This window comes from Juglans regia, chromosome 16 (assembly GCF_001411555.2).
Source record: "Juglans regia cultivar Chandler chromosome 16, Walnut 2.0, whole genome shotgun sequence".
Classification (NCBI taxonomy): Eukaryota; Viridiplantae; Streptophyta; class Magnoliopsida; order Fagales; family Juglandaceae; genus Juglans; species Juglans regia.
In genome coordinates this window covers 13,662,019-13,734,107 of record NC_049916.1, presented here as the reverse complement: position 1 = coordinate 13,734,107, position 72,089 = coordinate 13,662,019, and the positions used below count along the sequence as shown (strand labels likewise).

General features: G+C 35.3%; 1 protein-coding gene across 1 annotated transcript; it reads right to left on the bottom strand.

The window, feature by feature from the left end:
* Window positions 1–15,012: 15,012 nt before the first annotated feature.
* Window positions 15,013–53,034, bottom strand: LOC108998137 (peroxisomal ATPase pex6-like). Its single transcript, XM_018974597.2, has 24 exons — window positions 52,732–53,034; window positions 51,264–51,870; window positions 51,030–51,154; window positions 50,848–50,942; window positions 50,531–50,770; window positions 49,889–49,979; window positions 45,722–45,773; window positions 42,661–42,812; window positions 41,295–41,365; window positions 40,967–41,161; window positions 40,837–40,875; window positions 39,845–39,952; window positions 37,598–37,687; window positions 37,339–37,414; window positions 36,510–36,606; window positions 36,360–36,429; window positions 36,094–36,270; window positions 35,874–35,996; window positions 24,836–24,919; window positions 19,539–19,723; window positions 19,082–19,220; window positions 18,945–19,004; window positions 16,920–16,991; window positions 15,013–15,401 (listed from the first exon to the last, which is right to left on the bottom strand). The coding sequence occupies exons 2-24, from the start codon at window positions 51,845–51,847 to the stop codon at window positions 15,288–15,290; spliced, it is 3,039 nt and encodes a 1,012-aa protein (XP_018830142.2). The 5' UTR covers window positions 51,848–51,870; window positions 52,732–53,034; the 3' UTR covers window positions 15,013–15,287.
* Window positions 53,035–72,089: the final 19,055 nt, after the last annotated feature.

The window sequence follows — 72,089 nt, the reverse complement described above, 5'->3', positions numbered from 1 at the left end:
TCATGTCTACACCAGTCATGACAGAAAATACTTTATTCTTAAACAGAATCTCATGAGTAATGCAGAACAAATAACTGAGGTAGTTCAAATTTTTTTTTCATAACAAAACATGCATATTTTCCAAACAGAACCTCAGTAAATTTTATTTAATGCAAAGTCTAATATAGGAACCCCGCTTACCTGAACTTCTTAACTTTTCAGAATTTTCCTCAAAATGTCGAACAATTAACAATCGTCACCTATCAAATAATCAAGTAATTCCCATAAATTTTCAATCAATCTCTTATTTCGATGTTTAATCCCAAACTTCTCAAATAACCTACTTAATTCCTCAAAACCTAAAATTTCATAACCTTAAAATATATCATCTTTTTCTTAAATCGCCAATGTCCATTTGATAACTTCGACTAAAAACATTTAAAAAATCTAACTTATTTATTAATGAAAACAACTTATGAAGTTTAATACTGGATAATATAATTATCCCAAAATATTTTAAAATAAACCATAACTATTTTTAAATAGACTAAATCATATCTAAAATGTAAAAATAACATTACACCAATATTGTTTACTTTTAAATAAAACTTTACTTAATAACATGTTAAAATAATTTTCTGTAATCATAATTAAATAACAGTGCACTAATACATAATAAAAGTATTAAAGCCCATTAATATAACATGTAGTAAATGGGGTATTACGGTAATTTCAATTAATTCTTTGAAAACTAACCAAACAACCTACATAAATCAACATAACATGCAATGCAAGGCTTACTCATGGAGGAAATCAAGTAGCAGCGTGCGACGTAGGCGAGGGACTAGGCAGACGTCGGTGATCTCGGCGGAGCTTCAGACGAGAGAGAGAGAGAGAGAGAGAGAGAGAGCAACGAATGAGAAAAATGAAAGACAGAGTAAGCCGAGAGAGTGAGACACGGAGGTGCTGTCGGTGGCTTACAGAGCGGGACACGGCGGATAGGAATGGTGTGGGTTGACCGTCGGAGTTCTCTGTGCCGGTGGTAACGACTTGGAATCACTGGCACCGTGTGTGGTGGCTTCGAACGACAAGTGCACCGGGTTGGGTTGCTCTGTTTTCGATGGCTAAAACAGGGGACAATGAGACTATGTGGGGTACGGTGATGCAAGGCAGAATTGTGGGCGAGCTATGGTGTTGCACGACAAGTGGAAATCACGATGGTTTTATTCACGAAGGTTTTATTCTGGGCAGTTTGGTTTCGTGCAATGGTGCATGGGTTCACTGTAATGACCTTGGTGGCTTCATGCATGGAGGCTGAGGGAAAAACAGGTTAAAGATGGTGACTGTGGTGTACGACGGAAGAGCCACGATCTATGGAGATGTAGTGCGCGGGTTGCGTCGGTTTCGTTTGAGCTGGGCACGAAGGTTGCTGGTGGCAGTAGTATGGACGACGGAGGGCTGGCTTATGTGGGGGTGACTCTTGATATGGGAGTGTAGGAAACCGAGGGGATGGAGCTGGCTTGCGATTCAAGGTGGTGCAGCGGCTTGTGTTTGGATAGTAATTTTACTAGCATGGAATAACATGTGTCTATAAATATAATTTGAAAACCCTAGAGATAAGAGAGACGTGTGTGCGGATGGAAGGTTGTGTTGTTGTGTTTGTGCATGGAGTGGATGGAAGAATTATGGGTGAAAAAGAAATATAGACTTTAAGGATCAAACGTGCGGAAAGATGAAGGAAAAAAAAATAACGTGCGAAGAAACTAAAATAAAATAAAATGAACTAAAAATAAACAAATAAAAATAAAATAAAATCTGAGCATGATTTGGTCCGGGTGTTATAGATGATATTGTAATACTTAAGTTCTTTCCTTTCTCTTTGAATGATAGAGCAAAGAGCTGGTTGTACTCACTAAGACGACAATCCTTAGGATCATGAAGTGAGATGACACATCTATCCTTTAACAAATATTTTTCCTAACATAAGACCAATGCTTTGAAGAGACAGATCTCCTCCACCTTTATGCAAAAGGACAGTGAGACTTTGTAGGAGAGGTTTAAAGAATTGTTGAGTATGTGTCCTCACTATGGGTATGAGAATTGACGCTTAGTTAGTTATTTCTATGAGGGTCTTCACCTAAAGATCGTAAATTCATAGAGATGATGTGTAATGGGGAATTTTTGCAGAAAAATCTTGATAAGGCCATAGAATATCTCAATGAGCTTGCTGAAAAAGATCACACTTGGACTGGACCTAGTGCTACTGAGAGCACAAATAGGTCACAACCTGCAAGAAATCTAAATGGTGGTGGAATTTACCATCTTAGGGAAGAAAATAACCTAAAAGCTAAGGTGAAGATGCTTACTAGGGAGTTAAAGGTGTTAAAAACTAAAGATTTAAAGCCAACACACATGGCTACTTGTGTTGAGTCCTTTGGACCGTGTTTTGTGTGTGGTGGGGTAGATCACGTAGCTCAAGCGTGCTCCACATTTGTTGAAATGAGAGGAATTTATGAGGAACAATATAATGCCTTAGGTATGTACTTGAAGCCTTTTGCACCTTTCTCTAATACCTACAACTCAGGGTGGCGTAATCACCCCAATTTTAATTGGAAATATGAAAACTAGCAGCCTACATGCACAACCACCTAGAGCTTATCCTATATCGTATCATGCATAATCTTCTTCTAGGAACCCCTTGGAAGATATTTTACATGCTTTTGTTGAGGCACAAAGTAAAACTAATCAAAAGTTTGAATCTTTGATTATGCAGGTTATTGAAGAAAACAAGGAGATAAAGAGTCAAGTGTTCAAATTGATGAGCTCATTGAGTGTGAATAAGCAAGGTCAGTTCCCTTCTCAAGCTTAGTTCGCACCCCATGGTCAACACATGGCGCAAGAGAATTTGAAGGAGGTCAATGCTATTGTGACACGAATTGGTAAGTCCTTACACTCCCCAACAACTGCAAGCCAGATGATGTTGAAGAGGAACAAAGCAATGATAGTGCCGAGTTGCCCAAGAAAGTCGAGGTAATTAAGAGCCTAATTAAGCTACCATTTTCTCAAGCTTTAAAATTTGGTATGCGAAGTTTTGGATTCTAGCAATGAAATCTTGGAGAACCTCAGGCAGGTAAAGATCAATTTTTCTCTTTTGCATGTTATTAAACAAGTTCCCACTTATGCAAAAATTCTCAAAGATTTGTATACAGTTAAGAGGAAGCACCATGTTAAGAGGACAACATTCCTGATAGAGCAAGTTAGTGTGCTAATTGAGCAGTGATTCCTCTTAAGTACAAGTATCCTGATTGTCCAACCATTACATGTAATATTATGAATTATGAGTTTGGGCAAGCATTGCTAGATTGAGGAGCTAGTATAAATTTGATGCCTTATTACATTTAGTTGCAGCTTGGTTTGGGTGAAATTAAACCCACTTATGTTGTGTTTCAATTAGCTGACCGTTCAATTAGGAAACCTAAAGGAATAGTTGAGGATGTTTTTATCTAAATTGACAAGTTTTAATACCCTATTGATTTCTTAATCCTTGATACTAGTTCTGTTGTTGACTCTAATTCTAAAATCTTCTTAGTTTAGGTAGACCTTTCCTTACTACTGCTAATGCTCTTATTAATTGCAGGAATGGTCTAATGAAGCTCTTTTTTAGGAATATGACTCTTGAGGTGAATATTTTCCATATTGAAAAACAGCCAATCGAGGATAACGAGTGCCACCAAACGTACATGATTGACACACTCATAGATAAGGGAGTTCGCACAACTCATGTTTCTGATTTCCTTGAATATTTTCTTGTTAATTATGAGTTTGATACTTTGAATGATTCATCTGATGTTGTTGATGTTGGTGCAATTTTTTATGAACCTCAGGATTATGGCCCACATATTTTGCAATCGAAATTTGAGGAGCTGTATAAGAAAAGTGAAAAGAAGATTCCTTCAAGCGTGGATAGTCCCAAATTGGAATTGAAGCCACTGCCCTCAAGTCTTAAGCATGCATTTCTCGACCGAGGTGACACTTTTTCTATTATTATTTTTTCTAAATTGAATGTTGGTAAGCTTAGGAAATTTCAATTGACTGAGTTGGAGAAGTTGATAAATGATGGTTATGAGAACTCTAAAATCTATAAAGCTAAAATGAAAGCGTTTCATGATAAACATATTGTTAGGAAGACATTTAAGCCTAATGACCTAGTATATTTATATGATTCTAGACATCACAAGCACTCAGGAAAACTTCGGTCGAGGTGGACCGACCCCTTTGTAGTGAAGCATGTTTTTGAAAACGGCGCAGTAGAAATAGATGACCCTACGGATGGTCGGATCTTTAACGTAAATGATCAATACCTTAAAATCCTTATTGATAGGCAAGTTTTGGAAGTGGAAGACATTCCACTTGTGGATCCGGTCTATCAATCTTGACCACACAACACATGTATGTTTTTCTTTATTTGTTTTATTTTATTTTTGGTTTCTCTTGTTTTCTTTATTTTCCTTTTTATTTTTTGTTTTTTTCTTTATTTTTTTTTTGCAGGTTAAATTCATTTTGTCATTTTAGGTTACCATCTTTGGTGCTTAGCTAGCTACCCACGTCACTCATCAGGTGTATTTTACCAATTTTAGTTACTTTCCATTCAAATTTTATTTTTAAACATTGAGGACAATATTTCTTTTAAGTTGGGGGGTGGTGGTACAAAGTCAGTATTTAAAATGCTTGTTAGAACTCTGTGACATATTTTCATGCGTCAAATTTTTTTAAGTTGCATCACACGTGCATCATTTTCACACATGTGTACTCTTTCTCATTCATAGCCATCTTCATGAATTCACCAAACCCACCAGTCATTTTTTGCTGAAGCATTCACAGAACTACTAATGCACTTATCCAAGCTTTGTGGTAAGATGGTGGTTTGACACATGTAACTAGAGAACTTTTTTGTTTAAGTATTCATGTGAGTTTTGGAGACGATTGAAGCCTATAAATGCAGTAAATTGTGATAAGTGTTCATTGATCTGTTGAATTGGACACTTCTTTTGATAATATCAATACATGGTTTGTGGTAAGATGGTAGATATATTTGGAATGTGATGAAGGTCAACTTAGGATCAATGTTTGAGCTTTTCAAACTAACTCTTTCCATCATAGACCCCTAGTAGCAAACTTTGAGCTAATAAACACATGTAGTTTTTTCTTTTCATATGCCCACATCATCCATGCCTCTCCACATTAGAGTATAGCCTATACACTGATTTTTCTACCACTTTTACTTCCAAGTGTATACTAGGTGTGAAATTTTCATTTTCTTTCTTTTCTCAAAAAAAAAAAAAAACTAAAGTGGCGTGTGTTTGTTCGTCAAATTGTTGAAAAAAAAAAGAAGATGAAGAAGAAAGAAAACCATTATTATTCGATGATCTGAAAAGTTGGAGAGTACATCAAGTGAGAAGTGTGGTCTACTAAGATATTTAATAAGATTCCCTTTGTATGTATTTGAAAGTTTTTGAATCCTTTTTGTTCCTTTTCTTGTCATATAGCCTACCCTAAGCCACATTATAACCTTTTGTTTTGACTGTTCTGATCCCGAGTAAGCCTATGGAAAGAATGGTTGAATTATCATTTGTTAGTGTTCCTATCATAAGATCAATGATTGCAAGTTGCTTATTCATAATTACTTAAATCTCCACGTGATTTTGTGTACACCAGTTGTCAATTCCATAGAGAGAACCCTTACACGAAATACTATTATACCTGTGAGTTATGGAGTTGAGCATTTTGTTTAAGAGGTTCTTGATGTTGCATGTGTCAATGTTAGTGGTAAGATGGTTATGGCTTGAAAAACACACACACACACTGTGAATTGCTATAAGTGGATTGATCTTGATGGGTTATTGGATTCCTTAGTTTGTTTTGATATGTGAATTGTTGGCCTATTTTAATAATTCTCATCTCTTTCATATCTTTAGCATTGAAATTGCTAGGGATTGGCAATAGTCAAGTTGGGGGCTGTGATGAAAATTTGAATAGAAATCATAGGAATTAATGTATATTCTTGAATTGAGTTTCTATTTATTTTGGAATACTCAAAAGCAGATTTTTATGTTTGATTTCAAAATTTATAATAGAGCAAGACAAAATCCAGTCAAATTCAAAGGACATTCAAATGGGCAAGACGTTGGAACAACCTAAGAACTTTCAACGAGTGTATGACACTTCAAATAAGGATAATTATGGGGTTTGAAAGTAATTCAAATCAAGAGAAAAAGTCAGAGTCCAGAACGTGCTAAGAGACAGCCTGGACATACTTTAGTATTTTAATCGTAACTTTCACTCACATATCAGATTGATGTGATTTTTGATACGTTGGAAAGATATCTTAAAAGGCTACAAATTTTTATCTAATAAGGATTTCTAAATTCTAACTCCTGATGCACATACGTGGTTGCAAAATGAGTCTTAAAATTTAAGCGATATTTTATGAGGAAATCATGAAGAGATTAGGGTTTCTTTCTTACCCTATATAAGCATATCATTAGTACAAAATTAGTTTTTGAAGAGGAGGAGGCACAGTTCTAGAGAAGAGAAAAATTCAATTTTTATTATTTAGTTCTTCTATGGAGAACTAAATCTTGGGTAAAGTTTAGGGCGTAAATTGATTGGTGAAAATATTTTGACTATATTTCAATTCGTAGATTAAACTTTATTGTTTAAGATTCTAGGATTCAATTATATTTTTTTTTTTTTGATATTATAAGTTTGAGACAATTATATTAAATCTTGCTATGGTTTGATTTTGTTGAGTTATAGGATTATGAATATATGATTGTGACCTAAACAGACTTTTCATGCCATTGATGTGATCTTTTACTGCATTATTGTTTGAGAACATAGTGTCATCGTTAGATCTGATATTCATTTTTATATATGAAAACTGTGGTTTGTAAAGGAAGAATAGATTCTAGAATTAAATTTTATAAAGTAAATAAATATAATGTCATATCTTCCAATTAGGAATTTGGTGCTATAATTCTTAATTATGTATATAGTTTGGATTGAAAAAGTCAGAGTATTGGATCTGGTTGATGGAAGCCCAAAACTTTACTTGCGTTCTTATCCGTGCCCTAATCTTATTTTAATTACCTGCTTTAGGTAGAACTTTCAGATTCTTGTCATATTATAATTTGATATTTTCTTTTAAGCTTACGTCTTGTTGTGTTTCTTCTGACTCCCTGTGGATCGACACCCTGAACTATACTATAACACCACGTACTAGCTTGGGTGTAATCCCAACACTTAATCATGGCTAAGAAATCCTTATATCACCAATATGTTCAAAACTGTTACATGCTTGATGATCAAAACAAGATAGATTCAAAACCTACCATGACATGTTTCTAACCACAATTTAAACCTTCCATAATCAATAGAATTTAGTAGAGAGTAATTTGAAAAACAAGCTTATGGAGTGTTTAGAAATCCATTATTTATTTACTTGTTTGCATAAAACTATCCAATGAGCTAATGATAAAGTGAGAATGATGGGTATGAATGAATGTGGGGATGGGTAATGCGGTGAAACTGAGTTTTGAATTAACTTTTGGAACCTGACTGACTGTGAATGATTCCTTTAAATTATAGATTTTAGGCAATCTTTGAGGCAATAAATTTTATAAATCAAACTAATGATTGTTTTAATTGTCATTTTTTCCTTCTTTGCTCAAGGGCCAGCAAAGCATAAGTTTGGAGGTATTTGATAACTGTGATTTTTATGTGATTTTTATTACTCTTTTATTTATGAAAAGTATCAATTTTTCTTCAATTCTATTGATTTTATTTTATTTCTATATATTTTTCTATATTTTCTTGGATTTGAATGAATATGATAAGATTTAGTGCGAAATGAGAGCATTTTAGTACAAAAGAAGAGACTACGGATCCAAACCGATGAAAGGCAATGAGATTTGAAGAAAGCCGAGGAGATTTAGGTGAGGAGGCTCACGACCAGAAGGCGCAACCAGAATTCGCGACCAGAATTGGTGACAAGAGTTAGGCGATAAGCGATATATTTTACCTTTTAGGCAAGAAGACGTGGCGCAAGGTTCCGGGCGACTAGATTGTGCGACCAGTCTAAACGACCAACTTAAGCGACCAACCTAAGCCACATCGTGGGCAACAACTAGCAAAGGCAAGCAACTCTAACGCTTGGTAGGTTGGTAAGATGAGTCTTTCATCTCGGTCAGGAACCTTACGTCTTGGCCATTGGGCGATGAGACCAATTATATTCAGCATACATGGCATCTACCCATTGGGACCCTTCCGAGTTCCGCAATCAATTTGCTAACCATCAAATCCTCCTGAACTCTGTAAATCAATCCATTTATTACTGAATCTTCCATTTCAGATAATTCCGTTATTTTTTGGGTAATTTCTTTTACGTTAACATTTATCTTTAGAAACTATTTTCCAGATCTTTAGGTAAGACTGTAGCCGCATTTATCTTGTTTTCAGATTTGAGTTTTGACATCTATTTAATCCCGTCTTATGGGATAAATAAGGAAGAGGAGAGTCTGAGTTTTAGATTTCAATAGTTCATAGTTTATCATTTAAGTTTCTTTCGAGGATGAGGATTTGGGGAGCAGAGGTGAGTGCCGCATGCTTCATCAACCAACTCCAACGAATAACACTAGTTTTATTATTTTTGTTTTCAATTTCATTATGAACTAATTTTTATTTTCTAGAGCTTTGATGTAGTCTAGCATTGAATACACAATTTATATTCTAAGTTATCGTATTTTCAATATTTCCATGATTGAGAGTTTATTCCTTGTTTTTAATGCTTGCAATTTTCTACCTAATTATTGTTCAATCTATTGAATCGCAATGAGATTGAGAGGTGATTTGTGATTAAAACTCTAGGATTAAGCACCATTAGTTGAGCGAAAGTGGAGATACTTTACCACGATTGTGTGATTTTCAAGAAAAATCTAAAGAACTTAATGAGTCTCCAATTAGTTAAATTCACATAGAGATATAGAGTTATTAATTGGATATATTTTTAGTATTGTTCAAGAGAAAATATTGAATAGTTAAAGAATTTTTATCATCGGATTGGAATAATTGGAATTCTATAACAAGGAAGAATAAATTGTGTGATATTTGTCAGGTAAAATTAAATGCTCTAGATCTATTCTTATTATCTTTAAAATCTTGATTTTAATGTTATTTTATTTAGTTTAATTTAGATAATCTATTATTCAGATTTTAGTTTTCCAAATAGTAATTAATTTAGTCAATTTCAATATTCAATAACATAATTATTCCCTGTGGGTTCAATATCCATTTTCTTTAAAAACACTATACTACTTGTTACGATTCTGTGTACTTGAAGATATTTTTCAGCCCAACAATGACCTTCCTTGGCAACCTCTATTTATGCACCCCAAGTAATAATTGCATGCATGTGAATGGATGTTATATGTAGTATGTATTGTATGTATGTTCCATCAAATGAAATGTGAGGTTTATGCTTGATGTTTTAAATGAGGTTTTACATGATGCAATGAAAGTGTTTTCAAATGACGCTATGAACAGATGTTTTAAATGAGACTATGAACTGAGTTTTAAGATGATAATATGAAAAGTGTTTTAAGGATGCCATGAACTGAGTTTTAAATGCTACCATGGAATGATGTTTAAGCTTATGCTTTTAAACGATGTTTATGAATGAATAAACTGCTGACAGAAAGAAATGAAAGGGAAAATATTGAAAGAAATGAAAGAAATGAATGAATGAACGAATGTTTTAATATATGAAAATACGTAAAGGTCTGGATGAACAAAAAGAATGATGATACCAAAAGAATAAACAGACAGGAATGCCAGGTAAGTAATATTGGCGGTGCATCCAGTGTTGTCCCCTGACTGTTACACATGGGGTATAATAGTGTATAATGGCCAAAACAAAAGTGAAAAATGTTTAATTAAATGTTGTGGAATCATTTAGCTCTTTAGAAATGAATGTTCAAGGTGTGAGAATGTTTTATGAAAGAAAAGCCCCACCTTGTAATGTTTTAAATGAATGTATGTTTTATGTATTGTATGTATATGAATGGTGAATACATGAATGAAAAACTACGTTAGTATAGTTTTACTGTATGAAGTAATAATGCTTATTGAGTATTCAACTCATTTTATTTTTATGTATATCCCTCCCCTCTCAAGAACAAAATGAGTAGAAGGCATCAGGACAGACATGGCTTAAGGGGAAGAGCACGAAAGCTTAGGCATGCCATTTTAAGTATGAGAGACCTTTTTATTTAACTTAATGTTTTCTGTTGTAGCTCTTTTTTTATCTATAAAGCATGTTTTATTTTTAAACATAGTCTTTTATATCCTAAAAAGGAAAGGAAAAAATTTTAAACAAATCAATAATTAACGTCTTATTTTTCATAAAACCATTTTCTAAGTCCCACCACAAGGACGAGCGTTACATGCACAAAACTCTCTCTTAGATTTTATTTAAGTTTTAGATTTTTATATCCTATGAAGGGAAGGAAAAAGTTTTAAAAAGTTAAGTAAACCCTGTCTCGTTTTCTAAAATTATTTTTAAAGTCCCACCACAAGGACGAGTGTTACAGACAAACACACTAAGATTTCTTGAAAATCTCAGTTAGTTAAGCAACCAACTTGCACAAAAATAAAATATGAATGATTAATGATAAACATGAGATACATGCCAGATATGTAGAAAATCCATATTTGTCTCCCATCCAGACTGCTCAACATTTTTTAGAAAATACTTCATCTTTTAAAAACATAACATTTCTTACTCATTAGAGCCATCGTTAACAGAATATAACATATATATATATATCATCACAACTCCTCATTTGCACTGTGAATGCATGTGACCGTAATACAACTCGCATTGAAACTACGTTGTTTGCATACTCATAAATAACTCAATGCATTGATATCATAATATTTTTTCATCATAACATATTATCATAATATATGCATCCATCAACATTAAGTGTCATATATGACTTCATTCCGGTATTCTTTAAAAAGAATCCATTCAAAACCCATTGACAGTTCTTTGTCAACCTAGGAGTTACTGCTCCATTTTTAATCACTCTAGAGTGGACAGAAGAGTTCCACTAGAATAATTTTTCATCCTAATATTTGGGATTGTGACAATTTATTTTCATGTCATGCTCAAAATATATTTCATGACACGTGCTTTTGTAATATACTTCATGTAAAAATGACATTTTTATGTTACATCCTAAAATGGTGAAAACCTCACATGTCATATAAGCAAGTAATCAAATGCTCAACAATGTATCATATGAGATTATATGCTCAAAATGATATTTATAATATGAATGTGGTGTTTATACAAGAATCATAAATAAATTATCCAAGAGTAAGTTAGAAACTCACTTACAAACTTTTCGAATTATTAGGAAATGATGCAACTGAAACAAGAAATATTCTAAGTTAGGAATCATATATAACTAAGGGAGATTTTTAGATTTCAAGAGGGTTCAAAACAATATTTACAAACTACCTCTATATTTTTCGAAATTTTCACTTAGTTCCTAAACTTTCTCTATTTGCACTTTGATCCCAAATTCCACAAACTTCATATTTTCCATATTCTAAATCCATATATGATATTAGAATTGTAATTCAAACAGCTACTATGCTAACTCCATCCAACATGTGGCATGCATTGAGATAATATGTGATTTCAAGTCTATAACTTCTATGAATGCATGTGTGACTGAATTTCATCATATAGTAAACAATAAATCTGGCCCAAAGGAAAATTTAATAACTTAAATTCAGGTCACATAAGTCCCCATCTCATTCATGCATTGAATAACACCAAAACACTACAAAACTTTCAAACTGGGTATAGAGGCATGATATATCTAGCTTCTCTTTGACATGTGGACATTTAAAGCCTAAATAGATCATGTATATTAACAAGATGAAAATAGGTTTCTAAAGGTTTATAAGACAAACATTGGAAAATAAATCATGACATCGAAAGAAAGCCTTCATGCAAGTGAAACAGAATATGCTAGATGATCAATCCAAGATATTAAATTATAAACTTATCTTGACATATTGTTATCTTCAAATATAAACCTTCAATCAATTAATCAAGATGTTAGCTAAGCTTAGGATATCATATCAAGATATGTCATAGCTAAAATTTAATACCAAAACAATTTACACATGCAAGACTCCAAATCTAAACCATATGTGCATTCCCATGTTCATCCTTATAATAACACAATCAAAATCTTCCTTTTCATACTATAAATCAAATTTTAACATGTTCTATCACCCAACAAAAAGATAAGATAGGATCACTCACCAAACCGTGGCTTATGGTGCTCCCAAGATTAACTCACTCCAAGGACTTCACTCCCACTACTCAGTTTCACTTCTTTCACACACCGAGTGTTTTGCTCTCAAGAATACTAAGGAGAAACTTGAAGGAGGTGTGTGAGGAAGTGAGGAATGAAGGTGGGTTTTTGAGAAGTTCATCATCATCATCATCATCATTATCATCGATGAACTTCTCAAAATAGAGTTTTTCTTACTTTTAATAGTTCAATATCCAAAATAAGAAACCATTGGAATCAATAACATTTTTCTCAAAATTCACTTTTAAACAAACACTTTATAAACATATTTTAGAAAATAATAGTACTAATATAAAATTTGAGCTCTTGGTAGCCACTTGACTTCTCATGCACAGCATAAAATTAGAAAACATCATCCCAGTAAAAACTAAAAGTGAATGAGAAGTCAAGTGGCTACCATTAACATCATCCCAGTAAATCTAAAAAGATAGTAATTTCAATGAATTAAGAAAAAAATCAACTGCCCAATGCATATGGGGCCAAGAGAGCAGTGGTGAAACCTGAAATTTGTTGTAGGGGGGGCTATGCAAAGCTAAAACTATAGTAAAATATTTTTTATTCTATTTTTGAGTCAAAATAATTTATAAGATCAAAATAATTTTATAGAGAAGGCTAAGATAATTTTTTAGAGAAGAAACCAACACAATATGAGAAAATATAATCCTATTAAATCATAAAAAGACAAATACATATTAATGTTTTTTTCAAACTTTGGGGCCATCTATGTAGGTCCGCCACTGCAAGAGAGTTTGGTTGGCGGGACAAGTCTATTTGACTTGTCGCCCAACCCTACAGAAGAACAACATAAATGCTACTCATCATTTAATTCATAAATAGTCTCTAATCATTTAATACTATATTATGAGATGATGAGAGGATGATGGTAAAAGGGATGATGAGTAACATTACTCTTTATCCTATAACAAAGTAACAATCTCTTTATCATCATCATCTCAACATCTTTTTATGTGATATTAAATTATAGGCCCACAAATAAAACATAATAAATAGTTTCCAATCATTTTAATACCATATCATGAGATGATGTGAGAATGATGGTAAAATAGATGATTAATAGCATTACTTATATTTCATTTATTGTGAGTTCAACTCCTCAAAAGTTTTGGAGGTCATTCTTCTCCATATATGCATGTGTATTTCTTTCTTTATTTATCATTACTTCTTCGCATCCTCTACCTTTGCGGGACTAGATTTATTTAGATCCCCCAACTACAGACTCATAGCTTTTCACATTTCCTAATAAAAGTAGAAACATTCTTTTCTAGAAGACGATCATAATCCTTTGTCATTGGATTCAACTTTGAATTTGAACTTCGAACTTGATTCGAAGAATGGCCTACCTCCTACTCCATTCCATGTCCTTGGAATTGGAGTAGGTATTAGCAGTCCACTAATGAGTTTGTTTTGTTGGGTCTGGGTTCGAAATTGCATCAACTCCTGTAGCTGACAATCTTACTTTTTTTTTCTTCAATTTCATTTATTTTTTGTTAATATCTTTTAACAATTTTCATAATTCCTTTTTATTGTTTATGTGTATTCTAGAAAACTAAGTTGTTATTTAAAATTTAGTTTTTAATTTTTTGTTAACCTTATGTTTTTTAATTTTAAATGTTTACTAATTTTTTTGTCTTTTTCTCTACTTGTTTTGTTGATTTTCTAAAACTTATAAGAAACTTATTTTAATCTCAAGTGTTAAAAGTTGTTTTCTAAGTTTTTTAAGTAGATGTTTGGGAAATGAGAAGAAAAAAAAAATCTATTAATAATAACCAATTAGCTTGTAAATGGTAGTGAAATGATTTGTGAATAGTAGTAAAATAGTTAAAATGTTTATTTAGGTTTAAAGAAATAAGATAGAAAAAGTTGAATAAAAACATTATAAAATAAAAATATTATTTTCTAATATTATTTTTATTTTGAGATTTGAAAATATAGTATTGTTTTGTTTGTTAGTATAGGAAAGTAGTAATGATTATATGAAAATGTTGCAAAATTTGAAATTGAAATGTCTTTATGTTTCGGTTACGTTTGAAAATGAAACTTTGAGAAATTTTCAGATAAAATGAGATGGTATATATTCCCACACAAGCCTTTTAAGTGTTTTTATTTTTAAGTCCTAATAGAGGGACTAATTTAAAACTTGAACATAACCATGGATGTTTGTTCGAAACTTTTAAAATCAGTTGTACCAGTTTTGAAAAAGTGCATGCAGTAAGAACTTGAACAGTAATTCTCCTTATTATAAAGAAAAGAGAGACGAAACGAGAGGCTGTTACGGCAATGATGCCAACTTGACATATACATTAGGGACTCCAGAAATTCCTGTCTGGATTCAAAAAAATGTTTCTTTCTCATTTAATTATTATAATTTTTTTAAATTTTCATATAAAATTTAATAAACAATTTAAAAATTTTCAAATCCCGATTGAACTTTTTCAAATCTCAAAATAATAATAATATTAAAAAATAATATTTTAACAATTTTTTTTTTTTAACTTTTATCTTTTATCTAAAATCATTTCATCTCTAAATTCAAACCGGACCACCAATTACACCAACCAAATACGGGGTAAACTTCAAAATTGTTAATTAGCTTTTTGTAAAATAACTGAAAAAAAATGCCTAAGGTTTACAATATTTTACAGGGCACAACTGGAACCGAAAAAAAAAAAAATCATTATGGCAGCTTCATTACATTACATTACAAGACAGCCTTCTCCCTGATCTACTACTCGAAAAGACAAAAACGTGAGATTTCCTCTTAGGCATACATTTACACCACAATTTGGTGCCCTTTTCCAAATTTCCCAAGAATAAATTAATGGTAAATCTCTAAAATTACTCTCCGAAACCAAATGGTGATTTCCGCCTACTTCCGCCTTCCCCATACTGCTCATTCCATTTCCTCAGCTCATTCATGCTTGCAGCATCGTAGGCAACTGATGGCCCAACCTATATACAGCACAATGAGACATCCCATTATGTTAATGCCTTCTACAGAAAACATATTCATGCTGAAATAAATCATACAGATGAACTCAAATAAAAATGAGGAAAAGAAATTGGTGGGATATTCCATATGAAAGGCTCGGTTAATTTTTGGAATATTCATGGCCAAAAAGAAACAACAACACTACTTAATCCTAAGCACAGCGAACAGCAAGTAAAGTTCCCAAACAAAGAGAATTTACTTGCAGTGCCGATCTAACTACACCAAGAAAATATCCACTCAAAAAGAGCATACAAAGAAGGGTGTTTGATTGAGTAATATAGCAATATGAGCCCAAGAATAAAAAATAAAAAAAAAGACACAATAAGACAGCTTTTGCCTCAACCGCCACCATATACATTTTTGACACAATGTGATCCACACTTTCGGAATGTTCGTAGGATAAAGTGACTGCCTTTAAAGCTTCAAAAAAGTCCTCCAGAACCCACAAGCAAGATGGCAGAATCATAATGAGATCAAGGTGGAGGCAGAGTCCTAATGTCTGAGAATACGTTATTTTTCTCATATTTCTTCATAAAAGCATAGAACTTTTCATCCATACACTACCAACTAGCTTAAACTATTCTCAATCCTGTTCGCAATCAGCAGAAATTTCAAACTATAACAGGACCATAGAACAAAAGCAATGAAAAGATGGCCTGCACTTTTTTACTTGACTTGCACATAACAGTGGTTGGGACTCATCTTCCATCACATAACCCAGAGATCAGCTTCCTTTCAGAAGGAGCCAGGTAACAGTTCGATCAATTGTGATGATTAGAGAACCCTCAAGTAGGCCGTAGTTGTGAAACTTCTACTCAGAAGGGAAGGAGCAACAAGATCATCTAAAGGTAAGCCTAGAGAACCAAGATCCAAAGCGTGCAAAAGGTACTCATTGCAGCTTTGAAAAAGGCTGTGAGTACTGCTGCGTATATGAAGATGATGATGGGGAAAATACTTTTTCCGCTAGTTAACCCAATTAAAGCTGAAGAAGCTTATTGAAAGGTTACCAAATGGCTGTTAGTCTTAAAATATTTACATTGCATTTCTATATTATCGTTTATGGCTGAATTATCTTGAAGCATTCCATCTGGTCCAGAACTATTGACCTGCCAAAGAAGAAAATAATCGCACCCCACTTTGAGAGTGTAACCTCTTAGTACCTGCTTTCTGGTATTTGCCTCAATAAGTACCTCCACTTCCTAACCAGCCATTTCAGAAACTCAAATGATTTGATATCCATCTTATTGTAAATCTTTTCCAACTTCATATACATAAATGTGAACTTCATAATTTCCTTTTCTTTGATAGGAAAACTCGCATGCACTTTGAAATGTAAGAGCAAAACAAATGCCATGATGAATAATCTTTTCGATAGGTTACCATGATGAATAAATAATCTTATGCAATAAAGCCGACAACTTATCAATATAATAAAAAATAAATAAATAACGTCAACTTCTAAATTTTAAATTTCCAACCTTCGCCTTTGACTGGATAAAATCATCCAAACTAAGTGCTCTTAAGACTGGACCTACACCACTTTTGTCTCCCTGTAAAATAATTAAAACGAATGCAAAAAGCAGATAAAAGGAAATTATTTAAGATTTTAAAAATATCAGAAGTTGAATGATTAAACAATAAGGTCAAGACCTGCATATACAAGTGTACTAGGAATGGCAAAATAAAAGGAAAGCAGTTTAATTAGAGCATCAACATATGCTAGAGAATCCATCCTCAGTGGAGGTTTATTGGAGCCAGATAATGATTTTTCAGAAAATTTTACAGGTTTCTCAATTCACAAATTTGATTGTCTGTATTCAGAAAATTTTAAAAGAAGTTTTGTTCTCTCTCCAACAGACATTTTGTTGATGCATTCCTAATTTGCAAGATTCATCCTAGCATACAGTGTTGAGGTGTGACTTGTCCCACACATACTTAGGTTGAATCTTAAACACGAATTACTAAAATAGTCCTTGTGGTTTGCCTTTCAAATATATTGATCCCTATACTCTAGTTTTGAACTTCTAACTTCCTGTAATTTCGCTTTTGATCAAATCAATCATTCTGTTAATTTTTTTTTTTTTATTGGCACCGGGTGTCCGGGAATAGCATCCCCGACTTATCCCGGGGGCAGGGCTGCACAGGCCCACCGGCAAGGATTTTCCTGCGAGTATACCTTGGGTAATTCAAAGGCAAAATCCCCCAAGCCGATGGTCCCTAGAGATTGTTCGCACCGAAAGGGATTTGAACCTTAGACCTGGGGAGAGCATACCCCCAAGCCCAAGGCCTTTACCACTTAAGCCAACCCCTAAGGGTTAAAGTTCTGTTAATTGACTATTAAAAGTGTTGAGGCGGCATGCCACATCACATGCCCCATGTCATGAAAACAAAATAAAAATTGAAGAAAAATCTAAAAAAACCTATATTAAATTAAAATTTAAAACAAAATCAAATAAAAAATTCAAAAAAAATTAAAATTCAAAACTTAAAATTCAAAATTGGTTAGAGAACTGGTGGCCATCCTCAGTAGGGTGGCAATGCGGTCACCCCAAATCTCTCTTGGGGGTGGTTGCGACCAATAGGGGTGCTACCCACCCGTCTCCCCAGCCCTCCTCCCCCTTCCCTGCCTAGGCAGGGTGGCTATTTTTATACTTGTGCATCCCTGCCCTCATCTTTACCTCAAAATTACTAGATAGGCGGGTGGATTGCATACCCTATCTGTCCGGGGACCTTCCAACCAAACCAATTTTTTAACACAATCCAACCAAACCCAAGTTCAAATCTGTGCCCTGCATGTGCTCCTCAACAGACCTAATAGAGACTCATAGGCATGAGAGGAATGGTGACTGGTGAGCACACCGAAGAGAGGAAGAAACGAAGGACGTAGACGCCGAAAAATGAGGAGAGAGAGAGAGAGGACAAGTGTCCACTAAAGAGAAAATGCGGGTAAAATGTAGGGTTTTTATTTCTTATATACTTACGTATAGCGTGCGGATGGGTTTTAGCTGCTGTCGGCTCACTTTCTCATACTTATTTACAAAATCCAAATCCGCCGGCCTGTTGCCCAAAGGGAAGGGCAGATCTGGGTGACCCACTGCCCACCCCTAGCGGCCACCCACTTGCAGATCTGGGAGTGGTGGCCCCAAGTTCTCTTTGGCAGTCTTGATTGTTTTAGAATTTTTTTTGGTTTAAATTGTTTTTAATCTTGTATTAGTTTTTATTTTAACTTTTATGTTTTTTCTTTATTTTTAAGTATTTTTGTTTCTTATATTTTATATTTTTATTTTTCATGATAGCATGTAATGTGAAATGCCACATCAGCACTTTAAAAGGTTAATTAAGAGAATGTTGACGTAAAGACTGATTTTATCAAAATTAAAACCACGAGTTAAAGGTTTAAAATTAGTGTATAGGTATTAATCTATCCAAAAGGCAAACTATAGTGACCCTTTTAGAATTTGACCCTAAAAACTAACTCGAGATTATATTTAAAGGCACCGTACCTCTTTTTCTTCCTCCAAAAGTTCTTGAACAGGTCTATATGCTGCAGCAATACACAGATTCTGAGCCAAAAAAAAAAAAAAAGGTATGAGACATCCATTTTTTTGAATCTAAAAGAAATTTAACATCTGTGCATTACCTTCAAATCGCTACCAGAGTATCCCTCAGTTGCATAGGCAAGTTTGTTAAACTGAAATTCAGGTTCTAGATGCTCTTGTGAAAGAAATATTCTCAAAATCTTCAACCGATTTTCAGCATCTGGTAAGTCCACGTATATCCTACATGGCACAGAAACATTACTCAACTAGAAAATAATGTTGTTTCTGTTTTGGTGCAGGTTAATATAAACTTTTACTTTCAAGTAATAGATTTTATTCATACTAATAGAAGAGTAGGCATAATCCAAGTATGCAGGAAGCATACAGGAGGAAACACCTAATTTTCACTAACACCAGGGTCTTTGGCACTAATATATCAGCAAATAAAGCATGTAGTCAGATGCAGAGTGTAGGAAGGTTTTGGCCAATAAATGAAAAACAAACACCAGCCTATAATAGTCCTTCAGTCCCAATAAACATTCTTACAAAGCAATTTACCTTCTCGGTAGGCGACGAATTACGGCATCATCAAGATCAAAAGGTCGATTTGTGGCGCCTAGAATGAGGATTCTTTGGCTGTCTTTGGACCTCAATCCATCCCAAGCTGCCATGAACTCGTTTCTCATTCTTCTAGTTGCCTCATGCTCAAATGCACCACCACGAGCACCAAGTAGACTGTCAACCTACAGCACAAAACCAAATATCTAAACAAAGAAAATTGCAGAGATGAGCAAAGACAAGCTATAACAATTATAAGGAGCCAACTTTGTGTGATTATGACAATTATGTATCACCAAGACAAAAAAAATATATATATTCTTTTACTTTCTGTGACTGCCCCCCTGCTGATCCCAAAGAAAAATAAATTCAAACAGATCATTAATTTTATAGTGTATATATATATAAATATTTAAAAAAAAAAAAAAAAAATAATCCAGGAAACTCTAGTGCGGAATAGAGCATCGGATTCTGAGTCTATAGTTTATCCCAGGTCAGCCCTTTTACCACTAAGCTGCACTCTGATGGGTAAAAAACCGACTCGACACTTTTTGAAAAAGAAATTAATTTGAACAACCGTCGAGGTAGTGGGCGTCAACGTCGACAGCAGCAATGGAAGACTTTTTAGAGCTGATATTTAATTTGAATCTTGCGGATCCTCCTTTGGTAGGGGGGCCTATACTTGGTCCAAAAGTCGAGGGTGGTCAAGATTGGATAGATTTCTAGTCTCTTCTTCTTGGGAGATGCACTTTCGAGATCTATGTCAGAAAAGACTACCACGTGTATGTTCAGATCATTTCCCAATTTTGCTTGATTGTGGTGGTATTCATGAGGGTAGGCGTTCTTTCAAATTTGAGAATATGTGGCTGGAAGTTGAAGGATTTGTGGAGAAGTTAAGGGCTTGGTGGGATGATTATTTTTTTGATGGTACCCCTAGCTTCATAGTGTCGGGCAAACTTAAAGCCCATAAGTCCGATTTAAAGAAGTGTAATGAAGAAGTATTTAGACACATGGAAGTGCAGAAAAACATTCTTTGGGATGAGTTGCATGCATTGGAGGAAGGGGAAGTTAACGAGGACTCCTTGTTAAGGATGAATGTGGTGGTGACCAAAATTGAGAAAGTCTTGTTGATGGAAGAAATATCTTGGAGGAAAAAATCAAGGACGCTTTGGTTGAAGGAGGGAGATAAATGCACTAAGTTCTTTCACAAGGTGGCTAATTCACATAGGCGCAACAATGCAATTGAAGTCCTCCATTCCAGCCCAAATGTGTTACATTCTCCCGAAGAGATCTAAGATCATATAGTGCAGTATTATGAAGATCTCCTTGCTAAAAAAGTAGAATGGTACCCCAAACTTTATGGTTTAAGTTTTGACCAGCTGGATTCGGATTTAGCAAGTTGGTTGGAGAGGCTGTTTGATGAAGAGGAGGTGCATCTAGTGGTCTGTATGTGCAAAGATAAAGTCCCGGGCCTAGATGGTTTTTCTATGGCTTTCTTCCAAGAGTGTTGTGATATAGTGAAGGAGGAAGTGATGTAGATTTTCCATGTTTTTCATTCTAGTCTCAAGTTTGAGAAGTTATTAAATGCCACTTTCATTACTATTATCCCGAAGATAGTTGGTGCCTATGAATTGAAAGATTTCCAGCCTATTAGTTTGGTAGGTGGGATCTATAAAATCATATCAAAGGTGTTAGCTAATCATATGAGCTTGGTGATGGACAAACTCATTTCCAAACCGCAAAATGCTTTCATTCTGGGCTGGCAAATCTTGGATTCAGTTTTGATAGCAAACGAGTGTTTGGACAGCCGGTTAAGAGAAGGCATCACGGGGGTCCTTTGCAAGCTAGACATGGAAAAGGCTTATGACCATGTGTGTTGGGACTTTCTTTTTTACATGCTTAGAAGATGTGGTTTTGGGGATAGGTGGTGTGAATGGGTTAAACATTGTGTTTCAACTGCTTGGTTTTGGGTTTTAGTCAATGGAAAATCATGTGGCTTTTTTTCAGACTTCGAGAGGTTTGAGACAAGTAGACCCGCTATCCCCTTTTCTTTTTGTTATAGTAATGGAGGCATTGAGCCGCATGGTGGAGCCTGCTGTAAGGGGGGGATTTCTTGCTGGTTTTTTGGTGGGCAGCAATAGTAATGAGATTTCTCACTTACTATTTGTGGATGATACGCTTATTTTCTGTGATGCTGTTAGTGGTCAGATTCAAGCTCTAAGGCGGTGTTGTGCTTTGAAGCTATTTCGGGACTCAATGTGAACTTGGGGAAGTCGGAGTTGGTTCCGATGGGGGATGAGGAATATAGCCTCTTTAGTGGAGTTATTGGGCTGTAAAATTGCCTCTTCCTATGAAATATTTAGGACTTCCTTTGGGCATCATTCAAAGCAAAGAGTATTTGGGATGGTGTGGTAGAGAAGATTGAGAAAAGATTATCAGGTTGGAAGCGGTTATATCTATTAAAAGAAGGGAGATTAACCCTCATCAAAAGCACCCTTTCCAACCTTCCCACTTACTATCTTTCTTTCTTCCAATTACCAATGAGTGTGGCAAACCGGATACAAAAGTTGTTTAGAGCTTTCTTGTGGGGTGGCATGGGGGAGGAAATCAAATTTCACCTTGTGAGTTGGCAAAGGGTGAGCTGTCTGAATGCGAATGGCGGGTTAGTGGTGCGAAATTTGTGTATTTTTAACAAGGCACTATTAGGGAAGTGGTTGTGGAGGTACCAAATGGAAGGGAACTCGTTGCGGAGAGAGGTTATTGATCACATTTATGGTAGTGCGTGGGGGGGATGGGGTTCTAAGGAGGTTGGGGGTCTTATGGAATAAGCCTATGGAAATTTATAAGAAAGAGGTGGAACACTTTTGAAAAACAGCTTAAACTTGGGGTGGGTGATGGAGCACGAACCCGCTTTTGGTTCGATGTATGGAGTGGGGAGAGACCTCTTTGCACTGTTTTCCATTGTATTTAACTTGGCTGGAAATCAGCAAGCTGCAGTTTCAGAAGTGCTTTGTCGTGCAAATGGGACAGTAACTTGGAATGTCACTTTTACTAGAAACGCTCAGGATTGGGAACTTGAAGAGCTGGCAGATTTTTATAGCTATTTGTATTCAGCAAAGTTACGAGGCAATGGGGGCGACTGTATGTTGTGGATTCACAAGGGGAGAAAAAAGTTCATTGTTAAATCTTTTTACAAGGTTTTGACAGTCCAACAACCCACATTCTTTTCATGGAAGAGCATCTGGAAGGCCTTAGTGCCGTCTAAAGTCGCTTTCTTTACTTTGACAACTGCAGTTGGGAAGATTTTGACGGTTGATAATCTAAGAAAGCAAGGTATGGTTGTCATGGAGTGGTGCTACATGTGTAAAAGGAGTGGAGAATCGATAGATCGTTTGCTTTTACATTGTGAGGTGCCTGGGGAGTTATGGGCTGGTATACTTAGTAGAGCCAGGCTGAGTTGGGTAATGCCTAAGAGTGTGGTGGATCTACTAGCATGCTAGAACAGGTGTCACAATAACGCTCAACTGACAGCAATGTGGATGATGATTCCTTTGTACTTAAATGTGATGTTTATGGTTGGTAAGGAACGATAGATGCTTTAACAATGACGAGCGTGCAGTAGGGGAAATCTGGAATTTATTTGTATTCTCTCTTTTACAGTGATTTTCTGCTATTATATTGAAGGGTGGGAATGTTCATGAGTTTTTATCTTCTTTTCAGCTTACTAGAATGTAATAAGGTGTCTCACTTTGTATATTTTCTTGTGTACTTAGGCATTGCCTAGTTTCATTCTATTCAATAAAGATTCTCACTTACAAAAAAAAAATTAATCTGGACAAACCGTAACGGGAAATGGTAAAAGTGGAAGAATCTGCAGCAACTGGAAAGCATTTCATAGGTTACTCTAATCTGCCTAAAGTTGTTAGAGACGGTTATCAACATTCTTCCCTCCATTCTCCCTTGTTTTTTTTTGGTTGATGATAACTATTATTCTAACTTTTCCAAAAGCTATAATATGAAATAAGTAATTTTGAAACTTCAAAAAACTTAAATCATGTGTATCTTCTTAAGGCTTTTCCATCATTTTAGCTGACAGCCTTGTCAGCAAATGAACAATCTGTCTTTTAAACACGTGTGCGTAACATTAATTATCTGTTTCAACAAAAATTTCACAGTTTAGAATGCACATAAAGTTTGTGACAAGAAGATAATACTAAAAATATAAAATAACATACATTGAGACATCAAAACACTGTTTCTAGAGAAAACTATATCTTCTGTTTTTTTTTTTTTTTTTTAATGTCGGGGAACCTCTCCAAGGCAGGGCCCTTTGGATCCACCCATGCAGAGTAAATCTCAGTCCCGTGCACTGCACCCTAGGAAGTTTCCCTACACGGAATTGGTTAAATTGCTGGCTTTTCACCAAGGGATGTGGCCCCAAAAGACTGTTTGCACCCATGAGGTGTTGAACCTTAGACCTTGAAGGGAGTGATATCCCAAGACCAAGGCCTTCACCGCATGGGCCAACCCCTTGGGGTTGAAAACTATATCTATATTCTATATGATTCTTAAAGCATATGGCTTTACTACCATGAAACCATGTCATCAACTATCACACCATTATTATTAGACTACAAATAGTGCTATAAGACACATCATACTCCCCATTTTTGTGATTACTAAATAAAAATTAAATAATATTTACAACTAAGTTAAAATACTATTTTCTATTTATATAATTTTCATAACACCTACTGTTTTCTCGACTTGTATATTTTTACTTTAGCAGACTATATAAATAGCACTTGATCCAATTCTTCGCTCAAGCAAAGTTTGTGAGAAATGGTTTCTCATCACTAACATAGAAAAAAGAGAGAGAGAGAGAGAGAGAGGAAGACAATAAAAACTTTAGATATCAAAATGCTAATATACTCTTTTAAAGGATTTTTGTTGTTTTAATAATGTTCAAGGTATATATTAACTTAGTTGTATAGTATATTTTTTATTAAATAAATTTAGTTATTCCTGCACATCACACAGGTTTACGACTAAAATGTTTGAAAAGCTAAGTCATTTGGAAGTTTGTCATACCCTCCCATCCAAGTTTTTCATTGAGGGATAATACAGTTAGAAAAGGCTATTCATATGCTAGTCATTGAGATCTACTGTCAGAGTAAACCACATGTGCATTAAAAAAGAACTACACAAAATATTTATGTTTAGATATGTAGATATATCTTTTCATGACAGAAACCAACCTCATCATTTATTACATGTTTTCCATAATGAAAACTCACCTCATCAACAAATATAATGACAGGAGCGAGCTTGCTAGCAAAGGAGAAGAGAGCCTTGGTAAGCTTTTCCGCGTCTCCAAACCACTGTATTGGTAACAGTAAAAAATATGAGTATTTTTTGTGCATAACAGAAACATCAGAAGCCCCAAAGAAACACCATTTTGTTTCTTGCTGGCTTGGTATCAAGCACCCGTGGAATTAGAAGCAGCAGACTCCCAGCCACCACCCTAAAATTGACAGGGTGCAAGTGCCATGTATGCTACAGTCCATTGGTAAAATATAACTATTTGACAAGTTGACATATCAGGGGAGGTAATACAATAGTGAATAATACTGCAGACCAAGATGATGGAAAATTGGGTGCATCCTTGCACAATTGGTTGTTGATGAAAGTATAATGAAACTAAAAACTTCTTGAGATTAAAATGGTTGTGTCGCAGGTGGATATATATCTGGTGGCGAGGGTTCCGTGTGAATGGCCAAAACTTTGTAGCCAAAATTTAAATGATATGAATATTTGAATTAAAGGAGCTGAAATGCCAAGTCTCGGAGGTGTACATTGCAGAAGCGTGTATTTTTGTGACATAAATTTCAGGTTTCTGGTATTTGTATTAAAGTCTTAAAAACTTTGATTGGGAGCTGTCCAGATTTTATTCTAGGAAACAAATTTAATGCAAGTCCCATTCAAGGCTCAGATAAGGCATAAATTCCTCTTATTAAAAATTGTGTTGCTTTAAAGAGTTAAATGGTTACTCTTTTAGTGTAGGGCTCGATGTATTGTATTGGTCTTGAATTAGGTTCCAAGTGACAGTTGGTAAAGGAGCATCATGGTCATTACATTGACTAGCAAACAAGTGGCTCTTGAATGGGTTTTTGTGTTAAAAATTAGTTGAGAAATTGTGCACTTTGGACTTGTATTTTCAACTTGTATAAACTTCGGCTATGTACACATTTCCATGTTATTTTGATATTAAATGTGGGCCTTTGAGAAAATTTTGTATACGGAATATGTTGGAATAGATGGAGAAATGCTTATGCGTATATTTGGGGTTTATGAATTTTTGGAACTCGTGCGAATGCTATTTATTCTTGAGCCCATGATATAAATAAATTTGTGACCTGTTTGAGGCCCATCATGGCGTGATATCTTTGTGGCGTGATATCTTTGTGGTATATCAATGCTCTCATGGCATGATATCTTTGTGGTATGTGGTGATTTCCCTCTTTATCATGTGGCCTTGAATAATGTGTTTGGTTGAAACACATTGTTTTCGGTAAAATTTGGTATTGCTCATATCTACTCTTATAAGAAAAGAACCAGTTGTGAGATTTTCTTGACACGCAGATGGACGAAAATGTCCTTGAAGGGATGATGCTGCTGCAGCGTTTTGAAGTTATCTTTTTCGTCATTTTGCAACATTTACCAACTTTTACACATTGACTGGAGTCCTTTGTTGGGTTTTATGCTTTCCACTCTTGTTACTCTCATCTTGCCTGGTTCCAAGGAAAAAGTGGGTTCTCGGTTCTCCTGGTTGCCCTTGTTTTCTCTGCCAGTTTTTTCATTTCCCTACGGCTCCCATTTGTTGCTTTACTTCCCCCATCTAACACAATCATCGCGTCACACATCAATTTTCATCCTCTTCAGAAGCTTCACTCTCCCCAATCCCTGATAACTTCCATTACCCTTTTTTCACTGACCAAGGTGTTTTCTTTACACTGCTCTCTCACATTACCCTTCATTTGTCCGCTCTGCTACCGCCGAATCCTTTCATGCTTTGCTCCTTTGCCCTTAGTTCCATGTTCATGTGTTAATCTATAAGAAAGGTCTCCCAACACATATTCACGTCTAATGTCTCGTCCCGCTTCCAAAATCAGGCTCCTTTACCTTTTTAGTGTAAAAAGCAGGTGTCCTTTATGCTGATCCCTCAGAAGAACTGGACCCTCTTAATACCCATCGTTAGTTACTCCTTGCCATTTCTAGATTTCTCTGTGCCTCACCAAAGAAGATGGACAATTGGGTGGATCTTTGCACCCTATATTTACGGCTCCACCGCTTCAGTCAACAGTGACTTTTCTCCAGGAAAGTTGAGGGCTCCATCTCACTCTGTTTTCTCTCTCGCTTTGCTTCTTTCTCTTCATGCAAAGAGAGTGGTTTGTTAGGGGGAAAAGATGGTTTTTGGGAGCCGTTTATGAGGTAAGATCGGTGGTTTTGGGGTCCCCATTGCTGGCCATTTCTCAGGTGTTATGAAAGGAATTCCCAAAATATTCAATTTGTGTTCGATCTTCGAAGGCGATGGGCTTCTAACAAAGAAAGTGCATTCTTCATTCGTATCCTTTCACAATCTGTGTTCTTTGAGTGTGTTCGATCAAAAACAAGTTTATGGCTGCTGCACCCAGCACTCGAGCCCATTCGTTTGGTCAAACCGAGATAAACTTGGATAAGTATGTTTCTATTGCTTCTTTGGATTTAGTTTCCTTTGTCAACGCGTTTGTTTCTCATTATTACCATATTTATTTCAGTTTTCCTTGTGAAACATGTCTCATTTGTTTGGTTGTTGAGAAAAGGGAACAAAGAAACAAGTAAAACAAAAATTGAATTCCATCCTTGGTTATCTCGTCCAAATGTTTGTTTAACCTTAGGCTTAGAATTTATGAAAGCGAGGAGTTATGAATTCTATGGAATAGTAAGATTATGTTTTTAGAGGAACATGATAGCAAGATACTTGCCACTATCTGGAAATGGGGAGAGGTTTCATTTCGATCTCAAGTGTATCTGTTAACTCAATGATGGGCTATGATGCACTGTGTACATCTGAAGCACATAAGTAAACTGTTAACATGGTTGAGAAATACATGAAGGGCTTGTGCTTTGATCTATTTGTCTTTGGGACTGGGAGAGGGACTTCTTTGTTTTGTCTTTTTTTTTATTTTTGGCAACTTTTTTTTTCTTTCTTCTTTTCAAATTGCAGATCCAACCCCAGAAAGTTTACCCTTATGTAACTATGTTGCGAATTTGGGTGATTCTTACAGGAACTGTCAGTGGAGAGCCAAAAGGGAGGTGTTACGAATTTGGGTGATTCTTATAGAAACTCAGTGGAGTGCCAAAAAGAAGGTCACTGCAGCTGTTGTCCGTCCCTCCACCCACCCTCCCTCCCTCCCTCTCTCAAAAATATGTGGATAAGGGACTTTTTCCTAAAGCTGCAAGGGCACGTGACAGTCATGTGGTAATGGAAGAGAAACCATGACTTATTTTGGGGCAGCGACTTTACGAGTGTGGATTGGAATCCTCTTTCTACGCCTTTGATATCTACCTAATCAGCATTTCCATTTATCTATCTCACCTCCTCTCCTTATTTCTCAGGATCTGCTTCTCTTATCTACCTTTTATTGAAATTAGTCCAGTCCTTGTGCTGTTCTGCAAATTCTGTAGATTTGTCCATGGCCCATTTGATTGCTAGTACCAATACTACGATCTTATTCTTCTTTCAATTATACTGCAACCAATGCATATTGAGCAAAATGTTTGCACTTTTGTGCTACTGCTTGCAAAGTTGCAAGCTTCCCCACCTCATATTCATTATTGAGCCTATATGACTTCGAATGTGTCATCTTGTGCTTTTCTATTGTTTCTGCATATGCAACTGCACTATTGATAAAATAATTAGGAATCATACAGCACCCATAGGCAATAGAAGTCTCATTAGGTCACCCAATTTTAGTAAAGATGGCTTTTGTTGCCTAATGTGTACTGCAAAAAACCTCTGGGAGATCAGTTTTGGGGAAATTATCACTTGCGTTTGAAGCTTTGTTCTAATATGTTTTGGCTTCAATATCAAAAGGTTATAGAAATGCACCAGCAATACTAAGAACCTCCCGCAACCATTGATACAATAATTTTTTGCTATTGGATCTGGCCTTGCTAACATTTGGGCTCTCGATAATCTTTTTAAAATGAATTTTCTTAGTAAGTAAATAGGAAATTACAGGGAGAGTCAAGTTCGTGCAAGGCCACCAAACTAGTAATCTTTAATTTGGGAATTGTTGATAACTATTTATGACTAGATTGCCATTTTCCCCCACCCCCATTAATTTGCTACTTAGCACGTAGCAGCTCACCACCTCATACCCATATTCTTCTATCAAAGTAGTTTTTTTTTAAACTTAATAAGGGAATATTATTACCAAGAATAGACAAAGCCCAAGTACACAGGAAGTAAACAAAGGAAATACCTAATTCACTTTAGAAACAAAAAGAGACTAAAGCAAATCATAAAGCACAAAGGAATCATCTTCCATATGGCAACAACACGTTTTCTCCCCTCAGAACCTTTCCAACATGCAAGAAGATCCACAACTTCATCACCCAATCAATACCCGTCCGACCAAAAATCTCATTCCACAAAGTCTGGGCCACCTCACAATGAAGAGAAACATGGTTAACAGATTCACCATTTTTCTTACACATGAAGCACCAATCAACTACACACATTCCACAATTTCTTAAGTTGTCCGTGGTCACAATTTTACCAAGAGACACCAACCAACAGAAAAACGCCACCTTACTAGGTACCTTCACTCTCCAAATACTTTTCCAAGGCTAATCATAGCCACAAGGACGGGTTAGCACCTTGTAAAGAAACTAACCAAAAATGGAATTTCCTGCATGAACCCACAGCAAACTATCCTCCCTTCCCTGGAAAATCTTCGAATTATAAAGTCTTCCAAAAAAATCAGAAACTACATTCACTTCCCAATCATGCACATCTCTAACAAAATCTACATTCCGTTGAAGATTATTATTCATACAAGAAAAAGAATCAGCCACTGCAGCATCTTGATCCCTAACAATCCTAAAAAGAGAAGGAAAAGCAATCTTGAGAGCTGAATCCCCACACCAAATATCATGCCAAAAAAGTATCTTTGTCCCATCCCCCACCTTAAATTTAAAATGATTAACAAACTCGCCCCAACCCATCCGAATGGCCTTCCACAAACTCACCCCATACACTCACTCCTCTTACTTCATTAGATCACCAATCCCCCCACATACTCCCATATTTAACATCAACAACATTTTTCCACAACGCATCTCTCTCGATATGATATCTACAAAGCCATTTCCCAAGAAGTGTGTTGTTAAAAAGCCTCAAATTTCACACCCCCAAACCACCACAAGAAACTGGCTGACAAACCTTATTCCAACTGACCAACGAAACTTTTGTTCCTCTCCTTTACCTCCCCACAAATAGTTCTGAAAAATCCTCTCAATTCCTTTTGCCACCCCTGCCAGCAAAGGGAAAAGAGAGAGAAAATAAGTAGGAAGATTAGACTATGTGGTTTTAATCAAGGTTATTCTCCCCCCTTTAGACAAATATAATTTTTTCCATCCAGCTAATCTCTTTTTGATCTTCTCAATCACCCCATCCCAAATCGAAACAGATTTGTGAGGTGCCCCCAAGGGAAGACCAAGATACCTCAAAGGCAACGAAAATACCTTACACCTGAAAATATTGGCCAGATCTAAAATATTTGAAATGGTTCACAATTTCAGATTTAGATAAGTTGATTCTAAGTCCCAAAACAGCTTCATAACATAACAAACGGGCTCTCGAAGAACGAAGATGATCTTGATTAGGCTCACTAAAAATAGAAGTGTCATCAGCAAAAAGAAGATGAGAGACTTTTAAGCTACTCCGAGACTCATCTCCCACCACAAAACCCGACAAGAAACTTCCTTCCACCGCCGCTTCAATCATTCGACTCAAAGCATCCATAACAAGGACAAAAAGAAAAGGAGATAGAGGATCTCCTTGTCTCAAATCACGCATACTGTTGAAGAACCCAATCGAAGAACCATTACCAAGATGGACAACCTCGACATTGAAATGCAATGCTTGATCCACGAACGTCATTTCTCTCCAAAGCCATATCTCCCAAGTAAGTACAAGAGAAACTCCCAACCAACATGGTCATAAGCCTTCTCCATTTCCAATTTAACCAAAATTCCAGATTCACCCAACTTGATTCTACCCTCCAAACATTCAATAGCAATTAAAACTGAATCAAGAATTTGTCTTCCCCTCACAAATGCATTTTGAGACTTCAAAATGATATTCTCCATCACCACACTCATGTGATTAGCTAACACCTTAGAAATAATCTTGTACACCCATATACCAAACTAATAGGCCGAAAATGTCTCATCTCCATAGCCCCCACCTTTTTAAGAATGAGTACAATAAAAGTAGCATTGAAACTTTTCTCAAATTTCATATATGAATGAAATTAAAAAAAAAAACCTTCATAAAATATTCACACACAATGTCCCAACAAGCTTGAAAAAAAGCCATTGAATAACCATCTAGACCCAAAGCCTTGTCCCTTGCCATTCCTCTAACCACATCAAGAACTTCTTCTTCAAAAACTCTCTCCAACCATTCTGCACATATCTGGTCAACAGAGTAAAAAAACAGCCCGTCTAACTTGGGTCTCCAAGAGAAATATTCCTTAAACAACTTCTCATAAAAATTCACAATATGTTCCTTGATAGCCTCTTGAACCGAAAGAATGTTATCACCCTTCATGTAGGACCTCTATAGCATTATTTCTTCAATGAGAGTTTGCCATTTGGTGAAAACTTTTATACACTTATCACCTTCCTTCAACCACAAAACCTGAGATTTTAGCCTCCATGAAATTTCCTCCATTAAAGAGATCGACTCCAATTCAGCCACCACCCCTTTTGTTCTCTCCATAACCTCCCCAGATAAATCCCCCAACAACTCCCTATCCTCCAAACACTGCAACTGATCCAGAAGAAGCTTCCTCTTGCTGTCCAAGTTCCCAAACACCTCTTTATTCCATTTCTTCAAATCTTATTTAAGCACTTTTGAGTTTTCCTGCCAGAACAAAACTCAGAGTACCAAAAAAAGTGTACCAAGACCACCACATCCTTACCCTATCCACAAAACCGTCATCCTGCAGCCACATATTTTCAAATTTGAAATGCCTACACCCTCCGATAATACCCCCACAATCCAGCAAAATGGGATAATGATCAGAACAAATTCTCGAAAGTCTTTTCTGACTCAAATCTGAAAAATTAACTTCCCAAAAAGCCAAAACCAGGAATCTGTCGCCTAGACCATACCCTACCATTGGACCACGTAAAATCCCCTCCCACCATCGGTAAGTCAATCAAATCTAACTCGAAAATCAGATCTGAAAAGACTGTCATAGCATGAGAAAAATGAGAATCCCGCACTCTATCGCTAGGATATCGAGTAATATTAAAATCTCCTTCAAAACACCAAGGGAGATCCCACCAACACCAAAGACCCACCATTTCATCCCATAAAATACTCCTACTACTATCCACATTCGGACCATAAATACATGCAAAGATCCATTCGAAACCATCACCCACACTCTTAAAATGGCACGCCACCAAATATTCTCCCACATAATGATCTATCAACTCCACCACCCTCCTATCCCACAAAACAATGATACCCCCCAATGCCCCTTTCGATACTAACTCAACCCATCCCACACAATGAAAACTCCACAAACTATTAACAATAGATTGATTAACAAACTTCAGTTTGGTTTCTTGTAAACAAATAACATCAACCCTCCATTTACAAATCAAATTCTTCAGCCGGAGACGTTTTCTAAAATCATTAAGCCCCAAACATTCCAAGAAATTATCTTAGGTTTCATTAATAATCATTGGCAGCCCTCTCCTTGCTTTTACGTCTAAAGGCACTTCCCCTTCCCTACCATTATAATGAACTAAGCACAACAATCTCTTCAATTCCCTCTCCTTTTTCTAAGCGGATCTAGCCAAAGAAGGTTGACCAGCCTCAATAGCAATAAGGAGGGCTCTAAATTGTTCCTCAAAGCCATCATAAGAAACTCCCACACAATCCTTAATTTCATCCACCTTTTGCAACACCCATTCAGAAGATTTATCATTCCAATCAATCCTTGGAGGAATGGAACACAACGGATTAGGAGCATAATCCTCATCTGATTCAAACATATCACCAAATTCACTTTCCTCATAATCTTCACCTCCAAAAAGAGCCAACTGCATATCTGTATTATTAAACTGGGTGCAAGGGAACCCTGAATCATCTATCTCGACAAACCCATGAGCATTCAACCTCAGCCCCTCGCCACCATCTACCTCCTCCATTGTCACACCCCCTACCACCTGCTCGACGCCACCATTACATAACTAATAAGACGATAATGACTACATTGACTCCTCATTGCCCTTCTCTAAGATAAACTCATTCTGCACAACCCCCAGAATAGGAGAAAACGACTTCCTCCCTCTCGCTGGAGTAAATCTCGTCTTCAAAAATCCCCCAGAATATTCTCCTTTCGTCGTTGACCCTGTCAGAGTTGCAAGCCCATCCATCTGAGTCGTCTATGGACTGGGCTAAACATCCACTCATTACGGGCTCTTGGATCTCTGTCAACTAAGTGTCACCTCCATGGAACTCAATGCCGGAATGCCCCCTGAAGATTCTCCTACCGCCTTCGATCCTTTCAGTGAAGACGAAACTTCCATCGGAACCGCCGTCTGCTTGGGCTGAGCCTCCACCATACCTAACGAGCTTGAGACTTCTGCTGCCCACGAAGAATCTTAGGCCTCCAGTGGACAGACCCTGTGATTGGGACTCTGTCCAGCCCAACTCCTTTCTCAGCAACCATAGGCCCAGACAACGCCCCCAATACCTTCTTATTTTCTTTAAAAACCACTGAAACCTAGCCCAAACCCATTAGAGCATTGGCATTCGCCTAGCCAAAGCCAAAGTAAAAATATGGCTAAAACTAGATGTTTTAACTAAAGTCAAAGCCATTAAAGTATAACCTCACATTAGACAAGGTAAAAATAAGCCAAAATAATAATATACTATTATTTTTTTAATAATATTTTTTTTTTTAATTTTTTTTTACATATTTTGCCACTACACTAAGCATATGTTAATTAATAATTTAGAAGTTATTAAATTATTAATTAACATATGGTTAGTGTTAACATTAGAATGCAAACAATCAAAAGTTTGGAAATTAAATATATTAATTAATAATTTAGAAACTATTAAATTATTAATTAACATATGGTTAGTGTTAACATTAAAATGCAAACAATAAAAAGTTTGGAAATTAAATATGGGTTTGATCTGTGAACAGTGACTAGCCAAGTTTGGACTTCCCTTTCCATTTACTATAGCTCAAAGTTTCACCTCAAGGATTTTAGCTAGTTCAATGCAGCTCATTTAAGTAGAACTTAGCTATATTTTAGACTTCACTAGCATTTGGCTAGTCCAACGCCAGTGCTCTTAGCAAGCCCAAGCCTCTAAGCAAGCCCGAGCCTCCATTTACCTTTTTCAGCAGAGAGTCAAACTTCTCCTTCCAGCCAATAATCTCTGCCTGTATATGCCAGAGTGACCATTCCGCTTCTCCAAGTCTCTGCAACACCTTGGAGGGCCAATCAACAGCTCCGCCATCAATTTGATTCCGTCGGGACTCTACCATCGAACCTTCCTTCCTATTTCTTCCTTCCAACACATTCTCCTCCTTCCTCTGATATCCATTACCTCCCTTCCAGTGAGAACCAGAATGCCCAGGCACTGGCTTCAACAATGCCAACACATAAGAAGCTTCACCAGAGAAGGTTGCACCTCTGTGAGAAGTGGCTGTAAGTACCTCTTTACCTCTGGGATCCTGTGAAGCAACGCCATTATTAAAAACAACTATGTTGTCGTGAGTAGAAACAAAGGAAGGTGAACTGACCATCTCTCTCATATTCCTCACAAAGCAGCCCATCCACTCCCTTTCCACCCTTCAGGAATCACTAATATACCCTTTCCCGTACCAGTACCATACTCGATCAACTTCACAAACCTACCATACAAATTCTGTCCTCTTTGAACCATGAAAAATTTGTCTCCTTCCCTTATAGTCTGGTAAGAATCCATTTTTCCCGAAGTCCTCAGGCAATCCTCCACCACCTTGGCCATCCAAACAACCATCCCTCCAGAAAGATAAAGAGACTTCAATATCTTCCTGCTCTTTTCAGAGATACAAAAAAAGTTGCCCCCTTTTCTTATGAACAGAAACAACTTTGCTTCTATCCAAAAACTGCAATCCATCTTCAACTAACTAAGGAAAAATAAGCAATCCCCAAAAAGAAATTGCTAAAAGAAAAAAGAGAGGGTAAGAGGTCTCACAAAGATAATAGAAACTGATATAAGGTTAACGATTATTCCCAGCAAGAAGCACCGGGAATAGAAGACGAAAAGGCATAGCAGAGAGAGAGAGAGAGAGAGAGACCCAATTACGAGCATTTCAATCAGAGTAGTAGAAGGTTGTTTCTCTTGAGGTAGCTATCAAGTTCAAAGACTTCAGATTGGACTTGGCTATAGCTGATTGAGGTTGAAGGCCTTGTGGCTGGATGATCATCGGCTTGCATTTTGTGATGTTACAATGATAACTTTTGCTAGTACAAAATGTTTTAGTTGTAATTGTATTTTTAGTTTGATTAATTTTTTGGACTATACATTGTGTAAATATTCAAATTTCAGTTGCTCTGACCAAACCTTGGAAATGTTTTGAGGTGTTTTTATTTCTTGTGTTGGGAGATTGCTTGGAAAATCTTTTCTTTGAAATTTTGTAAACAGGGAGGAACTCTAAATCATGAATGGATCTGTCTGTTTTGAACTTTGGGGTTTGAGGCGTCGCCCAATATCACATGGCTGGCCTTACTAGGTGGTTTTGATGCTTTTATGTAATGACTCAAAGGAAGCCTGAGCTACATCAAGGTTTATACTGGACTAGGTTGAAATTGGAGCCACTTAATATTATAAATTGCAAGAACTTCCTCCTAATCAATATGGGATCTCATTCACCACTCTTATCATATTAAATCCCCGGGTATTAAAAACATAACACAATAAGAGATATGGCTAATTGTTTGATCCTAAAAGATTGTAACAGATTGAGCAACTTATTTTCTGCATACCTTCGATGTAAGAGTCGAACCCGTTATGCTGATAAAGTTTGCCCCAGCTTCTGTGGCAAGAGCCTTGGCAAGAAGGGTTTTCCCTGTTCCAGGTGGCCCAAAAAGTAATATTCCTTTGCAAGGCTGGGAAAGCATTCAGAAAATCATATAATGAAAATGCACACCACAAACCCCATTCAGCCTTGATCAAAATGCATACAAGGCATAAAAAATTCAATACCCGCAACAAGTTTCCATGAGAGAAAAGCTCAGGTCTCCTCATTGGAAGAATGACAAGTTCATTTAGTGCCTTCTTCACATCTTCCAAAGCACCTATATCATCAAACTTGACACCAATTTCACCCGGGGGAACCACTGCCGAAATAAAATTGCTCTCATATTCATTTTTTGCAACGTTCTGCCATAATTTTTGTGTCAGAGATGTACATGATATAACAAGGCTTTATTATCAGTATTCAAATACTCATTGTAAATGATGAAACATGCCTTCAAACTTTGTGAGGGCTTTCGAGATATAGCTTCTTGTTCCCTCAACCTCAAGATTGCAATTTCAAGGCTTCACACACCAAAGCACAACAGCCAACTTCAAGGGTTTGCAAAACCTTAATGATTTATAGCAATGGAAAGAAAACATACCTTTCACGTGGTAAAAGCAATCTTTCCCCTTTTATCAATGGAAGCTCACAGTAAGACAAGTAATGATTTTTAGCCCAGCCAACAACTTTCTCAGCTTCTGCAGACAAAGTTTAAAATGATGATTTTCGGAAAAATTGGCTCTCAGTTGACAAGACATAAGTGACCATCCTGCATGTGAAATAAGCAAGCTTCCAACCCATAATGTAAACATTCATTTCTTATACTATCTTCTAGGGCCGTACAAGCAGGACTGAAACTGACTAGACTGGCCAAAACTGGCTGGAAACTGACAGATCTGGCTGAAACCATGGCAGAAGCAGTCAGTCTGAGGTCCAGCTTGGTTGGAAACCGACATTGGTCAGATATTTCTCGTTTCTCCACCTCTGTATTTGGTTGCAGCCTCTCTGGTCTCTCCCCGCCGCAGTGTTGCAGCCATTGCTCATCTCCCCTTCAACTGACTGCTGTCACCTCCGAAGTCCATTATATGTCGCCTTCTCTTTCTCTCCCTCATCACCCGTTTTGCTGTTTTCCGTAAGTACCCAAACCAATGAACTGACTGAATCGACCACAGATCAGCCAGTTTTAGGCTTTAAAAAATGAGTTCCTGAACCAATCTGTCAGTTTTTCACCCCTACTATCTGATTGGCACATACCAACCTGTTTTGTTTTTGTTTTTTTTTACTTGAGCACCCTCGTGGTTGGTGCAAACGGAGAGATTTTTTTTTTTTTTTATAAGTAAAATAACAAACGGAGAAGATATTTGCACATAGGCATACACAATTTAGTTTTTCAACAAATAGAAATAACAAAAGATATGTTAGTTTCTTACTCCTTTTGGTCAATATCACATCATCTGTATTTACATGCAATAGGTCCATACATGACAGCTCATTTTCTTCGAGAACCTGCATACGCAACTTCAGCAGTCAATATCATAGGTCAAGTAGGTTAAATAACACCAACAACTTATGCACTATGAACTTGAACCGTTTAGAAGTGAAACAGAGTCCATCAAACAACAAGTAAATATTTATCCAAATCCAAAATGCCATCTTTCCTTCAACACAACTTTAGAACCAGCTCCATACCTTATTTAATTCATTCAAATTGCTCCGTGTTATCACAATCCTCCGGTCTTCTTCAACCTGTTTATTGAAGGTTCTAAGGAGATCCTCCTCCTGCAAAAACAAGGAAAAATAGTAAGGTAATCATTATGAATCACAAAAATAAATTTGTAGAACAAGTTAAAATGAAATGTTTTTTATAAGTATCAGTTAGAATGAAAAGTTACAGCGACAAATGAGAGTTGAGAAGTTTTTTATGACATGAAATCTCACCAAGGCAGGAGGGGCATTCAAATCACCCCTGGAGAGAAAACCATACACAACCCCACCCTCAAAAACCATGTGACAGATAAAAAATTTAGTTGAGAAGTTTTAGATATATAAGCATAAAGAGAGTCCTGAACAACAATATCCAATCCCATCCATACAATGTATATTAAACAAAAGCAGCCCAATATTTTTACAGTTTCTGGACAAAACCTGGAGGAGCTAATCAAGTGATTTCAATATTTTTCCTTTCTCAAGAAACATCAATGTCCTGCATCTCATGTTTGTTTTTTCAAAAAGTATATATATATATATATATATATATATATATATGGAAGGAGAGGGAGGACTTTAAGTACACAAATGGTGTACCAACGTTCCCCCAGTCCTAAAATTAAATGTAAATACATAAAATTCCAAACATAAAGAAAAATAGCAATAATGAAAGGCATACTACCTTTTGACATCCAATGAACTCTAAACCTCAAAACCAAATATATTGACATGTTAAGACGAAGCTCAACCAATGCTTTAAATTCCATTCCAGTGATCATTCCAGTTTAAGTACTGGAACAGAATATTTCAGTACTGGGGTGTTCCGGCGTACCGTTTTCGGATTAGCTATATATATATATATATATATATATATATATATATAAACTGATAATTAATCAAAGAAACACATGTATATGATACACACTTAAATATATATGTATTTCTTTTATTAATTATCAGTTTATACATATATATGGAATAATTGAAGATTTCTAAAATGAATATACGTTTAAAACATTAAAAACAAGTATAGATATTCGTGTCAAAAGATAATATTAAAAAATTACCAACTTGCATTGAGACACAAAAAAAAAAAAACCAAAGAAAAAATAAAGAGCCAAGAAAGTATAAAAATAAAAAAAAATAAAAATAAAAATAAAAAAGAGAAAATGGGGGCAAATATTTTTAAGTTACAAAAAAATTTATATTATATAAATCCCTTTTAGATTTTAAAATTACACCAATGTCATCTAAACTTGAAATCTACAAAAATGCCATCCAAACACAAGAAAATTACAAACTTGTCATTAAAACAGACTGGAATGGAATGCAGTCCGGAATTGGCCAGAATGGACAAGAATGGGCCAGAATTTGGAATGAAACAGAATGAAGATGTATAATGTACCAGGTACTACACCGGAACAGAAAATTCCAGCCGTTCCAGCCGGAACGGGACTCAAAACTATGAGCTCAACTCCATAAAATGTCCCCTACTCCTTTCACACCAACTTCCCAAGTTGAAGATCTTTTCCCCAAAGAAAGAACTAATAGAAGATAACATTATACGTTCAAGGAAACTAGTAATCTAAGAACATACAATGGGGTACAGTAAGCTATACCTTTTTTGATAAGTAAATCTACAGTAAGCTATACCTAAAATTAGCAAGTATCAAACAGGAACTAAATGCTTTGATTACCTCCAAGATTCCCTCCAAAATGTTTTTCTTTTACCCAATTCTAATTTGGTTACAAATTGCTTAAGAATTACCAGCCAACATATTTTTTAATTTCATTAGAAGCTCAACTCGGAGAAATTATGAATTTCAGGCCTCCGCCACTTGTGCAAATTTATCACATAATTCATATCGAGTCACTTCAGAAGTTAATACCATCAAGCCACAACATGTAGAGTTCGGCCTAGGCAAACACATGGACACCTGGCATTTTTTAGGCCACCGCAATACTTTTTTTATTTTAAGTTCCATCGAAAAGTGTGAGACCAAGTGTTCCAAGCAACAACCAACAATAATAAAAATAAATAAATAAAATAAAATAAAAAACTAGGTCATATTTATTAGCATGTAGAACCCAACAGTAATATAATGCATAGAAAGACCAATGAAAAGGCAAGCAAGATATGAGCAACAAAACATCATTAAAATACGTCTCATGGGTATTACAATGATTATTTCATTTTCAAGTATGCCCAAGAATAAGTCAAACATTTACCTTGGGGGGATATATGCTCAAAACATTTTCAAATAGCTTATATATTTCGTTGTTATCCGATCTCTTTGTCGCCTTCAGACCCTCAGTGAGATGCTTTAAAGGGAGCGGCTGAAAAGTCAACAGTAATAAACGATGCAAGTAGTCCACAGTAATAAACAAAATCCCTAACATGGATTTTAAAGAGAAAGTGGTACCAATAAACTGTATAATATCAGAAATAAAGCAAACATGGGTCTCTGTACAATGGAAATTTCCATGTCACACAGCTATATATTCCATCAACATAATATGCTACCACCTAGTACTTGTGCTTAACCTATTAAGCATTGGCTATGAGAAAACGAACTAAATCTACCACTCAATTTTGAATGTATACATGTAGAAGTAGCGGAATGTTTTTTAAAAAAAATTATTTGGGGGCATAATGCCAAAGCCTAACAAATGGGAACATATTAGGCTAGCATTTGGAGACACAGAATTAATCGTGGCTACCACCTACCATGCAAAGGTTTCATCATAATCTGCTCTATATGCTTGAATAAAGCCTTGGCTACTAGCCCGACCTTCAATTTTCCTATACAGCTTGCTAGAAATCTATGAAGGAAAGATGCATAGATAATATAATCTAGGCAGTAGCTATAATTTTCTTATAACTTCCAAAATGACTCGTGAGGGGGAATTGTTGGCATCATAATCTGCACCCAAAAAGGCGTTTCATGTCAGATGCCCAAGAGTGCACTTGTTTGTAATATTGAAACTGCTACTCTTTAATAGAAGTGTTTAGCAAATACAATGTAAGGGCAAATTCACATTCTTCAAATGTATTCAACCTCTGATTCCAGAAGCTCGCATGTGCAGTACATGATTTAAACCATTTGATCAAGGTAACAGAAGCGGTAAGGTAACTGACAGTAGAACATGAAAAGTCGACAATCTATCAATTTAGAGAGTTTGTGTCAATTGCAGGTGCTATTGAGCATAGCAATCATTACCAGTTTAGCAAGGCGTCCGAAATTTGGAAGTATCATCGTCTGCCAACCATCATATAAAGATGAAGTAAGTTTATGAACAGGTTTAAAAGCCAAAAATTAAAATTGGGAGGCTTAAAATCATAAAGCTTACAAATTTCTCCTTCTCCTTTGACCCTGATTCAACTTTGTTCTGCCCACATATTAGAAAAACTGGACCTGATAACAAGTCAAACATTTCCTGCACCTTATGGACAAACTCCTTACGATTTGACTTGGGAACTGCCCTAGACAACCATTCAGAAGAGTCTGGAAAATAGACAATGAGTGGTTGCATGGATCTCAAAACCTAAAAACAATTCAAAAGTGAACATCACGTGTTTAGGGAGCATTGCTTGAAGCATTATCACATTTGATTGCATTTTGTTCTATTATTGTTCACATCAGAAAAAAAATATGTCAAACTTATCTTCACTTTATACCTCGCATAAAGCATCTATTGCAACATAGCAATCTTCTGTCTGAGTGTCAAGATCATGCTCTATCTCCTTAACTGTAAATAAATCAAACTTTTCACTTTCATTGGAAGCAAATGAGCAAATACACATGCTAAGACTGACAGATAAATCAGGAAGTTAACATCTCTAAGGTATTGCTGCTGCTATTTTTCTTTTCTTTTTTTTCCTTACAAAACCAGCATTAGAAAACCCTACTTCTTGGCCATTTTTTTCCTTTTTCAAAACAAACAGAGAATGATATGATATACATCATATTCATCAATCCTAGGCAAGATAAGCAAAACTCAAATAGAAAAATAGTTCGAATGATACTTAGCATGAAAAAGGAACACTAGCAAATTACTTAACCCTTCGCAAGTAAAAGCATGAAGTATCTGCAAATTAACAGCTACAACAGCCGAATGGGTGAAAAACAGGCTCACATATAACTTCAGAATAGCAGTTCCAAAGACAAGATTTTAAAAAAAAAATGGAAGAAATATCAGATTCAATCACAATTGAAGCTAACAGATTGACAGCTATTTGATGGTATCTCATGTCAAAGCTTTCCATCTTCCATAGAACAAGAACCAATCTAGTAAGAAAACTTATGAACATACACTGAGAAAAGCAAGCCTCTCATACATCAGACGACTAGAGAAGAAAGCTACAACTCACATGAAACAACATATTGCAAAATAACAGAACACTTGATTTACATGAACCTTTGTACTGATGGAAGGACAAGTTGACAACAGGGATTAAACTGGTCAAACTAATGGTGTAGGCAATGATATCAAACGCCACAACTATTTGATGGGCTCCAGGAGAATAATAAGTGCTTAGGCATATGTCGGTTGCATAGATTCTATTTTTTTGTAAGTAAATGATTTACTAAAAATAATAGAGAAACTCATTGTAAAGCACATGTAAAGATCTCTCAAAGAATTACAATAGATAATTCATACAATTAAGGGGAAGAAACAGAGAGAGAGAGAATCGCAAGTTACATTGCCTGCAGCAAGAATGGAGATAAGTTTTGTCGAATAGTTCAAACTAGTTATTTTTTCATAAGTTCACTAAATTCAATCAGTTAACTTTTTCCATTACCAATCAACAAGTCACCAAAACTGAAAAGTTTTTTTCCCAAAAGAACAGCTTTAAATCATAGGCACCATTACATACAAAGACACAAGGATGACACGCATTCAAACATATCAAAACTGCAACTTTTTTTTTTCTTTTTTGACAAGTACATGTCAAAACTGCAACTTCATCCACATTGAATTGAAAGATATTTCCACCAAAAAAAATATCCAAGTATTAGGCTTTTATTCAATTAGAAAAGTACCATCTATCCAATAAATTGGGGGTTTTGAAGGTTCTTCTTTGAGTTTCTCCCCCTCTTCGTCATTAGCATTTTTTTCACTAATATCCAAAATGACAGCAACTCGATCTCCATTCACCTCATATACCTCCCCATGTTGACCATTTGATAAAGGCCTGCAAAGATGCCAAACTTTGATCAATGACTGTAAGATATTTGATATTATGTGATGGGAATAGAAATATTTGAATATCAATTATTCTGCTAATTAAAATGAACAGCCCATATTTATGATGATACCCGAAAAAGAGTATAAAAAATAAAGCAAAGCCTGAATGTAACTAGGTTTCATAATAACATATTTGCAAGCATGAGCATAGACCTATTCCCACTGCTATTCTTTTTTTTTTTCTTTTGAAAGTTCTTTTTTATCCCAAGAATTAGCAAGAGCCCAAGTATATGGGACATATACAAGAGCAAAGCCAAAGTGTGCTAGTTTAGTGATACAAGGGATTCATGAAAAGTCATGCCATAAAAATCAATTACAATCGACCAATGGAGTAAAAGTATTGAAAAACAAATTTCTAAGCTCATCCATTGATCACTCTTGATCTTCAAAATTTCTTTCATTCCTCTCCCTCCAAATACACTATCATAAACGTATTGGAACCATCTTCCATATCGATGCAATATGAGAGTTGCCCCAAATGCCTCTCCAAAAAGCTAGGAGGTCGATTACCCTTCTCGGCATCACCCAAGCTAATCCCATCCGAGCAAAAACTTCATTGCACAATGTCATGGCAATCTCACAATAAAGTAGTAGATGGTTGATGAACTCTCCACTCTTTTTACACATACAACACCAATCCATAACTATGATTCACGATGTTTCCTCAAGTTGTCTAGAGTGAAGATCTTCCCCAAGGAAGCTGCCCATACAAAACATGTTGCCTTTAGGGAGTACCTTTGTCTTCCAAATACTCTTCCATGGCAATGGATTTGTATTGTGCGTTGTCATGGCTTCGCAGGCTTGGTAGAAAGAGCGGACTGTGAATTTCCCTTTCTTAGAGGGGCACCAGAAAAATCTTGTCTTCGACTCCCCCCTACAAACGGATGGAGTACACTAGGCCACAAAACTCTAAAAACAACTGGTGGATAATAATTGTGATGTTCATTTTTCTCGCGGTGGTTGCCTTATGCAGGATCAGGTGTCGGGGAAGGTGACCGCAAAGGGGCCTAAAGTGGAACGTTTGTTTCCTTTACAATTTCTATTCCTAATGTTGTTTCTCTTGCTTATACGGCTACTACCAATAATAGTGAAATTTGGCAAAAGAAATTGAGTCACCCTAATTCTATTGTCTTGACTCATCTTATAAAACATGATTTGTTTGGTAATAAAGATTCGTTTTCTTTTTCTAGTATATCTTTTGATTGTGCTACTTGTCGTCATGGTAAAAGTAAAACTTTACCTTTTCCTACACATGGTAGCCGTGCTTCTACACGTTTTGAGATTGTGCATACCGATGTTTACTATTAACCATAGTTGTAATCACTCTACTCATCGCCTACAAGACCATGACAAAGAGGAGTGGAGACAAAGGATCCTCTTGCCTTAGCTCTCGGGAGTTGTTAAAAAACCAACTAGACTACCATTCACCAAACTGATAACCTCACCGTCGATATGAACCGCCTAATCCATGAGCACCAACTCTCCCCAAAACCACACCTCCCAAACAAGTACAACAAGAAATCCCAGTTAACATGATCGTAGGCATATCAAACTTGCATAAGAGACCCAGATTGCCAGATTTTAATCTACTATCTAGACATTCATTGGCAATTAGTATTGAGTCCAATATTTGTCTTCTCCATACGAATGCATTTTGGTGTTTCGTAATGATCCGCCCAAAACTTCTCCTAGGAGATTTTCCAGCACATTGGAAATATCTTATACACCCATTCACAAGGCTAACGGGTCGATAATCCTTAATGCCTGATGCCCCAGTCTTCTTGAGAATAAGTGCAATAAAATTGGCGTTGAGACTTTTCTCAAACTTCCTAGTCTAAAAAAATTCATGAAATACTCATTAAGGGGTTGTTTGGATTGAGAAAACATCTCAACTCATATCATTTCATCTCATCTAATCATTACAATTTTTTCAAACTCCCACACAAAATACAATAAACAGTTCAACTTTTTCAAATCCCAAAACAAAAATAATACTAAAAAATAATATTCTAACAATATTTTATTTAACTTTCATCACATCCCAACTCACTATCCAAACCTCCCATAAGTCCTCCTTCACCACTTCCTAACAAGATTAGAAGAAACCCATAGAAAATCCATCTAGACCAATTGTTTTGTCTTTGACCATCTTCCTCACCACTTTGTGAACCTCGGTCTCCTCAAACAGCCTCTTGAACCAAGAGACATTCTACTGCTCAATGGACTCAAACACTAGCCATCAATATTTGGCCTCCACCCCACTGGCTCGATAAGCAACTGTTCAAAATAACCGGCGACATGTTCTTGAATCACAAGAATCTCCATGAAAACATCTCCATCAATATTCATCATCTCATGGCATTAGATCTCCTATGGGAATTGGTCATTCTAAGAAAAAACTTCATGCTTCGATCACCTTCTTTCAACCACAAAGCTCTAGAATTTTGCCACCAAGATATTTCCTCCAAAGTTCAAGTATTTTTATACGATCAATTTAGTCATAAAGGAAATATCTAATGTACATATCACCACGACTCTTTGATCAACATATAGAAGAAATGCCAAGAATATTCCGAAGTCAACTCCAGTTTTCACTTTTATGTTAACATATTAAACCTTAATGCCTCGTTTGGTTACACGAATGAGATGAGATAAGATGAAATAAAAGTTGAATAAAATATTGTTCAGATATAATTTTTTAATATTATTTTTGTTTTAGAATTTGAAAAAGTTGAATTGTTTATTGTATCTTGTGTGAGAGTTTTGGAAAAGTTGTAATGGATAAGATGGTTTGTGTAACCAAACGAGGCCTAAATGCATGTAATAAGAAAAAACAGGAAATAATCAATTTATGACCTGTTATCCGCTGCAATGCATATAGAAGGCCCAATGTATTTTACTCGATCACCTAGAAAAAGATGGAGCAAGAAAGTAATTAGAAGCAATTAAGAAAAAGGCCAATAAATTAAAATTATTAATATTTTGTTATGAGCAAGTTAAGCTTTATTGAAATAAAAGGATGTAATCCGAGTACACAGAAAGAATGCAGGATATACACCTAAGCAAAAATAAAAAAGGAAAAAAGAAATAAAAAAATAAAAAAATTCGTTAAGCTTTATGGAAATAAAAGGATGTAATCCGAGTACACAGAAAGAATGCAGGATATATACCTAAGCAAAAATAAAAAGGAAAAAAGAAATAAAAAAATTCTTGATAACTAGACATAGAAGAACAAGATGGGAAACCATCCAAAAGAAAAGAGTTCTAAAGAAAACGCCCTTCTGACATTGTATTCTCCCAATCCTTGAAAATCCAATCATTCCTCTCTCAAAGTGCACCACATAACACAATACCATAAATATTCCATTTCAAAAATAAGCACACCATAAATAGTGATTCTATACTAGATCATTCCAATACAACCACTTATAGCGATGTCAAAAGTATAAGCTCCATGTTCTCTGCAACCCAACACATATAAACACCTTTGCATAACCAAGTACACATGAGAGAAAAAATATGTATTACTTAAAACAGCAAACCAAGAGGGAAAATTATGTCTCAAGGGATTGAAAACGTCCCCCAAGGGACAAAGATGAGTATTCTTATTGTACTAAAATATATAGGTAGCACAATGAAAATAATATATGACCTGGGAAAATTTTCATATGGAAAGACATGGGTAAAAATTGTGGATGGTAAGTAAACTTATTTTTCTTGGAAGTAAATCCCTTTAACTGAAACAGTGAAGTGGTTGTATTTATCCAAGAGAGGGCACATCACACTGATTGAGAATACCTTTTTTTTTTTTGATAAGTATGATTGAGAATACTCTCTCCAATTTTCCCACTTACTACCTGTCTCTCTTCCCCATTCATATCAATGAAGCCCATCACCTTAAGAAACTTCAACAAGATTTCTTGTAAAGGAGGTCGGTGCTGAAGTCAAGTAGCACCTCTTTTTTTATATAAGTAAAGTGGCTAGGATTCGCAGTCCGATTTCTTCAAGAGGTTTCGAGGCTAAAAACATGTGACGGTCCAAAGCACTGAAACAGCACTCATGGTTTGATCAGCACAAGCAACATCTAGAAGAGTGATCATGCTGTGGGTAGGAGACGTGGAGAGAACTATAGACATCAATTCGAAATAGGAGAGTATATTGGATGGATTTCTATAGCGTTGAGGTGTTTTCCAAATAGGTCAAGTGCACTATCAAGTTTCTTGGGCTTTTTTTTATGTAAGTATAATCAGGTTTCTTACTCTTAAACCGATGCCATTCTCGGAAACCTGGTGCCAATCAAAAAAAAAAAGTTTCTTACGCTTAAACCTGGTTTTTCCAGAACCCCAAATCATGGGCCAGCATCTCATGTCCATAATAGGGCCAAAAATATGGATCTTACAGAAATGCATTGGCCCGTGGGACAAGTAAAAATATTCTCATCCAACCCAAGGAACTAAGGCTGGGGTATTATAAACTCCCCCCTTAAAAATATCCGTCCTCAAAACTTGCTCATGTTTTCACTCACCTCTATGCATACTTGTCCTTCATATCCTTTTCATGTTTCCACACAGTTTCATTCTTTGTGTGATTGCTCAACATACTTCAATTCATGGGGAAATCTAGGGCGTGCTTTCATCATACCGTATTGTGATCATATACCTTGCATACTAATCCATTAGCATGTAGTCGTTCGTGCTCTTCATGTCTACCGTTGTTTGACCCAGGTTCCTAAATTGTTCCTCATTTCTAATGATTCCCATGTTTTGAATAAATACAACGATTCTATTCGAGTTAGGAAGTTTTACCAATGGTCCCATCATTGGATGTCTCGACGTCACTTGAAGTGTGTAAAAACACGAGTTGGAACCATCATCTTCTGTCCACCATTCCTTGTTGAAGGTGCACATAACTACAAGCAATTCCTAACCAAATGTCCCATTTTCCCACACTTCGAGCAAGTGTTGGTTCCCATCAAGCACTTCCCCATGTGCGTCTTGCTGCAAGTCTGCCAACGGGACATTGTCCAGTAGTATTTTTGTTTTTTTAAAGTATTGTCCAGTAGTATTTTTGTTAAGGCCTATTGTCCTAAAATGGCCTTTGTCCGTTGCAGGGAGTCCTCCATCATCACCCTATCTACCAACTTAACAAAATCTCTTATCTTCGAGGCAATCAATCCATCTCAATCCTCATGTTCAGTCTCTTCTCAAACTTTTGAGCCTTCAATGACTCATCCAGAAGCAGATAGTGGGCAAAGCATAACAACTTGATATACTCACTCAGTACAGAGTATCATGCCTAGAGCCATTAAAGCTAGATTAAATTTTTTTTCCAAATCAAGAGCAAAGCTACAAAGTTTCGAAACCCTAGTTCTCTCTCAGTGTAATGCCCCTCCCAATCCTTCATACACTGGAACTATTATCCAAAGAATGAAGTAAAATCCTTCCCAGGTTCGTCGCTCCTTCCACAGCCATTCTCCTTATTTTCCATCAACAATTCAAGGAGAAGTGCTGGAAATATCCACCAAACCTGCTAGCAGCCCATAGACTGGTAACTCATAACTTGCAGCCCTCACCAGCATTCTCTTCTTTTGCTGCCGCCATTACAAGGTAAGTGAGATGAGAATTTTTAGTTCAATTCAAGTAGAATAATCACTGGTCTTCCTCCCAGCAATTTTCCACTCCTTTTAAACCCAACAACATTCTTCTGTAGGCTGCAACAAGTATTAGTGATCTCACTAGTGACAAGTTCGGACCCAAAACTAATTACTATAAACTGTTGCTGTCCAGGTTCTGGTCAAAATATTGGGCAAGTGTTTTCAATATGTCTTTCTAGATTTCGATAGAATAAACGTAAGAAAAGTTTCTCCTTCATGCTTTCCTAATCCCATGCCCTAAAAGTTGTAACAGCAGAGTACTGCTACTGTCAAAGATAAAGGACCTGCCCTTTTCATCTAATTCCGAACTCACGGTTGAGTTTTGATATATCCTATAACAGATATTAGTTTCACTCTTGTGTTTACCTATCAAAATAAACTATTTTGAGAAATTATTACACAGACCCATTGGCATGTGTCTATAAGGAAGTTAAATTTAATGTCTGGTCTTCTATACCTATTACCAGCTTAAGGAAGGAAAGGAAGGAAAGATGAAACTGAATTCTCCCCTTATGACATAAATATGGCTTAAAAATCATGATTACATGAATTCCCAGACGTTTGGCATCATAATAGCATGTAGCACGATTATTTGAGTGTGTTGCATGTCATATTAGAGGCCAATAGGATGATTAGGTTGCTGCAGAAAATTCCTGCAAGATGGCAGTCACAAGAGAGGTAGATGTAGGGCCCTTCCCGAGATAATATGTTGCGGCGAATTGACCCCTATATAGGCCATCTTTCAGTTGTCCTAGATCTACTCAGCCCTAGGCCAAAGCACAATGTTTACATTGAATTGGACCTCAAATAAGCATAAGAGTAATATTCCTCAAGTATACATAAAGTAACATTCATACATGCATTGCGTCCACTTTCTACCCACTAAAAAGAGATGCAAAATCTTACTCAAATTGAAGCTGCCATTATCCCTCTTTCCCTATAATAAGTTTCCCACTTTTCTTTTTATTTTGTGGGTAATGACAATAAACAGATTGAAGGGGAAAGACAATAACATAGAAACATGTTAGAATATATCATGTCAAACACAAGATACAAATGTTTCAGTTTGAACTTTGAAGAGAGATTTTGTAAAGCAATCAATGCTAATCAAGGTCTTAGTACTGAATCTGGCATCCATGCTCAAAGTGTTGATTTGCAACTCACAAAGCATGGTAAGATACCTTATATTTTTCCCCCATATATGGAGCTACATATTTTTTTTTTATTGGCACCAGGTGTCCAAAAACAGTGTCCCGACTAATCCCGTAAGGAGCAACATATTTTAAGGATACCATGCCATATAACAAAGAAAAGCATCACAACCATAGAAATATATTATGAAGATCATAATAGGTAGTTTGAATAATTACCTTTCTTTAGTGATCGTTTGGATTTATTAGCAGATTCAACCGCCTTGGACTTTGTGGACTCAGTGCAACTCTCAGATTCTCCAGAGGCCCCCTGCCACACGTGTAATTCCATAATGACAAGTAGATCATAGTATGTGATCCCTATTGATTTTACTGTAAGATTCTCTACATGCTATTACAATTGTTTCAAGAACATGTTAAAGCATCATAAAGACTTCCACCTAAAACAAAACAACAATGAAATGAATATATAATAGCATTGCTTCGAACCAAATGATTGAGGCATTAAGAGTGCAAGTCAAATATGATATGAATCAAAACATTCACCACAATTTTCACGCACGGTCCTTTTTACTACTAAAAACAACCAACTACCATCAACATTCAAAAACCACTCCTCCAATGCCACCAATTACAAAATCTTCCATTCCTTTTTCAGCTCTTAAAACCTTATAAGGGTAAAAATTGTACTAAAAACCATAGAGAAATGAACATTGTAGAATGATGTGATGCACCTAGTATTTCAAACTATATTATGTCATGTTGCATTTTAAACTAGGCAAATATGACGAACTTATGAAAAAGAATAGGCAAATATGACCAATGAACAATGTCAAACCCCAATACCCCAAAATCCAATACCTTTCCAAAATCTTCAAGGTTGCATGGAATAAGCTTCTTGAGAGCCGCTTCTGCAGTTGCTTGCACATCATCTTCATCATTATCACTACCATCTACATTCGCCTCAGCACTGCTCGACCACTCTTCTTCATTGCTCGCATCATTCTCATCTTCAACCTCCGATTCTGAAGTAGCCTCGTCCCCGGATTCTGCATCATTATCATCTGATTCACATTCTGACGTAAAATCATCACCAAAATCCTGCTCCAATATTGACAGAAAATTATTATAAAAATCCTTGACTAAAATAAATAATCAAAAATTGTCAATACTCTTACGTAAGGAGCAAGAACACTGCTGTCAAGCACCAGTAGGGGAACTTGTAGATCCCGTGCAAGTGCTCTCACTAATCTCTCTCGGTACAGTTCAGTGCCTGTAGAATTATTACTTCCATCCTCTTAATAAGCACAAGTAAAGACAGGTAGTTGTCTTCAAAATTTGGACAGGGTCAGTGACCAACCTGGAATGCTTTGAAGCAATATTCTCCCACTTGAAGTTGTCAACCGAGCACCATAAGATGCAGTGAACTTCTTATGTTTCAAATGAGAGGCAGCACATTCCACCAAAATATTTTTGGTGTGCTCACTATAAGAGCAGAAAAAGAAAATTCACGAAAACTTTAAATTACTGAAAAGTATCGTAAACTAAAGATTCAAAGTAATAATGACTAGAGATATGAGCAAGTAGTAAATACTGAATATGGTAAGGGAATGTCTCCCAAGATACTGATATATTTTCCCAAGGAACAATCCTCCGTAAAAACTCAGTTTTGAACTTCTCGCGTCTGGTTGAAAAAGGTGATTCCCTCATCTTACTCTCAATAGCAAGCTTCTCATTGGCCAGCCACTCTTTCTGATCTTGCTCCCCAAGCCAAGCATGCGCATCAGAACGCCTCACATCTTCATTAACATTTTGTCGCCGAGTCTTTCCCTTATCAGAGCTACTCCCATCTTCGATGGATGTATGCTTATCCTCACTCGCATTCCTTCCATCACCTTCAGAACTATAGACACGTAGCTGGCTACTCTTTGAATATAAACTAAGCCTCGCATGCAGACCACTGTAAGTACTACAACCACCAATAGCCCTGGATGTAATAGAGTCTAAAACATATCTTCTGATCAAACCATTATGTGAAGAGTGGCTTCTCTTCACGAGTGTACGACTCAAGAATTGAGAAGAAGCATGCTCTGGGCAGTTTGGCCAACTCAAACCTTTGGGTTGCTGAAACTCAGAACCCCATCTCCGATATCTAAACTTTATTCTTCTCGCATACATCGCTACCTTTTATTTTCAGCTTGCTGCATGGCATCATAAACTGCCATTAGTTAACACCTAAAATTATGATTGAAAATGCCAAAACCACTCCCAGTACTCCAATGGGTTTGAGTGAAAATGGGTTGCTCATATCTGATTGATTCAACTCTGTTTATCGCAATGTGGATAGAAAAAAGAAAAAACAAGAGTTCTCACATAAACGAAGAATCAAGATATTGGCATCAATTTCATGGATTTTTTCTGTTTATCCTCGAAAATCCATTTTCTAAATTTTGTATATCACTAACAAATTTAATCTTCAGACGAATTTAATCACAAGACCCGACCATATGTTTTCTATTTACTTTTTATTTTCCTTTAAAGTGCTCTTTGATGAAGGAAACAACGACAGATGTTACACATACAAGCAGCAATCAGCGTGCTCTAAAATGATTTTATAAATTTCCAATATTGTTCCCAAGAGTAGCTTTCAGCATAATCAGTTTGATAACCTAAGCATTAATAAAAGAAAAATTATATTCTCAAGTCGGTGAGCAGAACACACGTTTGATTAGGCATAATTTGATTTGAAAAATAAATTTTAAAATTTGAATGTTACAAATCAAATCTTATTATTTAATTGATGTAGATAATGTGTTCTAGATACTGGATTGAGAATATAATAACTTTTAATAAAAAAGTTTAAAATCTTTATCACTTCTTCATTCGTCAGATTTATCGTCATTAAGATTTATGAAGGTCTAAAAACTTCGACTTCTTTCTTTGCTCCCATCAATTCTTGAGCAATAACGAATGTGGAAATAGACAAAAGCATAAGAACTCAACCCATTTTCAGATAAATCACAGTCCACTGAATGTTAGAGATACAGAGAGAGCGATAATACCTTATTTGATAGCTTTGAAAACCTAGATTGGGTCCACGTCCATAAAGAGAAATAGAGCGGTAAAAGAGGAAGGAGAGCTAAAGGAGGTGCTGAAGGACCGTTTAGCAAGGAAGAGAGATCAGACGTGGGTTTCCGTGAGTTAAGTGTAAGCGCCGGGCACGGACGATGGGAGGTGAAACTGTGCGTATGCGGGCGTGGGCAATTTCTGCGTTTACTCGCATCATGCGTAGTGTAGCAGTAGGTTCGACACCGCGTAGAACGATGGGCAGGGTCTCTGTGGTTACCCTTGGTCCACCTCTAAGGCCCAAAGGCAAAATACGTTCGGCTCTCCTTGAAAAGGCCTATCCTTTCTTTGCCATAATTTTCTTAAAATAATAATAATATTAAAATATATTTAACTTATCTTAAAAAAGCCCAACTTCTAAGTCTCGTTTATATTGAGAAACGATTTCAACTCATTTCATTTCATTATTATAATTTTTTTAAATTTTCACACAAAATATAATGAATAATTTAACTTTTTTAAATATCAAAATAATAATAATATTAAAAAAAATATTTTAACTATATTTTATTCAACTTTCATCTAAAATCATCTCATTTTACTATCCAAACCACACATAACCAAAACGTTTTTATAATTAACTTCAAATTAGAGAAAATGAACTTGTAACTCTCTACCCTTAAATGAAGTGGCATATTTATATCGATTGATTGTGAAATGAGTTATAAGAGAATTGGTAGAGTTTAAGGTCTCATTTGAATGAGAAAATCTGCTCAGCCCCATGTCTCCTACAGCACTCCACACACTCTCCAATATGGCAAACCGGGTCTAATTCCACGTCACGGTTCTTTCCTCCCCTCCCTCACTCGACGAGACTTTCTCCCCCTCCTCAGTTCCCTTTCTGCCTCCCGAAAGCCAATATGTTTCTCCCCCTCCCTCACATCCCTTCTCCCTCCCGAAAGCCAATATGTTTCTCCCCCTCCCTCACATCCCTTTCTCCCTCCCGAAAGCCAGATATGTTTATCCCCCTCCCTCACATCCCTTTCTTCTCCTCCCGAAAGCCCTCACCTGATTCACCTTCTTCCAACGTCCTCACCCCAGCGAAAACCCTCCCATGTTGTAGCCCCTTGCAAACCGTCACCCCCATTTCTTTCCCTCCCAAAAGCCCAGCGAACACCACCTCACGCCGAGATCCCCCAGCCCTAGTATTCTCTCAACGCTGTAAGGCTAGAAGAAAAATTTCTCATCCTCACCCAAATAGTCTTTCACCCATGAAACCCTAGAAAAAATTTGAATCCTCACCCCAGCCCAAGGAGAAACCCCTTCACAGCTTCGAGCCCCTCCTTCACCCTCTTCAATGACCAATGCCTCCCTCTGTCGTCGTCTCCTCCATGGCATTGCTTCGTTTCTGTTCAGCTTGCTTGTAGGGTAAGAACTCCATGCCACTTTTCTATCTTTGAAAGTGTTGTATGCTTTTACAGGTTGTATTTGTGATGGTTTGACTTGGTTTTTTGCTTTTAAAATATGCCCTTTCCTTTAAAAACTATTATGCTATCGATCAAAAAACAAATTATGCACTTTGCAATACTAAAGAGAATTTGGCAAAGCATGCTTGTGGGTTGCAAATGTTTATCATTTTTTTATTTAAATAAGAGGATAAATAGTAGTTTCATCTTGTTGATTAGCAAACCTTTATTGTTTGTGCAGAGTTGCATATATGTCTTCTCTAATTGAGAGGGCAAAAAAGTGCTTAGACTTTTCAGCCAGTGTTTACATCACGCATCTCTTCATATGCATTGTCTATGGAGGTTGGCCTTCCTCAATAACCTGGTGGGTTCTAATAGTACTGGAATTGCAGTGATGGCTTTGCTAGGTGAATATATGTGCATTAAACGGGAACTGCGAGAGATTCCCAATGCACACGATACCATTCAAGTTAAGAAGTTTTCTTTTGTACATTACTTTTCTAGAAAAATTATTTTCCCCCTATGTGTTTCATTGCTGTTAAAGTTTTATGTTAAATTTGTTCCTATTTATACAAAGTAGTGGCTGCCAACTACTTTCTTGCAATGATGAATTTCCATTCTCTAATACATTTTCCTGTTGTTTTGGCACTCAACTTTTTTCTGTTACTGGAAATCAGGAAATGTAAGTCAGTCCCATTTATATGTTTAGGACATGCTTTTGTTCGTTACTGGAAATTTAAGTCAGTCTCATCTATATGTTTATTTGTTTTTTCTACAGAAATAATGTTGGATATGCAAAAATGGGTTTGGACAACACTTTGGACACTTGCAGGACTGAAGATTTATGGAAATAGTTGCAGCCAAATAATGGCTTTAGCTACTAGTTTTGTCTTTGTTGTTGTATTTGTTTAAACTCAAGTTAGAGAGATACAATACATTCTTGTTGTTTTATTTTGAAAACTGAACTGATGTATTTCCTTCCATAGTTATATGTTGAGTTGTAAGTATTAATTAATACTTGTGAAGTAGGAAGTATGTATTTATATGCAATGGAATGAGATTCTGCTTGGACAGCCCAAACTATATTTTGTTACAATTAAATGAGGGATTTGAATGGGATGGGGTTCTGATTTTATGTAATGGAATGAGGTTTTGTGGGCTTTATTTATATGCAATGAAATGAGGTAATGAATCTTCTGATTAATGGATTTGAATGAAATGAGAGATGTAGCTAGGGGACAAACCCGTGACACATTTTTCTTCTTTTATGATACCTGAGGCAAGTTGTCTCTGTTTATTTGATCAGATTCATTGATATTGATCAAGTTCTAGATAGCTGGTCTCATCTTATGGTTGCCAACTGCCCATTGGCTCACCAATTCGTGAGTTAGCATATATTTATCCAAAGACCATGACAAGAGGCATGGGATTGTTTGATCTCATTAGCTGGATTTTCTCCTGTAAAGAATGCATTCTAAAATAGAATAAAAAAGGTTGAAAATCAGAAAGGTAAAACGTCAAGGCATTCTAAAGTAGAAAGGCAAAATGCATCCCATACCTAAGCATGATGCATTCCAAAAATCCTGAACAATAAGACGACTCCTCATTGCATTTCACAATTGAACAAAAAATATTTACAAAGCTCAATGAAGTCCTATTTTTTTACACTTCAAAAAATAGTACCCCTTTTACATATCATGATTTACACTTCTTGACAATATTACACTTGAAGAAAATGAAACACTTTCATTTTCACAAAAATGCCACACGCCCAATCTTCCCTCATGTATGCTGAACGCATCACTCCTCTCATTGCTCATTATGTGGTTTATACCTGTACCAACAGTGCAAAAATCAAATGCACGACCATATAAAATGCTAACTGAATGAGTCTAACTAACTAACAGCAATATAAATGCATGACCATAAAAAATACTTCAACCAATTTCTGAAGATATTAAGTCCTATTGGGCATGCACGACCCATCCTGAATATTTTAAAATTCTAGAAAAATTAAACAAATACATTAAAAATGGAACAACGAGAAGAAAGACCTAAAAAAGTGAAACATATCACACCTCATCATTGCCAGGTGGCGTTGGTCGTGTGATAGTACTACACTGGGTTGGAATAACAATGTTGTTAACAATAGGACCAAGTTGTGCTTCTGGGACCTCACCATATTGTGAGTCTTCGTCAAATATTTTCTTTCACGTCTAATTTGAAAAAACAAAAATACACTTTCATTACACATTAATATGCATGCACTATACCATATAGAGAATTACTCGACCAGAATGTACTACCTATTTACATACATAAACAATGTATTAACTAGATGACAAGAATATCGGACACTACGACAGTTTCAAATAACGAATGTGTATTATACTTGAGTCCGTGAAATTGATGTAGAAGGCCTAGGTTTAAAAAGGTAGTGATGGTCTATAAGTGCCACCAATCTTTATAGTTGATTTAGTTATCTTTGGGAGTGTTTATCTTTCGATGGGATTGCTATTAAGCTTAATGATAGTCATCCACTCTTGCTTCTTTGATTGAAAACTCTTAAAAATAAAGAAAATCAGTCATATCTTTGCCACATTCAAAGAAGATGCATATCCTTTGTGATAGGGGAAACAAAAACATGGGACCAGAGGTTGTATGCTTTGGTCAAATGAGACCTGCGAATATGGGGTCTTTCCTTTTCTTATCCTTACCATAATACTTTGAGATTGAACTTTCAAGATTATAAATCATTGCAAGAAAATAAAGGGCCCAAAAACTATTGTGGATGAGCTTCTTCCATTCCTATCTACTACAATTTGGTGGAAAACAGAGAGAAATAGGAGATTTTATCACTTAACAGCAGTATCTTTTTTTTTTAAAAATGAACCATGGTCTCATAGAAGAAGACAATCTTTTATTACAAATTATTGACCTCTTCCAGACAACTAAATACATGATATATAGCTACCTATACAACTAAATGAGTATTGCATAATTTTTAATTAGAAATGGTAAAGCTTCAATATAGAGGCTAAACTCTTCAAATTATTATCAAAACTCGATAGATTCAAGTTATGTACAAATCACAACACCTAAGCACGTCCTACCCAAGGTTCAAATCTAGACCAATCGTCACCTTCAGATTGGAAAGCTTAAAACAGTGCATTACTTCATTACTCACCCAGTGTCTGTTAATCTTACTTATAGCGTTCAATATCTAATCTTAAAACGTAACAACAGTATGTATAAAACATCATCCCAAGTTTCATTCTTCAAGAAAATTCACATATTATAACAACCAAACTTTAAACAGTGGCTAAAATTTTCTAGTACCGAGAACAGAAAATCTAAATCGAAGAAAAGAGTTGTCAAGCTTATTGTGCAAGATCCTCGAGTGTTGCATGGGGTCGCATGGCATGATGACTTATAAAGTAAATGCGGAACCACCACATTTTCTTCCCTACATTTTCTTAACAACCAAACATGTATCCAAAAATAGAAACAAACAGTGGCTGAGAAGAAATACTGAGAAATACCCAAAATCAGCAACCAAAATACACAAAACACAGATTCAAACAAATACAAAACCACAGATCCAAGAAATACAAAAACATACAAAATGATTCATGCTTGGAAACAGAATGGAGAGAAAAAAAAAAAGACTTCTTTCGGTCGGTTCTTACCCTTGTCGGTGGCACTAGACGGCGGCGTTCGGAAGACGATCGGTGAGAAGTGCTGTGCAACGAAACCTAGTGGAAGAGAACCAAGCTTGGGGGGTGGGTGGGGGGAAACGCAGGGAATGAAATCTGGATGCTGTTTTTGATTTCGAGGTTTTAAATTTCAAAATGGCTCATTTGGTTAATTTTGAAAAAAAAAAAAAAACAAATTACAGGTCAGCAGTGTGCGGAGGTTGTGCTGCAGTAGGAGGTTGTATAGTAAGATTCCATTTGAATAATGAAATCTCATCTTACCATCTCATTTTATCTTATCTCAATATCAAAATACCACAAATAAAAATATTTTTTAATTTCAAATTTTTAATTTTTTCATCTAATCATTACCTAAACATTGTAACTTTTCTAAAATTTCAAAAAAAAAAAAAACATATAAAACAATTCAACTTTTATAAATCACAAAACAAAAATTATATTAAAAAATTATATTCTACCAATATTTTTGCTTTGTAATATTTTTATTCTACTTTTTTCTCTCTCATTTCTCATAACCTCATAAAACATTTTAACTCAAACTATTTATAACTCATATCATCTCAACTTAAATATCTCACTACTATTTACAAATTATCTCAACTCACTAGCCAAACCAACCCTAAGAGGTTATTTGGGAAAAGTATTTCATTTCATTTCATATCATCTCAAAATTTCTCATAGTTTTCTTCTCAATCATCATTCAAACACAAACACTATTTAATTTCAAATTTTCAAAATTTTCATCTAATCATTATCTAATTTATTAATATCGTGTTTCGTACATTTTTTGGCTAAGTTCAAACAACTCGGATCTTCAAAGTTGGGCTGGGAAAACGAAGAAGAAAAAGGCTGGGAGAAAGCGGCATTGAGGCCAGGGAGCCTTTGATGCCTAAATCAGCAGTAGTATATTTTGAAAGTTTATAAATAATAAGAGAGTTTTCTCGCACCTAGGGATCGCTATTTATACCGAGAGTCTGAGGGATAGATCGTACCTGCCCTAGGGGGGCCATGTCCTTTATACTATTCCTTTTATCAAAATCATTTATTGCGGCATGCCTATATGACGATGTCATTAATGTGGTGTGAAGCTCGAGTCGTGGTGTTATTAACGCAGCGTGGTTTCCTAATTTACTTTACTTTACAGGCGACCTTGGTAGCCCGTCAATGTTATCCTATTAGGGGATCAAGGGTTCTACTTACTTCCTGCTCGCTCACTTAGGCAGGTACTCATGAGATGGACGCCGTTTGAAAGAGTTCCAGGGTGGCAAGTCCCATCCCCCATGTCGTCTACTCCCACATGGAGGTCGCGTCAAGGGATGTCTCCCCGTATGTCTAGGTCTCTCGAGGGTTAGCTCGGCCGACCCCTGTGTGGGCTGGCCGATGGACCTGTTTGTGTTGGACTAGGCTTTAACTTATTTTCTTAGTTGCTCCTCCCAGGCCCACTACTCGGGCCACAAGATGGGTAATTACCCTGCCAATTCCTATAGGACTCGTCTAATGAGAATTCTTCTTCTTTTTCTTTCTTTTTATTTTTTTATTTTTTTTATTTACGATCGGCTTAGGGATACTGATGTAGAGAGTTAGAGGGCCATGTTCTAGGCCCCAGGGGAGGAGGGGCTTAGTGGCGGTATCCAATGATTTTGATCCACTCCGCCAGTGTCGAAGCTGCTCTCGACAACCCTGCAAGCCGATAATTCCTTGTTTGCATGGTTTTTGTTCATCTTTATTAGCCAGTTGTCTCCTTGGTGCTTTAGCGATGTCATTGATGAGGCCGATATCTTTCTACTTTTTCTTTAAGCTAGCTTCCTTCCTTTTCTCGTTAGTTTCTCAGACGCGCTTTACCCCGCTTATTCCTTTAGCTTTTTCCCTTGCACCATCGTGCTCTATTTTGACATGTAACTAGGCAGCTTGGAATGTGAGGCAACATTCTAGTTGCTTGATGCTTTGTCGTTGTAGACAGTGTTCATGTCGGGTAACCGAAAGACTAGGCCTGCACTTCATTGGGGAGAGGTCAGGATGCCTTAAGCCAAACCCGCCCCCTTAATTTCCCGATGAGGTAACTTCTTCAAACGGCTATGGGGCTGGTCCGCTCTTTATAGCGATGGGGATTGGGGTAAAAGTTTGGGCAGCCGGGAGGCTGGGCCTGCTCTCCTCTGCAGGAGGGACGAGGTGGTCTTTAAAGCAACTTGCCTTTGTAGCCCCGCAAGTAGGGTTGAAAGTCGGCCGGTCAAGACAGATAAAACCGATCGGACCGGACCAATCCGAAAAAAGTCTTGGCCGGTTCGGTCTTAAGAAACTAAAGGTTTCGATCTGGTCCTGGGTTAGGGGTTTTCGAACCGGACCAACTGAAAATATAAAATTAATTTTTATTTTTTATATATTGTTTTTATATAAGAATTGTATAATAAATTAAGAAATTTTCATCTAACTTACCCCATGTACAACATAAAATTTTAAAGGCATATATCCCAGATAATAAATAGATAATAATAGATAATATTAATAGGAATAATAGGAGGTAAAATCGGCCATATACATGATAGCAGATTGAACAGGCGGTATAACCGACCATATGCATGAGGAATTAAATAATATAGGAAAGAGATATGAAATAAACTTCTTCATTAAAAACATAATACTTACCAGGAGACTAATTCTCAAAGGAGTTGGAGGTTGAAGACATAAGGAAAAGAAGATTGAGAGATTTACAAAGTGAGGAGGACTGGAACATAAAGGTTTAGGCGAGAGATGAGGGATTTTAAATCAGGAATTCTGAATGCCCTTCTTCCTTCGGGAACTCTTTATATAGGCACTAGAATAGTACAATACAGTCATTCTAATAATACAAAAATAGTATCAGCCGACACTAAAAACAAACTAACACAGTACAAGACACATAAACTAGTATGTACAATAATCGAACATGAATAATAATCTTCTGGAAAGATAATATTCCTGTCAATTTCCATCCATCATGCTGACTAATTGATAAAATAATAATCTTTTGGAATCACATAATCTGATGGTCATAATTCGCTAATTCCAGTTAAAACGAGTCTAAAAATCCATCAGATGTGCTGGATGGTAAGATGAGTAATCTTGAGAATGAGAGGCGGCTTGGTTACTCTGAGAATGAGAGGCCTGTTGAGAAGGTGAGGCCTGATGGGCTGGTGATAATGCGGGTTGCTGTATTAGAGATAATTTGGCTAGATGATGTGCTTCTTCTTCATCTTCATTGTCTGAAACTTATGACATTACTTCGGCTAATGTTTTCAAATCCTTCTTGTTGGTAATGGATGCTAGTTGAGCTTGAAATCTGCTTCATAGGACTGAAACTTCTGGAGTTTTAGTAACTTTTGAAAACATATTTAATATATGATCATAATTGTATTTTTCCACCATTTGATAGAAACTTGGCAGGCTAGAAACATAATGGATTTGAGAGAGGGATGAGGTTTGATGACATATTCCCATTTTATAATTCAATTTAATTTTGTTTTGAGAAAGAAAAGTAGAAGCGGTGAACAATGGTTTAATTCTGGTGGACTGTCATTTTGTGAAGTAAAAATTCAGAGACTCTCTTAGAGAGGAAGAGGAAGGAGAAGAGGTTCGGGTCCATAATATTCCCACCATAGTAAGAACCATTTCGGGAGTTTGTTGATTTCTTATAATTTGTCAAAATGAAGAAATCATGAATGATGCAAATTTTTATTTTATTTCAGGAACATTTTTGTCCATGCTTTCTGATAATCATAATAAGACAGATCATAAGGATGAGAAAACTTTCTTGTTAAATAGGGATTTTTTTTCACATTGTTCCAAAGTGAGAACCTGTTTAATGGTGAGTTTATGAAAAGTAATAATTGGAAATGCAGTCGGAGAAGGCTGAGTTTGAAGAGAACAAGGAATTTCAGAGAGAATAATTGAGTAGGTGTCTACTAATATGAATTCATAAAAATGCTGAGTTTTCATAATATTTTGCGGAACATAATGCCAGTCTGGTAAAAGAAATGTATCAAGTAATTTTTGAGGGTCAGACAGGTGTTAGATTTCAGATTCGATGGAGAAGACTAGGTGCCAATGAGATTTGACGATAATAGAAGATGAAGAAGAATGAGAAACAGCTTTGGAATAGGCTGGTAATTTTGGAGAGACTAATGTGGAAAATGAATTGTAAGATGGTCTAATATTTTGTGGTAATGACCATAATACTATATATGGTCTTGGAGTTGCAGAAGGACAAGGTGAAGGATAGGGAGGAGATGATGGCTGTGCATATGAAGATTTGGAATTTATTTTTGACTTTGAAGTTGACATGATTTTCCTTGTAAGAATTATCGGGATAGAAAATCAGGAAGATAATTAGATTTTCCTTTAATATGTTCAATATCGAAATAAAAAATATTTAATATAACTTGACATCTAGCAAATATTTACTTAGCAGCCAAGTTTTTCACATCATTAATCAAAACTTCCTTGGCTAATTTACAATCTATTCTAAATAAAAACTTTTGATTCAACAAATCATCTTGAAATTTGAAAATGCATAATCAATAGCTAAAATTTCTTTTTTAATAGTACTGTAAATCTTTTGGTACATCAGGAATGGAATCGAACAATCTGTTCCAAATCAGTTGATAGTTTTTGTTTCATAATTCCTCCATATCCAAAATCAGAGGCATTTGTTTTAACAATTTTAAAAGTATGAGGAGATGAAATTCCTAAGCATGATAATTTCTTAACATGAGCCTTAATTTGTTTTATAATATTCGTATGTTTTTCTGTCCAAGGAGGTTGATTCTTTTTTAATATTTTAAATAATGGTTTACATAATTATCTGAGAGATTGATAAAAGTCTGCAACATAATTGAGACTTTCTAAAAATTTTTGTAGTTGTTGCTTATCTTTTATTTCAACTGAAAATTTATCAGCAAATTCTATTGCTCTCTTAATTGAGATAATAGTTCCTTGATAAATCTCATGTCCAATGAATCTAATTTTATCTTGAAATAATTTTATTTTAGGTGATGAAATGACTAATCTATTTTATTTGATGATTTAATCGAAAGTATTTAAATGTTTCTAATGTTGTTTAATAGATGAAGAAAATATTAATACATAATCTATATAAATTGTCGAAAAATGAGTAAGAGTGGTAAATATCTCATTCATAATATTTTGAAATTCACTAGGAGTATTTTTTAATTCAAATGGCATAACATTCCATTCAAAATGTCCAAATGGAACTGTAAATGCTGTTTTATAATGATCTTTTTCGCAATTTAGATTTGCCAAAAGTCACTTTTCATGTCAAATTTTAAAAATATTGTAACATCAAATAGTCAGGACAATAAATATTTTTTATTAGGAATTGAGTATTTAATTCATTGTAATACTTTATTTAAAGATTTATAATTGATAACCAGACAAGAAACTCATCTTTCTAATTCTTCTTGTTTTTTAACATAAAAGGCAGCACAACTCCATGGTGATTTACTTTTCCGTATTAATCTTTTTTATCTTAAATCATTAATTTCTTTTTTACAGTATTCTAATAATTCATTATTCATTTGAATATGTCTAGTCTTGGTTGAAATATTTTTCTTAGAAATTCTTTTTTCATAGGGTAATTCAACTATATGTTGTTTTCTGTTCCAAAAAGCATTAGACAGGTTAGAGCATACTTCATTTTCAATTATAGTTTTACAATTTTCAATTTTTTTTGGATTAATGACAGGTCTTTTAATTGTTCTTGAATTCTTTTATATTTTAATTCTTATTTTAAGAAACTTATCTGATTTTCTTTTCTTCTAATACTATTTTTTGTTAAAAAATTAATTTCTTTGGTTAATGAGACTTTTTTTAAAGAGTTAATTTCTTTTGATACTGGAGGAAATAAGAATTTAAATTGAATTTATTGTCCATGTATTTTAGTAAAGATTCTTCTTCTATTACAGAGAAAGGATAAAGTAGGGTAAGAAAGAGATTTCCTAATTTTACTTTAGTATTTATATTTTTTACTAAAATAAATGTTATTTTAAAGCAAATTTCATTATTATAGATATGTGCATTGGATAATTTGTAATTTATATTTAATTTTGTTCCATTGACTTGGGATAATGTTTCTTTCTTTTTTTCAAAATATCTAAAAGGTATTAATCTCTATTGTATACAATTTAAATCTGCTCATATATCTAATAGGGCAATTGCAGTAAAAGAAAATTCTTGATTAATTCAAATTGTTATTTCAACATACCATTTTTAAAAATTTATCTCATCAAGGATATTAATGAAATTATCTGCTTCATCTTTTATAACTAAAGTTGAACATTCTCCTTATTCTTTATTATGTTCTTTATCATAAAAATTATTTCCGTTTTTCTCTATTTTTAATAATATAATTTTTTATAATAATTGTTCATTTGAAACTTCTAATTTAAGATTTGATGTTTTTAATTTCTAATCTCCTGTTTTATCTCATTAATTTCTTGTTGTATATCTTGTAGCGTAATTTTTTGTTTATCGGTTTTAAATCTTCCTATTATTTATGAAAAATTATAAGGTATTGAGGATGACGTTACTAAAGTATTTTGATTATTAAAAGTATCTTTTAACTTTTCTAAATAATCTTTTCTTTCTTGAGGGTTACTAATTTTGTCTATTAATTCTAATATAATGTCTTCTTGTTTTGAAAGTACATTAATAGTTTTGTTACAGATACAATTATCCTTATTTAAACAATTACAAATATGTACTTCGTCTTCTTCTGATTCACTATCAGAATAGGGCTCTGAAAAACTTAATTCTTTTAATTGATAGATTTCTTCTTCTTCTGAAGAACTATTTTCTTTTTCACTTGAATATATTATAAAAATGTCTAATAATTTATCTTTTAATGCTTCAGATATATCCAGTTCATTAATCTGTTATTTGACTTTATAATTTGATTTATAATGTCCAACTTTTCCGCATTTATAACAAACAATTTTTTTTTCTTTTGATTAGTCTTTTTAAGACTTTTTAGTGATTTATTATATGTTTGTTTATCTTTTATCTTTTTATAGAGGTTTTTGTATTTTTGTTTTTTGTTAGAATAATTCTTATAAACTTTTTTTACATTTTTGTGTCTTCTTGAAGGGGTTAATAATGTTGTATAACCAATTGTTCACAAAAAGGTACCTAATTCTTTTCTAGCAAATTTATTTTCTTTCCCCATTTGTTTTTTTAATCTTAAATAATTGCACATAGTTAATCCAGTTGTATTAATATTAGTTATTATATCACCATATGTGAGATTATGAAAGTCAATAGTACCATATGATTTTAATAATGATTCTCCTACCTTTTGGGCGAAATAATATGGAAGTCCAGCTATGAACTTTTCCTTTCAGTATGGCTGTTGGCAATCATTTATGATCATAACTTTAGTTAGAAATATATCTTCATACTAACGAAAATCAAATAATTGATGGCATTTTAAATTAATCAATAAATCACTAGTTCTTTCTTTGAATTGAACCGGATCACCAACAAAATATTTAGTTAATGCATATATTAATGTATTTACAGCATCTCCTAAAGGTAAATCGTTTTTTGTTTTAATCACTTGCATGTTTTCATCATATTTATATGCAGGTAATATTCGTGACCTTTCTTCATATAAAGATAGTGATCCCACCAACCTTTTAATTGGCCAGTAAATCTTGTGACAATAATATGTGCTACTTGGTGATCTGTTTTACTATTACTTTTATATACGTTAGCAACCATAATCATTTCTTGGAAATGATTTAATATTTCATACTTGGATAATCCGTCTATATTCCATTCATATAATACATATGGTGCGAAAGAAGATCTTACTATTTATTCTCTTTTCTCGAATTGCATATTCGGTAGAGTAGGCCTTGGATACCAATTTCGAGTAATGGAAACATGATGTTTAGAATCTCTAACTGAAAAGCTATTAACATGATCTCCTCTAATATTATTTATTTGTAAATCTAGATTTTTAAATTGGTTTTCAATATTACTAATTTCAGAGTCAGATAATATATGTGAGTCTATCTTACTTAATACATTAATATGTGGTTGTTTTGAGGTAGATGCAGCATTACCAATAGTTAATTTTTCTAATTTACTAAAGATTTGTTCTAACAAATCATTTTTATTTTTGGAAAAAACTATTTTTAAATGAGATGGAATCTCATGGGGAACAAACAAATGAGTTTCTTTTTCTTCTTTAATAGTGGGTTTTATAGGAGATATTTGGACATCAATTCTTTCTAATTGTTTACTCATATTTTTAGATATAAATTGGTATAATTGTTTTGTTAGATTATATTATCAAGATTTTTATCAATATTTGTAATATTATATTTTTTTATTGGTGAAGCCAAAATTTGAGTATTTCTTTGATTGAACTTGATAGTTTCAAAATGGGGGTATTCCTCATAAATAGTCTGATTATTTTCTCCTTTAATCCATTGGTTAGTAGTCCTGTTTATGATAGACAATTGATTTGATTTATATATCTCAAACCATATAAAGAAAGGTATATTAAACTGTATTTTCTCTAAATCATCATAATATTTTACTTGAATATAATCTCTTTCTATTATTGTAAAGGTTGAGAAACAATTATAAAGGTTGAATATACAATTAATATTCTATTAATTGTTTATTACCAATTAACCTATCATCAATTTACCATTAAATAATTACTAACATCTACATCTATCTAAAGTTATTAGATGACTTTTTTTTAAGATATCTAAGTTGCAAGTAAATATAAAGTAATGTGATTTACTTACCAAAAAATAGATCATGTGAATTCAGTTTAATAGCAATCCAGGCAGTGTTTGGGTTGTAGCAACGTGGTTTGGTGTGATTTATTATATTCTTTCTAATTAAAAGTGTTTTGGGAATGAAGATATTCTTTGAGGTTAGATGAACCAATGATTATCATCAGTTATTGGGGGAAAAATTGATGTATGGGAATGAAGATTCTTTTGTTTTGTTGGGTTTTATGCCATCCTTGTTAATTTTTTCATTTGATTTCCCTTCAAACAGGTTGATGTCTTCTCAAATAGAAAATTATTTTTAGATATAGATCTCTGGTCTGTATCGGAGTGAGCACAAATTTAAAACAAAACATAACTTTTCTGGGTCTGGTTTTCTTATCCAAACCTTTTAGTTTTTTTTTTATTTTTTTATTTTTATTTTATTTATTTATTTTTTGGGTGGTGGTAGTTTTCTCTTCTGTTTCTTTCCATTTTTCAGGAATCTTTAGTATCAACATGTGAAAAACAAGATAAATGATCTTATAAGTACACCTATTGTAATTAAATAAGTGCTGTAAATATATTATTGAAGTATAACATGATGTATAAACTCGTTAACTTGAAGTATATATTTAGTAATCTCGGTCTTTAAGTACAAGGATTTGTTGGGTATGTTAGGAAAAACAATAGAAAAAATTGAAATTTCTTAAATAATCAACAGATTGTTAGCTGTCAAAAAAAAAAAAAAAAGAATTTACGTTGTATACGCTTTGTTCAAAACTAAGTCTATCAACTAATACCTGTGCTTCAGTGCTTTGAGTTTGAGAATGATGACAACTGTTTTACCAATCCTAGTTTAGCCAGAATGGTTCTTTGCATATTCTTTTTAAAACCTCTACCTTTCTTTTTCTTTTTTGTCATTTTCTCATTTATTCAGTGATAATTTCTTTTCTTTTGCTGATTCTACTCACATTTTCCAGTAGTGACTAAAAATGGTGAGTACCCAGCATAAACTTATGGTTTGTTTTGGAATTGTTATATATATGTTGTTTCCCACATTTCTGTGTTTCCATTTGGTTGAGTTGAATATTTTGACTTTTCCTTACTTTTTTTTGAGTAAATTTGTATAGAGAAGGAGAAAATTGGTAGTACAAAACAGGTATGCCTTGATATTTCCACAAGATGTAATTTGACTTATCTAATGCTAGAAGTTGCAGAAACATTTAAAAAACTATTTTTGCGATTGGAGAATGATGCTGATTCTTTTTTTAGTTATTGTCGTAGTGTTAACTTGAGTCCCCCAAACTCTAGTGATAAAATGTTTAAAAATTTTTTATAATGTTACTGTAAGACTTTCTGGCTCTTTATATGTCACATCTAACGCATATTTCTATAAGATTTGTGGCATCAAATCATATTTTTCAAAAATGAGTCAAATTAATGATGTAGTGTTGAAATGTATGGCATCGAATATGAAAATTAAGTATGACAAATATTGGAAATCAATCAAAAAGACTAACTTAGTGATATTTATTGCTACTGTTCTTGATCCAAGATGTAAATTTAGTCTTTTATATTTTTTGTTCAAAAAAATATATGGTAGTAATTTAGTCGAAAAAATGATTGCAAAAGTGAAACAATTGATGATTGACATTTACGAAGGGTATAGTGTTATGTATGAGAGTTTAAGTGAAGTTTCATATTCTGAGCATCATTCCTCAGTTGATCCTAATATGATTAATTATGATTCTCAACAGAATTTTTGGATTGAGTATGAGCAAAAAATTATTGAATCTAATTAGATGATCAAATCAGAAATCGATCAATACTTGGAACATGGTTGTGTGGTACGAGCTCCAAATTTTGATACTTTACACTGGTGGAAGATCAATGAAGTAAAGTATCCTATTTTGGCAAAAGTTGCATGGGATGTGATGGTCATTTCCGTTTCTACTATTTCTTCTGAATCAGCCTTCAGTGCAAGGAGTCATGTGTTTGACCCATTTCATAGCTCACTATCTCCAAGAACAATCGAGGTACTCATTTGTACATAAAATTGGTTGAATAATCTAATACCCATTGATATTCGTGCCTCTTTGGATAATATTGAAAGTTTTGAGGCGGAATTGGATAATGAACTTATTTCTTATTTACATATTTATTAAAAAATTTCATAATATTGATTTTTGTATCATTTAATAATCATCATTTGTTTTTTTAGAGTTTGATCCAAAATCAAACTTTACTTATGTTGATGAAGAGTAACTCAAGGCTTATGGTTTGTATTGTGGTATGCTTTTCATTTTCACTCCTTTGTTAGAAAAACTAAACACTTTGTGTTGACTTAAATTATTTGATGTGCTATTATTAATTTGGTGTTGAGTTTTTCATAACGGCATATATGAAGGAAGAGATGGGAAGCTGTGATAATTTGATCGTTGGATGGTCCTTAGTCTTCTATCAGTTGATGCTCATATTTTGTAATTTAGATCATTTTTGTAATAGATGGCCTTTGTACATTTTTTTTATTCTTTTCTTTTTGTATAAATTTAACCTATGGGATGTAGCATGCAGGCAGGTAGGATTAAAAAAAAAAAACACTCGACCCTTACCATACGGATCGGGTCGAGTCGATTTGGCATGCAAACAGTGTCAAACCAGGTCCAGACCCGGTTGGTGTCCATGGGATTGTAGGCTAGTTAGAAGGGAACATAAAAAGACGGACAGAAGCAATAACACTTAACCAGAGGATGCTGAGGAGTAATCATCTATCATTCCGACCAATTCTAATCTATATCGGATTGATCGATAAGTTGCAACGTTTCTTTAAAAGAAAAAGTCTGCCAATTTGGTGTCTATCAGAGCAAAAGGAACTTCTGCAGTCAAAGAAGGGGACGATGAGAGTGGAAGCTTGGAAGACCGAGAGATTGTGACGAAAGAATGTAAAGAAATTAATTTTTTAATAATAAATTTTATTTTTTTTAAAGCGATTGTATGATGTTTGTACATTCTACAATTATATGTAGTATTATTCTATGAGATCTACACGAAAAAAAATTAATTTTTTAATAATAAATCTCATTTTTTTCAAAACGACTACACAATATTTAAGTATTTTACGATTTTTAGCTTATGTGCTATCTAGCAGGGCTATAGAGAGTGGGAGTCAGAACCATGCAACAATTAACGCAAGTAAAATCTGAAAGATCGTACTTAAAAATCAGGGCATTTTAGGGGTTTTAATTTGAAATTCTAGTGGCCAACGACCCCACATATGCCTATTCTATTCCTACCGAGTGAATTCCTACCGAGTGAAGGAATGGGTTGAGCAGGTAGAACATATATTGCCCCTTGGTAAAGAGAAAATGACGTTTTTTTCCCTTAAAATCTCCCTTGATGTTGCACTGTAAATTTTTAGGGTCATGCCATAGATTTATTTTATTTTCAAAACATTAAATATTTTTTAATATTTATGAAAAGAAACAAAAATTAAAAAAAAAAATCAATTCAATACATTTTTTAGCATTTGAAAAAAAAAACAAAAAATAAAAAATAAGAAATAAAAATGCACCCATCGATAATCCAATAAAAATGCGCTAGGTGAAATTGCACCTAGCATTTTCCAAACTTTTATGTAAGGATTCTGTTTGGGATAGAATGTAAATATGGAGATGAGAAGAAGAATAACGCAGTGTATATGATGCAGAAACAAAATGTAGGCCAAGTGTTTGATAAAATGGCACTGAAATCTCAAATGCCAGTAGGGTGCTTCGAGGGATGCCCTAACCTCTAGATATTCAATTCATCAATATTTTCCACGATAACTCTCTTGTGTTGCTCTGGACGTACATAAAGGGTTGCAGCCATAACAAACTAATCTAATGACAATGCAACACGTGTAAAGCAAATGACAATGGTAGTTGTAACGGAAAACAAATACAACGAAAGCAAATAACAACAAAGGAATTAATAAGAGATAAACTACAAGTAGCTTTTATTCTTGAACTAAGTCCAAACGACTGGCAGCTTCCAATCCGAATTAATTAAACGGTGTGCTTCATCTTTAAACGGTGCGTTCTGAACTCCCCTACCTTAAGCACTTCGAAACTTCACTTCATCCCGACATAACCCTAACTCCTTAGTTTCTTCCATCACTTCTCTGTGTCGTCTTCCTCTTCCCCTTAGAGACTTCTCTGCCGTCTTCCTCTTCCCATGAGAGAGTCCCCTAACAATCCCCACCCTTTAAAGCACCTTGCCCACAAGATGTGGGTAAAGGCTGCGCAGTCTCCATAGGGATTCCCATGTGTTGTTTTTGGCTTCCGCGTCCACCCACTTGATGAGAACCTCTGTGATGGCTCGATGACCCAGCTTCTTCATCCTTCGGTCTACAATAGCCTCTGGTTCTGGTAAAATTTCACCCTCTCCATTCACTGGTCGTAGCCGTGGTAAGGGATCGATGTGTTCACCCAGTTTACGTTTCAAGCAAGAGACGTGAAAAACTGGGTGAATCTTGGAATTGAGAGGGAGATCAAGCCTGTATGCCACACTTCCAATTTTTTGGCTGATGCGAAAGGGTCCATAAAATCTTGGGGACAATTTGAGATTTCGGCGAGAGGCCATTGAGCTTTGGTGATAGGGCTGCAATCGGAGGTACACCCAGTCTCCTTCTGTGAATTGTCTCTCTATTCTTCGTTTATCAGCATACATCTTCATCCTTGCTTGTGATTCCTCAAGATGGTGTTTAAGTAATGCTTTCAGTTGGTCTCAGGTTTGTAGCAAAGTGTCTACTAAGGCATTTAGGGAAGTACCGGGGATATAGGAGATAAGTTTAGGAGGACAGTACCCATAGAGGGCTTCGAAAGGTGAAGTCTTTGTAGAGTTATGATATGAAGTATTATACCATAACTCTGCCATTGATAACCATTGAGCCCAACAGTTTGGTTTAGACCCTACATAGCTTCTTAGGTAACCTTCCAATGTTTTGTTAAGGGCCTCAGTTTGGCCATCTGTCTCTGGATGATAAGCCGAATTGTAGTGTAAGGTGGACCCTTGGAGCTCAAATAAGGTCTTCCAAAAACAGCTTAGAAAAATAGGGTCCCGATCTGAAACTATGGTTTTGGGAAGACCATGGAGTCTAAAGATCTCTTGGAAAAATTTTAGGGCCACTCCAGCAACTGTGTAAGGGTGAGTCAGAGGTATAAAATGACCATATTTGGTCATTCTATCGACTACCACCAGGATAACATTCATCCCTTTAGATTTAGGTAATCCTTCTATAAAGTCAAGTGAAATAGCCTCCCAAGCCTGATCCGGAATTGGAAGTGGTTGGAGTAAGCCTGGATACAACACAGTCTCTGTTTTGTTAGCTTGACAGATATCACACTCCCTT

Excerpts from the sequence above, each read along its gene's own strand:
- LOC108998137 (XM_018974597.2), bottom strand. The coding sequence starts at position 51,847 with ATGTATGCGAGAAGAATAAAGTTTAGATATCGGAGATGGGGTTCTGAG. Across the intron at positions 45,774-49,888 it reads CAAACGATCACTAAAGAAAG|GTGATCGAGTAAAATACATT; the intron begins GTAATTATTCAA and ends ATCTTTTTCTAG. Across the intron at positions 37,688-39,844 it reads TGAGCATATATCCCCCCAAG|GAGGAGGATCTCCTTAGAAC; the intron begins GTAAATGTTTGA and ends TTGTTTTTGCAG.